The sequence below is a fragment of the Lonchura striata genome, chromosome 1 (genome assembly GCF_046129695.1).
Source record: "Lonchura striata isolate bLonStr1 chromosome 1, bLonStr1.mat, whole genome shotgun sequence".
In the NCBI taxonomy this organism is placed as follows: Eukaryota; Metazoa; Chordata; class Aves; order Passeriformes; family Estrildidae; genus Lonchura; species Lonchura striata.
Window position 1 is genome coordinate 98,534,556 of NC_134603.1, and position 72,089 is coordinate 98,606,644.

The window sequence follows — 72,089 nt, forward strand, 5'->3', positions numbered from 1 at the left end:
AACCAATTCCAAAACATTTTGCAATGATAAATTTTTGACTTCTTTCTGTAAATATTAGAAATTATGTTGATGAAGGAGATCAAAATACTCTTAAACAGTGCTAAACCCAAGTGAAGAGAGAATATCACCTAACCAAAAAATCTTACTGCATCTCAGAAAATGCATATGTAAAGCTCCCTTATTTTAGACAGAATCACTTTGTATATCTCAGCAGATAAAAGCCTGAACTTACAGTATTTTTGTAAGAAAATCTTTGACATCTCATGAATTACCTGTCTCACTCATCCTTTTCCCTTATTTGAAATTTAAAATAATTTTAGATTTTTTTCTGAGTTCTTTTTCTGACCTGCTCACTTATAATCACAACCTTTATAGTCTCTTCTAGAAAAGGGAGTTCTTCTTACTTTGTAACTCTTGATTTCAAAATATCTCTTACCTGCACTGATTTGGCAAAAGTTTGATCTCAGGATTTATAGTCCAAAAGAAGAAGCAAATAGCTTCTTCTGGGTTTTACTGGGATAGATTTAATTTTCTTCTCAGTATGGAGCTATATTTTGGACTTGTGCTGAAAACAGTGTTGGGAACATATGGATGCTTTAATTGAAGCATGGATTGATGGCCTTTTCTGCTTCTCAAACTGTCCCACCAGCAAGGAGGCTACAGGTGCACAATAAGCTGTGAGGAGATGCAGCTGGCACAACTGACCCCAATGACCAAAGGGGTATTCCATACTTTGTGGCATCATGATCAGTATACAAGGAGGGGGAAAGAAGAAGGAAAAGGGGGGATGTTCAAAGTGATTCCATTTGTCTTCCAAAGCAGCCTTGATACATGATGGAACCTGACTTTCCTGGAGATGTCTACACACCTGCCTGCCCATGGGAAGTGGTGAATGAATCCCCTAGTTTACTTTGTTTTCCCTATTAAGTTGATTGTATCTCAGCCTATCTGTTCTCTCACTTTTGCCCTTTCTATTCTTTCCCTTGCCCCACCAAGGGAGTATGAACAAGCAGCTGTGCGGTACTTAGGTAGGGGTTAAACCATGGCGAGAACCTTCAGCATGATTCTTGAGCATGTAAAGAATGCAAATGTGAAGCACTGAAAAATTCTTCAGAGTTCTACTCTGAAGGGCAGGGTACTATGCCAAGAACATTAGAGTAAAATTAATCCCCCTCCAAAATAAACTCCGACTCCCAAACAGAAGATACTATTGGAAAACATTCTCCTAAAATGAAAAATAGAACCTTGGGACATCTAAAGACTCATTACAGAGAGCAATGTGCATTAAGGTCTCTACTACAGCTAATATATATGCAAGCACAATTTCTAAGCTGAGTTTCTGGCATAAATTTTAATAAGTAGTTGCTGTGAGCAACTGTGCTTTTTAAGCATTTTCTTTACATTCATAAAGAGAATTCCTTGGGACCCTGGGATTAGTACACTTAAAATTGTTTACTAACAGCTATATCATTATGGAGATGGTTGTGGTCCTGTCCTGGACTTGAAAGGGTGTAGTAAGAATAGACTTGGAGACACGGATATTTAAATGCTTCTCTTATTTCCTAGAAAAATTCCCTAAAAACCACACTATTTTATAAAAGTTAAGAATCATATAATTCTCTAACAGTGCCTAAAAGTTAAGACAGATAAGTGTATGTTTCCTCCTCCTGTTTATGTTCCTCATAAAACATTTTTATGAGGAAATCAATCATGTCAGTTTATATTAGAGGTGATTTATTGGCATCTAATACAAACTGAGCCCCCAAAAAGAGGAAAAAATTAACAGAATAATATTTTTGTATCTCAATGTATAAAACTGATGTGAATGTCAAACATTTTAGTATTGTTCAGGCTGTGGCTGTTCTGAGCATGTATCTGAAGTAGTATTAGATGTTCTCCGAAAAAAGAACTTAGCTATGACAAACAAGATAGCATAAAATTGTATTGAAATAAAGAGTTTTTGGGGTCATAGTTTGAATATCAAGTACTTGAATCATATCTCAACCTCACTTCAAGAACTAAAAATTTTTTACAAACTGTAGAGATCATCTCAGTACAATCATGGTTCATAATTTAGTTATTTAAACTTTTCCTGTCTTTTGGGGCCTTAGATTTGACTTTTTAGTTACAGTCACACTGCTGGTCTTCTAATTGGGGCATATTGTCTGTAGTAAGAAATGAAGGTCTACTTTAATTATATTGAAAAGATTATAACAATTCAGTTTCTTTTTACATAGAAAATGCACTGAGAACCTAATTAAAATGAAAATAATCTGTTTTCAGGATAAAATAGAAAATGTCTTGTGAACCAAAACCATAATTTAGCTAAAATGCAGATTACAAGAGCATGATTTTAAAGATATCATGCTTTTTATTTCTGGAGACCAAAGGTAGAGATTTTATTATATTAAATTGCATGAAAATGTTACAGTGCTCAGTGCTTTCTCCTCTGTTCAGTCTTTTAATCTGCTCTTAGCCTTAAAGATAATAATAATGAGAAATGTGATAATCATAAAATTTACTGTTTAAAAATTATATCTTCTTATTCAGTTCACTACTTCTGGGATTATATCTACTCATTTTAATGACAAAAATAAGCTTTTACTGCTTTTTACTCTTTTTAGCACTGAAAAGTTAGAACAGAAAAGAGAAATTTAATCTTGTTCTATAATGGTTATCATAAAAATCGTAAACTGTACTTTAGTAATAAGATTTACTTTACCAGTTGCCATAATCCCATTAGGAATGGAGAGAAACATGATACTTGTAAAGTTGACTAAATTTTTTTGATACAACTAAAGTCAATCAGGGACCTTTTTTTTTTTTTTTTGATTAAAATACAACTCAGGAAATACCAAGTATCCTTAGATTCTTCCAAATCTACTCCACATGTGTCACAGTGTTATTGTGCACAACACTGTGTTCCTTAAGAATATGATGTAAAATTTTTCATGGTTTGAAGATAAAGTGAAATTCAGCAAAAAATCTATGCTGTAGAGAAGGCTATTGAATAATGTTAAGAAAAAAATTAGCAAAGCAGCATTCATCTGGTACATTTTGCACTAGAATCTAAAAGCTTATAAAAACTTAAAGCACCCTTTTCCTTTCCAGTGAAATATGTCATTGGTCATGAAAGAAGGAAAAATAAAACCGAGTAAAAATCTGTATCTTTTGCCAAAATATAAAGATCTAAGAGTAAGTCATATAACTTCCTTTTTAGAAAGGACTTTCTATAGGTAGTGATTATTTTATCAAATGTTCTGGAATATATACAAAATGAATCATTTTCATGTAAAAATATTACATTGATAAGCATTTATTTACATTGATAAGTCTTGTGCTGCATTGCAAGTAACTCAGCTGGGGGTATTTTACCCCTATAAACTTAAGGCTGTAAGTTTACTATGAAAATAGCCAGTTAATTTCAAAAGCTATTATTATCTATCTGTCTATTTATCCATATCTCTTTTTCTCTATATCACCTATCTGTATATTCTCTATGTATATCTTCTATATTTACCTCTCTCTTTTGTATTTCTCACAATGTTATCTGATTGTTCAAAAGCATTTAAAACTGTGTCAGATTAATGTGTTTGTGTCTTGTCTCATGGTAGTGGTCTTTATTCATCAATCTTATGCAGTTATCAAGAATGTTTTTGCGGTGATACATCTACAGATTCTCTTTGAGATATAGGCAGTGATTCACTAGAGAGTGTTGGTTCCTATCCTTCACTTAATGGGGGAGATGCTATTAAGCCAGTCAAGGATGGCAAGCCTGTTTTGAAAATACCAAAGAGGCATTTTCATAGAGGGGCTTTGACGGAGAAAGACTGATTTAAAAATAAAACAAAATAAGAAAAACAAAACAAAACAAAACAAAACAAAAACCCAAACAAAAAAAACCCCAAACAAAATCAAAGCCCATACCCACAAACTTGGGGACCTCCAAGAAAGAGGTGGGCCTTCAAAAATTATTGAGAAGACATTCTTTGAAGCATGGAACAAATTAAGCTGAAGATCCTGATCGGCTGGGCAGGGAAAACTCTGAAGTGAATCAACTAAGTAGTAAAAGAGTTGCTTATTTTAATTTAAGCAGTGCAATTTCCATTCCCCTTTTTTTTCCCTCATCCATACCTAATCAAATAAATGTCTATACACAGAACAAACTGTTGTGTTGTATACATGTATCACATGCATTCATATTCTTATACAGGTGTATCTATGCATTCTATATATATATGTAGTTATAATCATTCCCTCACATCAGCACAAGAGTCTAAAAGGAGTGTACTGTGACATTTTGATGATCCCCTGATTCTTTTCTCTGTATGCCATTGTAGGAGCTTCATGAACTTAAAGCGAGATGTTACTGCTGGGCCAAGGGGATGATGAAATGTCTTCCACTGTGAGCATAACTCCAAAAGCTTTCTTACAAGCTCTCTTCAAAAGCTCTCTTACAAGCTCTCTTCAGGGCATTGCAGAACAAACCTATAAATCCCAAAACTCCCAAAAGAGTATATGTTTTTTGCTTTACAGGTACATAAGTCTTTTTATATATAGGAAAACAAATTTCTTTATCTAGGAAGGAGGCAACTGGCTGTTCTCTATTACTTGGCAGGCCTTTATAATGAAAATATTTTCACCTTCCCAAATGAGAGTGGTGAAGTATTAACCTTATACCAAAAGAAAGACTGACATTAACAAAACCACTCCTCCTGACCTTAATTTTCCCCTTCACGCAGATCACTCAGTGCTATCATGGCCCAATTATGCTTCACTTCTAAGATCTGACAGAATTACAGCACTTGATGACAAGATTACACTCTGTATTTTTTCTTTAATTAGAATGTATGAAAGTATCCAGAGTCCTTTTGATTTCATACTTTGACTGATGATAAGTCTGTATTTATCTCTTCTGTACATCTCTGAGGATCTGCAGTTCTTAGCCAGGATGTCAGGTTGCTAACTGTAGCCACAAGGTTAGTAGTTTCTCCTGCAATGCTCATTGACCCCTATCCCTTCTGTCTTTGTTTACAATGAAGGTGATTACACTGAACACACTGACACAACTCCACTTACCTTCAGACGTTGAACAAAATGGCTTTATATTTTGGTCAAAGATTATAGACCATCACTTTCTTCAGGTATGACTCTTTTATTTTTGTGCTGTATCTATGAAAGAAAGTATAAAATAGCACAAATCCTCAATTTGAAATTCCATTAACAGAGCAGAGGTGTCTTCTGATAATTAACCTTTTAAAACCAGATAGAAATACAAAAAATAAATTAAATCATTCTCCCTTACTTTCTTGATACACTTAGACATATTAAACAACACTTCAAATAGGAAGGATAAGAACAACATGGTTCTATGATCAAATACAGAACATGCAATACTTAATTATTATTTTTAAAGGATAGGGTCAAAAGCAAAACTAAGTATATTTTCTTGTGCCTGTGCATCTGCCAAAATAATTGCAACTGACTCAATCCAAAATTACTTATTTGCTTTCTTCTTGAAGATTAGTCTTCTGTAGATAAAGGAATATAAAATAGAAAGTGGATGGCCAGTGGAATCAAGGTTGGACAATTTGGGAGGACTATGGAGATGCTGCTCAACATAGTAGTGATAAATTTTGTATGGCCAAAACTCAGATTTGAAGATGGCCCAGTACTGAGGAAAACAACAGGAAGGGCTTTTAAAAATGTCATAGTAGCAAAAGGCAGATGAGAAATAACATTGGCAATTGGCCCCATTCTGTTACTTGACAAGGATAGCCACCTCACAAACAGGAACATTGACAAAGCAGAGATATTTAATACTTCCTTCACCCCAGTCTTCAATACTAGTGATAGTCTATAGGACCCCTGGATCCCTAAGCTGGAAGATGATAACAGCAAGAATGATAAATTCCCAGTCAACCTGAACTTGTGTGTGATTTTCTGCTGCAGTCTAAGTTTATGAGACCTGATGGGAGTCATCCCAGAGTACTCAAAAACCTGGCTGAAGTCATTGGAAGAGCTCTCTCATTTTTCAGTGGTCTGGGGAATTTGAAGAGGTTACATTGACAGGAAACTGGCAAATGTCCCAACTATAAGGAGGAGAAAGAAGTCTGATCCTGGTAGCTCCAGACCTGTCAGTTTCAATTCAGTGACTGATAAAAACATGGAGAAGGTTATTCTGGGTGATATTGAAAAACAGTGTAGTCACTGGTCACAGCCAGAATGGGTTTATGGGGGACCAGTCCAGCTCAATAAACTTATCTTCTTATGAAAATATCTCCCATCTAGTTGATCAAGGGAAGACAGTTAATGTAATCTTTTTAGCTTTCCTTCTGAATAAAATTTCAGCATACAAAGGGATAAAGACATAATGAGATGGGTTCTGTAGGTCTTCACTTTAGGGCCAGTGCTCTTTAATGCTACCTAAATTAATTGAATGCAGGACCAAAAGAGATACTAAATTTCCCAATGACAATAAGTTGTAAGGAGCTCTAGACTCCCTGGAAGGCAGAGAGGCTCTACAGAGAGACCTGAACAAATTAGAGGGTTGGGAAATTGAAAAGCGCCAGATTCTGCACCTGGGATAGGGCAAACCTGGATGTACCTACAGAGTTGGGTGTGAGGACCTGATGAGCAGAAAGAGACCTGTGGGTCCTGGTCGTCAACAAGTTGAATGTGAGTCAGCAGTGTCCTGGCAGCCAGGAGGGGCAGCAGTGCCCTGGGGTGCATTAGGTGCAGCATGGATGGCCAACTGATGGAGGAATTGCCCCATTCTACTCTCCCTGGTGCAGCCGCATGTGAAGTTTTGGATGCTGTAATATGAGAAAGATATAAAGCTACGGGAGAACATACAAAGGAGGGCTACAGAGATGATGAAAGGGCTAGAGGTGAAGCCATAGGAGGAGTGGCTGAGGTTCAGTCTGGAGAAGAGGAGACTGAGGGGAGAACACTTTGCCATCTGCAACTTCCTCATGAGGGGAACAGGAGGAGCAGAAACCAATCTCTTCATTCTGGTGAGTAATGACAGAACCCAAAGGAATGGCCTAGAGTTGTGTCTAGGGATATTTAAGATGGACATTTGGAAGAGGTTTCTTCACCCAGAGGGTGTTTGGGCACTGGAACAGGTTCCCCAGGGAAGTGGTCACAACACCAAGTCTGAAGGAGTTCAAGAAGCCTTTGGACAATGATCCCAGGTACAGGGTGTGACACTTGGGTTTGTCCTGTGTAGATCCAGGAGCTGAACTTCAGTGATCCTTGTGGTTCTTTTCCCACTCTAAGTATTCAAGGACTCTTTGACTTAAAAGAGAATGTTTTTTTTTTCTTTTTTGCATCCTTTAACTTCTTTCTTTAGCTTTTCTTTTAATTCATAAAATATATTTCAGGAAAATACTAAAAGTTCAACATTGAATATGAAAGGACAGGACATTTCAAGATACATTTCAAAATACATCATGCAGTATATGATACTTTGAAAAATTTCCAATTTTAATGAAAAGAGGGAAAAAGTATGACAGTTTTCACAGTGTAATTTACTACTCTCTGCTACACCACAATGAAGAAGGTAGATAAGGCCATTTAAAAGTAGCTCTTAGAATCACCCAGCACCCATAAATTGTGAGCTCTTCGTTGAGTTTAAGCCTAAGCAAGAAGTGAAAATTAACTGAGGTTATTAATCACACAAAAAAAAAAAAAACCATACCATTAACTTGTGAGCACAGAGTGAAAAACAGCTTGCTGGTTTTGTTTATTTATGAGATTCTATGAAGGATGAGTTATTTCCAAAATACTTGAGAATTTAAAAATTAGTTAAGAGAACTGCAAAGAGAAGAAGAAAGATTCTGTGGAATTATAGTCCAGAGGAAAAAATTGCTATGCCTAGAAAAAATAGAAGCAAGATTTTCTTCTGTAAATAGCTTTTAAATAAAAAAGATATTAGCTAAAGTCAGTATGGGTTTCTAAAATAATTCAATTCACAATCATCTACCTTTGTTTTACAATACCATAATATGATGGGGTTTTTTAAACATGAAAGATGCCATATATCTTGACTTTAATTAGGTTTTTGACACTGCCTCAGATACATTCTCGTAAACAGTCATTGTATGTTTCAAGAACAAACTAGACAAACATCAATCATCAGTGACACAAGTGTAGATCATTCTAGTTTGGACATGTGCTCTTCCTCTGAAGCCACTTTCAAGTCTGTGATTTTAAGAAAAATTGACATTCCATAATATTTACTATTTACTGTAACTCCACTAGATTCTTATATTATTTATTCATTAATCATGTGCATTTGAGCATCATTACTGCAGCTCCAAAATCCTGATATTTAAAGTCCATGTAAAGACAAAGGTAAACGTTTTGAGTGGTCTTTTAGTTGCCGAGTCAGACAGAAACACTCTCCATAGCAATTAGGAGAATTGGAGTTTGGAGTTAGGGTTTTCTTGTTTTGTTTGGGGTTGTTTTCTTTTATTTTTTATTTTTTTCTTTAAATTGGCATTAAAGATATTGTTTCTTGGTATGGGGCTTTAAAAACACATCAAAAGGGGTACGTGAAACTAGGAAGAAATATTCTTACACATTAATGAAACATCAAGAAAACATGCTGCATTGATAACATCCAAGTTTCTTACTCTTAAAAAAAGGGACAGGACTTCAAAAATTCAGCCATATGTTTAAAACAGAAATCTAAAGTTGCGAAGGAAAGGAAAATGAGAAATCAGACAGCTGGCTTGTCAATTAACATTCATGTCAAAGACAGAATTCTGTGATTTTTCATACAAAATACTTGAAAACAACTTGTGGAAAGGGTGTTACTCTTTTGGGGGGAGTGATAAATTTATTGGTTTTCCAAACATGGGAAAAGAAGACTTAGAAATTATTAAAATTACTCATTTTGACCTTTACTTACAGGAAGAATTTTTGATCATGGAGATGAAATACCTCCTGTTTTGAATGCATGTTTCTCCTGATGACGGATGGTAGTTAAAAAACACAAGTGACACCTGCAAAAAATTTACTTTTAAACCTGGTTTGCTTTTTCGGTCTCAAGAACCCTTTTTATATTGAAAAACACTTTCTTATTTATATCTGTAATATGCAACACCTGTAGTTGCCGCAAAGAATCAAAGGGGACTTCCGCATGTCCTGCTTGTGTCTTGCCTTCTTCAAGGAACATTTGAAGTACAGGCCTTTAGAGCCTTTCAAGAATGTTCTTTGTCAGATTGACTTGCATTGTTTAATTACTACGTAAAGACAGAATATCAGAATATCTGCTTTCTTGTTACTAGGACATAATTATAACTGAATATCTGTAAGGACTATGACTTTAAATGAGGCAAAAGTATAGAAGGCTACTCTGTTCTGCATTTAATGGGATTGACAACCTGAATGATATTACAAGTTGTATATGCTGTATTGCACAGACGAACAGGACAAAAAACTATTCATTATGGTCTTAAACCAATGTGAAAAGGACATTCCTGAAGTACATTTTGGACATTCAAAAGACAGTTCTGCTATGTTAGTATTGCCAAACTCATATTTTAATTGTGATTGATGTTAAAGGGCTACTCAAAGGAAAAAAGCTCCTGGTCTTGATCTGAACTTTACCAGGCATGAAAACTTGGAGAAATCCTGATCTTATTCAAAAGTACAGCCTTCATACTGACAGGGTAGCTCAGACAAGAAGAACACACCCTGCCAGATTGTTTTGGGAGAGGGCTGAAGGGCACCCAGTGCCTTCTGGTTGAGATACACTGCTTGCCAGCAGAGACATATGCTTGTGGTGATTGGCTCAAATCAAAACTGAGGGATGACAGGCACTGGCATGCCAGCAGGCAGTGTCATAAGCTGCCTTTGTGACTTAGAGCCAACATGTCACTGCTGTCCTCTAATCTGGGTATAGGAATAGTACTGGTTCAAGATGTTTGCTGAGCCAGAAGTCAAGATTTTGGCCAAAAAGCAATATAACTTTTGTTCTCCACATTGGGCCAAGCTATAAATCATCATGGAGATGATGATTTCAGGGAGAGAAAAAAAAAAAAAAAAAAAGAAGAAAAGAAGTGATTTTTTTGTGTCTTGAAAGATTTTATTATTTGTATTTTATTTTTCTAAGAATAATTTTGAAGAATATGAATGCCAAAGCTGGCTGAACATTTACATTTACTAGTCCAATGCAGATTGATGCTTTTTCATTCAGTTTCCTCACTACACAATTTTGTCAGTGCACAGATATTTAAAAGTGTCAGTTCTTTTCTCTTGCAATGTTGGGCTGTTTCAAACCGAAGCTTCCACCTAAATAGGAGCTTGTAACAGAACTTGAACTAATGAGCACCAAACTTGCATGTCACTTCTAGAATGCGAAGAAACACAAAGAAGCTAAAAATGCTTTCACTGAAAACTAAAAATGACTACTCTTCCATGGCTGTTTCTAAGTAGCTAGTCACTGACTGAGCAGAAAAGGCTGGAGTATTGAATGTGGGGCAGGAGAGCTTACAACTTCTGAAGGGCTGTCACATTTTTTGTCCTTTTTAGCACAGAGAGAATTATTTCAGCTATATCTCAAAAAATGTTTAAGAGAAAAAAACAAATACAACTACCGAATTAAAAAATGCCTAAAGTAAACCAATATCTAGGACCTACCTAGATTTAAAGTTGTTTAGCATCTGCAGTGCAATCTGGTACACAAGATAAATTTTAATAAATTAGAAAAGAAATTCAAAATTCATTCCTGACCAAATAAAAATAAAGAAATAAGTCTGATCATTTAGCAGATCTGGATGCTTTTTTGTTTGTTTGTTTGGGTTTTTTGTTTGGTTTTTTTAGCAGAAAATAATATAACTATTATAGAGTATATAAATCAGAATGTTAGTTCAGTTGTTTTCCACTGGACTCTCTTTGTCTCCTCCCCAACATTTTTCTATTGGCTGTCTTTTAAGTGCAGTAATAGTAGAAGTCTTACAAATACTTGGATGTATGATCATCCATCCTAATATTGTAATGAAAATAACTGGCACAGTCATTTTTGTAAAGTTTCCTATAGAATAAATGACAGGAAAACACAAGTTCTTTGTGAAGGCAAAGAATGAAAAATAAATAGATATTAATTTTTAAATCCATTTGTTGGATGAAAAGTAGAGCTCTGCTGTAGTAAACAAGTTTTTTATTTAAATCTCAGATTAACGATTTGGAAGGCATTATTTGATATCTCATGATAGTTGAGAAAATGTGATTGAATTCAGCAAATGCCATCAGCATGGAGAATGCCTTTTGTGATGGAGCAGTAGATCAATGAAAGCATAAATCATAACAAAATAAAAACAACAAGTTAAATCCAGATATTTTGCAAATGTGATACTAGAAACATTGTGGAGAATGGCACAGATACTAGAAACCTTGTAGATAAATATACAGAAGCTTCCTGAAATTATATTCATAATGAGCTTTGTCACTAAAGCCAAAATGTCAAACTTTACTTCAGGCATAACCAAACAACTTCACCTGTTTGTTGTATGTTAAAAATCAATACAATAGCAGTTGACACAAATATATATTTTTAAGGATAAACTTTTCTGCACAGATTATACATATCCTAATATGATAAAAATTTCCTGTCTGTCCTTGTATTGTCATTATTTTTCACTGCTGTACAGCCCCAGAAATACTGTTGTTAGTACTTGCCACATATGCTAAATTGAGACACCCAAACCTGGAACCAGGGTGGATCACAAATGATGTGCAATTGAGCTACCACTTACTAGCTATTTAAGTTTTTAGAAATTCCCTGTGGGCTAGGGAATTGCTCATCAGTCACTAGAAAACCTTGAGCAATTTCCTGAATTAGATAAATTTTCTGGAATGAAGATTTCAAATGTGCTATGGTGACATTTGGCCTAATCAAGTACAGGCCTGTTCAAGTACAGGCAATCATGGTAGCAAAAGTCAGTTCCCAGTCTATCATCCTTGCTCTACATATGCTTATCCATATAGGCGTGCATGCCTTTCTTTTAATTCTATGGGATACATTCTAGGATTTTTCTCAGCTTCATGCATCAAGAAAGAACTTGTCCTCCACCCTTTTTGTCCTTTTGAAAAGGTACTGAAAAATACCAGCACATAACTGACCAAACCTGCTGTCTTTTAATTATATCACTGCTCAAATGAGCTTAACTGCAGCTTTTAGTAAACCAAACAAGTGCTTCTAAATCCAGATTAAGGTTTGGCTCTACAGAGAGGAAAAACAAAGAATAAAAGTTGTTAAAAAAATGCAGAGACACACAAAATCAACAAAGAAAACTGTTCACACTATATCCATTAATATATGCAGAGTACACATTGTGTACACACAGATACTCTTTGAAGTTGACTTGGCATGTTTCCTTATATTTCATCTTGTTTCCACTGTCTTGGTGAGGGAAAGCTCAAACAGTGTTTTGTTCTTTTTTTGTTTGTACCTCTGCTAAAGTAAATTTGGAGAGCATAAACCTCACTGGAGTCCCAGAGGTGCTAATCAGGTCTTCTAGAACTTTATTCTGATTAATTTCTATTCAGTTCTGATATTCTACACTGCTTAAATGAAAAATTAGCCAACAAAATCATCAATAGCATGCACCTTAAAGCATGAGGGAAAACAATCTCAGGTAAACAATTCTTTAGTATACTTATTAAAAGATTAAAAGTTTTGGGGATGAGTTCTGTAAAATATTTAAAAGGAATTGTCTAGATTAAAGTTGGAGAATAAAAAGATTGCATTCCCCATGTTAACAGGATGCAAAGCTTTCTCTTTTCTTCAGCATTTCCAGGACCTCTCAACATTTTGTGCACTTGTTCATAGAATGAGAAGTGCCTGAAATCACTGGGCAGTTAAGCAGGTTTTCACACATTATTTGTATTCAAAGCTCAGCTTTCTTTTTGCATGACAAGAAGAAGCAGCATCAGAAGGTCAGTTGTCACAATCATTCCTTTTACAGTATCACCTAACAACCATGGACCATGACTTAAGTGCACTTGAGACTGATCTCTTTGAGATACTGACAATTTTTAAAGTAAAACAAGGTTGATACATTTTGTCTGGCAGTGATAACATATCTTTGATTTCAAATTCAATGATTACCAAAAGAAATTACTAAAGTATTTATTACCTATCAAAAATATATCTTGAAAACTAGTAAATAATTTGGCATTATAGTACTCCCTAAAGTTAAACATTATTAGAATTAAATGTTTATTTACATTTATAATAAAATATTAACTTTAACAACTATTTTCCCAATACTTTACTATTTCTTCCTAGCAACAGTCTTTATTACTTTCTTTGCATAGCAAAAATAAGCATGATATAAAAATTGCAATCACTTAAGGGCTTGAACCTTTTAAAACTCCAATAACTCAGGTATATCACATTCACATCTTGTGGGTTTCCTTTTAGAAAAAGTATCTAAAAGACCCTGAAGAGACCTACCAAGAAGTTTTGACTCTGTGGGGAACCTATGCAGTCATTTTGGCATTTTCTGTTTCTTCCTCTATAAATATTCTAGTATGCCCTTTATAAGGTTTTTTTAAGATCTTAGAAAATTATACATCTTACAGATCCTATTGTTGATTGTTCTCATTGAAATGAAAAAAAAAACAAGCATAAAATTTTCTAATTTTTAGAAAAATTAGAAAACATTAATTTATTATTGGAATACACAGTGGTTAAAAGAAAGTACTTATAATTTATATAATTCAGGTAGTTTCCAGTAAGTGAGAATGAGGAATGTCCAAGCAAAGGTTGTCTCTTTTTTCTGTGTTTGACTGCACAGAATGTAATTTTGACTTATCACCTCCATGAAGTTAAAGTTGGCATAGTAGTAAACTCTTACATGATGCTTTAGGAACAACAGGAAGGAAAATCCTAAAAGCAGTGCAAAAGAAGTAAATGTGAGTTTACACAACTCAGACTTATGAAGTGAATTGAATTAAACTTGTGAAGTGACTTGTGGTTGATGTTACATACCACCAGAGTGAACAAAAGAAAGAAAATAGAAGAAAAGAATGCTAAAATATGTATTCTTTCATAGTATCTAATTTTCCTGAGCAAATCAAGTGACATAATCAGAAACTGTTTTGACTGGGAAAACACGTTTTTATCAGAGAGTACATAAATTTGTTCATTAACCTACAGAATTTTAATTTGCAGACAATTTAAGTGTGACTTTATATTGACCTTCTAATTTAATCCAGTTTCATAGAAATACAAATAATAAGCAACACAGAAAGGTAATTCACTGCTCAAAGAGCTATGTAAGAAAAATAGAGATGAATTTATCTTTTGCCTTAGATGTCAATGATCATTATTTTCAAATTTACACTACCTTCAAATTGATTGAAAGGAATATAACTTCAAAATCACAGAATTTTGCACTTCCTTGTACAGGGCAATTATTACAATGTGTAAAACTGCTTTCTTTTATGAGACTTCTAAGATCCAAATTTTTGTTGTCAGTTCTTTCTATATATAAATATGATGCCTGCTGTAAAAAATTACACTTAGTAAGAAAACAGTCTGAGGAACAAATTTGGTTTGCAGTGTTATTCTGACACTGGTCACAACAGAAACTATGGAGGGTTTCAAGTCCCCAGAGAACGTCTTCCTTCACCTATGGAAAGTTGAAATAATAATGCATGTTCTCTGTGTAGTATAATCTTGACTGGAAACTCACAGAGAAAACAAGTTTTTTATTCTACTGAGGTTCTTAGCAAAAAAAAAAAAGAAAAGAGTGAAGTTATATATTCCTATTTAAACAAGAAAAACTATCCTGCAGTTTTCCTTTAAAAAACATCAATCAACCAAAATAACAAACTCCCAAATCCTGTACAGTTCTGAAAGAGTGTGGCTTGGGTCTTGAATTGCTTGCTTCCCATTTACTCTTTCAAACCTATTTCAGACAGACAATCAGGTGAATAACCTATGTTTTTTTTTCATCAGCCCAGCTCTGTATCAGTATAGGATTAAAAAACCAAATTAGGAACTGAATGCCTGAGAATCTAAAATGGACCTTTGCTCTCCTTAAAGAAACTCAGCTGAATGCATGATAGACATTGGATCCATAATTCTGAGTCAATCTGAAGAATTTGAGTAGGACTAAAAAGCCAGTGCAGTAATGATTTTAGTCAATATTTGTGATTAATCTCCACAGAGCAAAATATTTGACTATAAATATATAAGAAAGATGGCTTGCAAAATACTTTTCTTTAATGGCTATCATCAATGACATGTTTTCAAATATAATTATTTAAGGTCTTATCTAAGGAAGAAGTTGAACTTGAATTCAGAAAGCAAAAATTATCAAAGCATAGTTGATAATAGATTTTTATATATTCACATAAACCATACTTTTAATAAGTGTAAATTAATTTTAAAATTTTGCTTTTGCATAATTTTAATGAACAGATTTCAAATTATTATAAAATATTGAACATTTCTGAATCCATCACCAAATTTACTTGCCTAACAGTAAAGCTTTCTTATTATTGATGATGATAACCTATTCCATACCTACACTGCAGATCCTCTGCAGATGCTCTGTTCCCTTTGTTTGAACAGGCTATTCTGCATATATCCCTCTATTTTAAATTCTGGTCTGAATTTGCAATTATGTTGAGATATGGAATATGATATTAGCACTATTATTCTTCATAAATTCAAGCCACAAACTAATGAGACAAATGAGCACCACCCAGAAGCTTCTGAAAAATCCATAGGGAAGATGCAAGCTCTCTTGTATGTAATGATTTATTTATTTTTTAAAGTGGTATAAATCAAATTAAAACAAAGAATAACTCACAAAAATGTAGCTTCAAATATGATTTCAAATATATTATTAGGTGCTATTTGTACAACAATTTGTTCTAAATCAATTTACGTGGTGGCAAATTATAAAATAAAGTAAATCTTAAAATCCTAAAAAAAAATGTTTAATTTAGGCTTTTAAATTAGTGTAAGAAACACAAAATTATTTGAAAATACATCTCTAGGAAAGGGAAAAAAGCCTTATCTTGAAAGAATCCAACAGTAGAGAGACAGGGCATTAGACACTAGGTGTAAAAAGGACATTAATGGATGAAGAACAAATGTCATCTGAGTTAGACCCACTATCCATTAGTTCAACTAGGATGGATCAGGCATCATCCAGAAAAGTCCCAATGATAGAAGTAGGACAAATGCTTGTTTCTTAAAATGATTGTTTCTCTCTGTCCTCTTAAGGGGAAGAAAAATAAATTGATACCTTGAACAGGTCTGCAGAGGACACGTTTCTTTGCAATTTGATATGCATTCTTATGATTAAAACTCAAATTAAAACCAATGCAAGAGATTAGATGATTGTTGGCAGATTTACTAGTACTTATATCAATAGAAATTCTCAATGATTATTCAACAGCTGGTATATGAATGCCTAAGACTGAATAATTAGTAGACATCTAAACTCCTCAATGCACATTGCATAAATAGGAAAAAATCCTATTTTACTTCCCTATGAGAGCTTTTGCATTGACTAAATAATTCTTTTTTGGAAATGTCATCCTTAATGCATCCTCTAAAATGTTATCCTCCCTGTGTTGCACAATGCCAAATCTTGTGATATGTTCAGCAGTCCCACAGTGGTGTAATTTTTCCTTTTCAATATCAGCAACCGGACTCAAGGGAAGGGATACATGAGAATATTAATTTATAGTTATTGGGGCAGGGGGGAGGAGGGAGGAGGGGTGAAGGAGTGAGATATGAAAGTATTTTTTTTTACTTGCAGAGCTGTTCAGAGAAACCCCAAAAATATCAGTAGCATACATTGAAACACATTGGAAAATATGTCAGTCAAAAAAGGAACACAGACCCTTTATGCAAAAAATAACAATAAAACTGGCAACTTCACAGCTCTGTGAAGTTGATTTTTCTTACCAGTCTTGATAGACAGTGTAACAATGAATTTAGTGAGACTGATAAGAAAAGGGTCTTGTGGATTACTTGAGATATTTATGAGTTTGGAAAGGGTATCTTTCTTGTATTCAGGAGAAAATAAAAATTGCAATTTCTCTAAAAATCATGCCTGGATAAGGCTCAGGCAGCCTCTTGCTGAGCCAGAGTATGTGTTCTGCCACACTTGGTCGTGGATGACGTGCTGCCCCTGCTGTGTGGCTGAATCATCCCTGTGACAAGGAGGCACAGAGTCCCCTCCATGCCTCTGTTGAACAAGAGATGTGTGAAGGCCCAGGAGCAGCAATGTCCACCAGTACCAGACAAAATGCCCACAGAGCTGCCCTGCCCCCAGAGAGCAGCAGCAGGAGTCTCTCTGTCCCAGTTCCACCAGGAAAGGGGAAACAGAGGGGAGTGAACAGCAGCTCAGCGACTGGAAGGGGTCAGGCCACTCAAGGAAAGTCTGCAGCCTACAGTGGGGCACGGACTGGGACAACCCCCTTAGCTCTAGCCCTGAGGAACATCCCATCCAGTGGCACCTGGTGCCCTGCTCCCATCTGGCTTCAAGATTTCTTCTGTCTTTCTGAGAGGTGGTGCACAACTACTTTGACTTGAAACTAGTTGAGGTTGACTTTCAGTGGAATATTGGGTTGCTAGGTAATTACTGAACTTTGGTTGTCAATAAAATCTGACACAAGGTTTTGTGTCACAACTTTCCTGCAAATCATCATGGAAAAATTGAATCCTTAGATGCTACAGGCCAAGTTTTGCCTTCATCCTCATTCATACCATTTCAAAAATATATCAGTTACTTTACTGAGTGTGGAATTTTGCTCTGGGTCATTCAAATAGCATGCTTCAGATGACCATTCTTCCAATTAAGTTCTAGAAAGGAATCAGACACAGGAGTCCTTCCAACCTTTCATAAGCACTTGGAGACATAAAAACCATATGCCTTTCACTCACTCTACTGTTATACATCACAAGCTTTACTCTTCTTTTTACAGTTCCTTTTATACCCAGAACAACCATTTCACTGTGTGTAAAGGCTTGTGGTGTATGTAATGGCAGGATAAACAATTATAGACTGTGGATGACATATTGTACAAAAGAAGGGAAGAAGCACAGCCTGAATGACTATGCAGACTAAAGGGAATAATAATAGGGGGAGTGCAGAGAAGAGAAATAAAGGAGGCAAAATCAAGTGTTAGATTTGTTTGGCAGTCTATTTTCTAAATAGAGTGAACTGAACAGAATAAATTGACAACACAATATTCCCTTTTACTTACTTAAAGCCAGCCTAATGATAGAGAGGATAGTTTACTGTGGCTTAAATTAGACATGTAAACCCAGCATCTCAAAAGTAAGCATACACCAAATTTCTTGTGAAATAACTCTGTTAGGTTTTAGTCTCCTTCAGCCTGAGTTCATAAACTGTGAAGCAGGGAGAAAATATGAGGCATGGAAATTTTCAATGATCAGTGCTGCATCATTATGATAGCCAAGCTGAACATTTATGTTAATAGATAGTGAGCATAGAGGGAGGTCTGTATAGTCCCTGAAGGGAGCAACTAAAACCAAGCTCAAATGGAATTGACAGGGCTGCACATAGGCCAGCCAAGGGGAGAAACCAATATATCTGTCATACTATATTCCTTCTAGGCCCATGATTTCCATCATCCATGTTTTTGCAGGATAGGATCCACACAAGTTCATGATAGGAAATCCCGTTAGCAAAAAGATAGGCTTGCTTTGCTTCAAGATTGTTTACTTCTTGTTTACACTTAAAGAAGTATCAGGCTTGGCTGCATTCCACTGAAGTGGGATTAAGATAAATATTGTAATTTCTTAGTTAAAAATATTTTCCCAGCGACAAGGAGAAAAACAAACTCTGATTTACAAACATAGGAATAAGATAAAATAAGATAATTATTATATCATTATTGTAGTAGGTCTATAGACTGGTTTCCTAAGAAAATAGTTCTCTCAATTTCTTTCTGAAATCCTTAGAATTTTTTGGTCAATTTTGATCATGTCTAACAGAGATTTAGGTGATATGATTTGGTAAGCATCATAAAAGTAGAAAACTGTATGGAGACACTTTTAATAAAGCCTACAATGAAAGGAAGAAAGATGAGTCAAACCAGCCATTTCAGAGGGACCTTTTTAAAACACATATTTCAAGCATCACTGCTTCTATATAAATAAACTCTTGACAAACTCTCTGTACCCTATTTTCCATACAGGAATTGTGTCTTATATTCAGCAGACTCAAGTCTTTTTAAACCTTAGAGATCAACATAGGAGAAAAGCTATTATAAATGCCCAAACCACAGGAAAATTTTAATATAAGTTCACCCTCGTATGCACAATGACAAATCTAACTTCAGAACATGAATATTAAATGAATGAAGCTTCATAACTTTTGCTCAGATGAAATTACTTTTCTGGTTGTATCTTACTGGTATTTTATAGTCCTCATCATGGCCTAAGCATTATAGAAAGGCACTGTGCAAACACAGAACAAAAATCTGTTCCCTTGCGAGAAACCTCACTACCTTGAGTAAATACCTGACTTTTTCTGAAGGAAACAGGAAAGAGAGTGGGAGACAGAATAGAAAAGAGAGAGAGGAAATGTTAATATTATTCTGGTTTTTGGTTGTTTTTTTTTTTTATTATATAAATGATTTTTTTAATCTTATTGTCTTTTATCAGTTTTAAGGGGATAAATATATTTCATTGTAATCAGTTGATTTTCACCTAGTTGTGCTATGACAACTATGATCAGTTCTTGACAGAACCTAATGTACTGCTTTTCCTATGTATAGAATTATAAAATTCAAAATTGAAAAATTTATCTCTGGCAGAACTGTAAACTGTAAACTTCAACCACATTCCAAATATACTAATGTAAATAGTTGTTTTAAAATAGTAAAAAATAAAAATCCACTCTTAAAAAAAGAAGAAAATTAGGATTTTGACTCCTTCTTGTGTGAAATTGATTTAGATTAAAATATTTAAAAAATTAAACCAATACTTTATAGAACACAATTTATTTAAGTAATATACTTGTTCCTCTAAAGATGCCAGTGAGTAAAATGCCAAGAATTATCAACATTTACCCAAATACACAGAGTCATCCCATTGATTTTAGGAAAAACTCCAGAGTCATACAAATGGAATTTAAATTTACATTACATTGAAATACATTAATTTTCATAGATAGAGGAGGGAATGCTAAAATTTCAGATGAAAGAATTGTAATTATTTGATTTGTCAAAGTTAGCAGCCTCAAAGCTAATGTAATTGTGACTTTGTTGTTTCTATCCATGTATTTTTTTGAAGTACCCTAAAGAGATTTCAATTAATAGCTCAGATTCTGGCTACATTAAAAATAACATAGAAGTCATTGAACAAAGAAGACAGTTGTAGTCCTTTAGGACAATAAAGATTATAAAGCTCTGGAAGAAGAACTTTACAACTGGGAAAAAGAAATCTTAGTGGGCAGGCAGAGATCTAGCTATGCAGGGTTTTTCTAGAGTTTATTAAAGAAATCCAGAATGTATGATTTCAGTGGGGTTTGACCATTCAATGGGAATGACCTTCAAATCACTCACCAACTTTTATTTGCCTCTTTGTTATTTTTTCTTCCATCAAAGCAGGTAAGAAGCAAAATCAAATAAAAAAAGAATGGCTACAAATGAAGCAAAACATTTAGTCCTGCTCCTTGCCCTACCCTCTGATAGAATTCTCCTTCTCAACAGGAGAAAATAGAGGACCCTGGTCATTTTCCAATTATGTTTATGTATATTACAATACACTGTGGTGATTAAATAGATATAAAAGGAAATTGATGGTCTAACCTCAATTTTTACCAAAAAACAATTAAAATACTCTTTGTGAAAACTAAAATTTATAGTTCAGATATTGCTTTAGAATATTTTGGATTGTTTTAAGGGATTTTCTTGATATTTAAAAAAAAATTAAAGCATAAACTCAGGATGTCAGAATTCAGATTTGCAGTTTTTCTTTTATAGCACAAACTCCTAGAAAGTTATTCTGATTTTTTATAAGTAAGTAAAGGACTCAGAAAAATGTTGACAGGTGACTGAACGTGATATTTTTCAAAGTTACTTCATTAAAGCCGTGTCAATAAAAATCACAATTTTTTCAGTGAAGATTATTGATCCAAATCTCTATACCACCATTTCTGTGCTAATGAAATTGTGATACATACAACAAAAAGTGGCAGTGAAATCCCAATAACTTTAGAGAAGCAATACTTCAAATCAAGCCCATTGACACTGGAACTGCTTTTCATTGTATGGAAATGAATAAGATGCTACAAAAATGCTCAAATGAAAATTACTGTAGAGTATTAATTTTTCTCTGTGTCTATAATTTTCTGCTTAATAAATACTGCTGCTAAAATAATTAAAACACAAATTTTACTTCAAACTTAGTCTTGAATTATAGACCAGAAGTTTAATTATTTAGAAGATGTAATAAAAGAAAATTTTCTGCCTAATTCCATGAATTCTGCTTCAGGACTGAATCAGTATCAAATAAGTTAGAAATGTGTACTGCAAAGGAACAAATTCCAATGGTGTCTTAAATGACATTTTATTTACATTAATAATTTTAGTGACATAATTTTTACAAATCGTCATGGTTGGGGGATTTTATTAATTTCATCTTTTGTATATAATCCTTCTCATTTAATTTTCAGAAAAGTAAGATTTTTGCCAGGTACTAGTTAAATATTGAAAAAAAACATTCTGTCCATGAAAAGGCATGTTGTCTTATATTTAATTTCATATTGAATGGGAATGAAAGCCAAATTTAGAACTTTTTGGGTTACAGAAAATACCTGTAACACATTCCTTTACAAGCTAATGGAAATATTTTACTTTTTACCCTTATAATTCTAAGTGCTACTGCACAGATATTATTCCAGTAGTTTTGCAGAAAAATTTTAGGTGAAACTGGTTCTTGAAAAAGTTTTAATCAAACTAGAATTTTCCATGGGACTTTTAGAAACACACATGTCAAGCATCACTGGCTCTATACAAATGATTGATAAAGCTCTTTCTGTACTCTATTTTCCATATGGGATCTGTCTCTTACATGAAGCAGAATCACAGAGATTTCTGTAGAGCTGTGTCATTTTGCATTAAGCAGCTCCTTCCTCACAGCCATCACAAACATGCACACATCCCCCTGTAGGTGCGAGTCTGCTTTGTAGGAGGTTTATTTCTAATGCAGAGATTCTGAGGGAGGCAGTACACACAACATCAAATTCGTCTTAAGTTTCAGTTTGAAGGATTTGAAGGCCTACATATTACATTAAAACTATAAGAAAGTTGCTTCTTCTGGGCCCACAGGTGAGCTAGCAGGTATAGATAAGCAAATAGCAATGAGACATTAGTTCTGAGCCCTTCTGTGTGGTCCAAGATTATTCACTCTGATCACTCTGCTTTTTTTTTTGTATGATGCAGTTTCCTGCGGGGATTTTGAGATGCAGGTCAAAGTGAGAAAAATCTTTGAAGTATTCAATTTATATGGATGAACCACAGCCAACCAAAATGATTCTTCGACAAGCAGTGTGTAGAATTCATCCTGAAGTGCAAATCATTCCAGAGTTGAAGGATGGATAAGCTACTAAATTTTCTTCTTGATAAAAAAATGCAGGGAAAAGGGAGAGAAAACACATTTTAATATAACATGCTCTGTCCTTATTTCCTATAAAAAACTGGATACCAACACCAAAACCCTGTAGTGGATCTCACAGAATCTACCCATCTATGAGAACAGTAATTCCTTTTTATGAAAAAAACAATGTGAGAACAGCAATGTATGAAAGAAAATAAGTCAGGGTAAATAGATAAATTTGAAATGCATTCAAGCTTTTTCAGCTTCAACATCATTACTAACATAAGTAAAAACACCTAGAAATTGATCTGTGGTAATCATGCAATGCACAGAACATCATTGTTTGGTTCTTTCCCTCTTAAACCAAGTATTTTTTCTGTCATAATGCCACAGTAGCACCTTATAATTTACTTTATGGGCATTCCTGAGCAGCATTGAGGACTACAGAATGCTGAAAAACTTAAAGCAAAAATGCAGAGATTATTCATAAGAGATTTTTCAACTATTTCCAGTAATTTGGATTAATGGAAAAAAAAAGTACAGATATGCAATCAGGAAGATAAGTGTTCCTGCTTCTTCTGTGGAATTGGAAACCAGAGAAGTGCTCAAATCAATGTTTTGTTAATTGTGGAAATATCAGAAAATGGTATATTTTAATATACAGATTTATATTTCTTTTCTATATTTACATTTTCTCAAATTCGAGGAATTCATTAAAAGGCAAAAGTGATTTGTAGGAGATGGAGAAATGAGAGTTCAAAGAGCAATAATAAACTGTTGAGATCATTATTCAGAGATGCCATTGATACTAGTTATTTTTACATTAATTGATTCCGTTTACTTGGTGACATCCATTGGCTCATTGACAATAAATGGTGACCGAATATGATTAGGTGCCATTCTTGCAAAAATCACCTTTGGGAACTGTTATTTTGCAGACTCATTCTAAGGTGTCAGTGAGTCACTGTCTCACAGCTATATTTTATAAACAAGAGACAGTGCTTTCTGCAAATACAAAAGGTATCTCAAATTGAAATTGTTGCAGGGAAGGGGAAAGAGTCCTTTTCTAGTGGAACAGCAAAATAATTTTTCTTTTTTGCAGCTAACCAAAGCTTTGAGGAATACACCTAAAATATTTAGTTCTGGATGCATTGTTTTTTCTTATTTTTTTTTTTTTTTTACGCAATACTTTGCGACTGATGTTGGAGTGTTTTTGTTCCATTCCAATGAGCAATGATTGAACAATGTCAAATTTTTTCTGAGTTCAGACAGTTGTGCCTGTTACTTATGCCTGTTACCTGTGAGACTGTAGAGTTCCTTATTTTCAGATATGTAAGGAATTAAAAATGTACAATGTGATTTAGACATCAGAATCTCACTATCAATTAAATTTACCTTTGGAAATAGAGTGCATTAATGCACATTCATATATTTAGACTTTTAGGATGACTGGATGAAATACAGATTATTCATAGAATACTATTTTCATATGGTGTTAGTTCCCCAAATCCAATTTCTATTTGGTAGTTGATTAATTACTGATTGTAATAAATTGATCTAGTATTTACTTTAAAAACATAGCTATAAAATTGGTATTAAACAATCTCCTCTGCTAGCAACCAACAGTGAGAATATCAGCCTAAATAAGTAACCATTCCCTTAGAAATTAGAGAATAAGCAGGGAAGGCAGAATGGAGCAGACTGCTGGGCTCTAAAAGACACTATTTGAAACATCATTGTTGAGGTTAACCTTGACTTCATCCTTTGACTTCTACAAAAAACAAGGAATGTATTAGAAAATGTAGTAAGAATGTTAGGAATCCTGGAATTGGGTAAATTTTTGATGCCCTTTGAGTCAATAAAGAAATCTACTTAATTTCAATTTTTGGTAATAATTTTAATTTATGAAAATATTCTTAACTAACTTCAACAAAAAAATGTATATAAGAACTGTCAAAGATGGACAGTCAAATACAGTTTTCCAATGCATTCAGGTTCTCAGAACTGTTAGTATTAAAAAAAATTGAAGGAAATAAACAAGAAAAAAACCCCCAAAAAATCCCTTAAATTCCCCTCTGAAAACTATTCTGTCAATTCCCTCTTCTAAGAATACAACTCAAGTCTTGAATGCAACATTGATTGTTTATGTTTGATAATCATGGCATAAATCTTCAGTAACAATCCACTGAATTACTTATCCAGAACTGGTATTTGTTATTTTGTTAATATGAACAATAAAGAGCATTATCAACAATCTTAAGAAAAATTTGTTCTGTCTAGTTTCCTTTGGTGTTAACACTGTAAATTTAAAGGAATGAGAACTGGATCTTTTCTGTTTGGCCAAAATAATGCATTCTATCAGAAAAAACAATCAATTGAAATAAGTAATTTGAATCCCATGTCTAGATTAAAAAAAAAAAAACAAAACAAACCTTAAATAGCTCAATAAGGTAAAAAATCATTGTCTTGAGTTCTCCATATCAAAATGTTTAAAATTTTAAGTAAAGTTTTGAAGTATAACCCAGTAATTTAAAACACCTTCTAAATAAATTTTAAAAATTATTTTATTGACATTTCTTTTCTCTCAACTGATGTTTCAGATAAAATCATAATGAAGTTCAGTATTTTGATTTATATGCCCACTAAGGTTAGGGTACTTGTAATTTAAAAAAATAAGTTCAGAGGATGGAAAAACTTTCTTGTTAATACAGTCATATCTGTAAATTTAAAATTCTAATCAATTCAATTTTGAAAGTTCAAATTCTAAACAGCTTTTTTGTATTGCTGGTCAGATTCTCAGCATCCACAAAAGCTCAACAATACAAGTTGTGTCAAATTTATGTTTCACATCCCATAGTCACTTTAAGACTTTGCTTCTGAAACTAATACACACTTCTGAACACAATAGAAAAAGCAAAAGAATCCCACTTCCTTGCCCTGGAATTTATGTAGAAAACACAGATGATGAACCAGCTGCCTCCACTACTCCATTTATTTCCCACTCCATTATGCAGTGAAAGCAACTGAGGGGAGTAAAGGCAGAAAGTTGGGAAAAGGTATGAAAGAAAAATTTTTCTTTCCCCCTTTTTGGAAACGAGTAAGCAGCCTCCATAAGACCATAGACAGTAGAAAACCGAGCTTTCCATGTCTCCAGAGCTCACTTCTACTCCATGATTTTCCCAGTTTGAGTGAATGTTCAAATATTGAACATTTCCAATGTTTTGTAATTTCACAGCAGAAGTGAAATGTGTTGGCCTCTATTTTTTCTCATTTCGTTGCTAACCCTCCTTAACTATGTCACTCCATGTATGGACTATAAGGAGGTCATGAAAAGGCATTAATGTCTTTTAAAAGCCAGCTGAGAAAGATTAGTAATTGAAAATGTTAGTATAATGTCAGGGGAAGAATACATCCTGACTTTCCACGGTTTGTGTCAACATCCGTCAAGCTCTTGAACCACAAAAATGCATGTAAAAAATGACATGAATGCTTATGGTTGACAGATACACATCTTTACCCCTACTTTAATTGAAATTGCAGTAGCCCTAACAAGTTATCTCCAACCAAAAATAGAGATTACCAGTGATTTGTTCAAAACATTAAACTAACCAAACACATAATAAAATACGAAATTTAAAATTTGCAGCTTATTCAAATAATTCATGGTAATGGATCTCTAACTACTCAAACAAGTCTACTTACAAACCATTTTTTGGCAGTATATGTATGCATAAATAGATTGTTTAAACTATTAAGTCAGTCCACAAAAGGGGGAGGGTGTAGAAGTGTGTTTTCTTGTTCAATGGCACAAGGGAATTTTGGGGAGGGATCTGGAAATTTAAAAGGATCTGGAAATTTGTGGGAATTTGAGAATTTGGGAAGGGTTTGAGGTCCAGGTGGATTCAGGAGGGACCTCTTTTGAAGGTAATCCCAGGAGTGCTACCAGATCATTACATGCCATTAAATTGGTTTTATCAAATCATTGCAAGTCAACATGGATTTTACTCACAAATCTTCTTTACATTTTATAAAAGCAATATTCTGAGGAAAAGGCCTTTTTAAATATGACTTTGATTTTATAAATTAACTATAATTTGTATGAAATGTGGAAGTCTTTGGATTTCCATTCTTTTTGTGGCAGTAGTTGCACAACTTTAAAAATAGTTGATCATAAAATGATAATGATTCAAAGTTGCTACCCAAGTTTTTGAGTCCGAATATTTTGAATGAATTTGTATTAACAGCAATAGACTATCTCAACTACCTTTCACAGAGGTTCTTGAGACTAAATAATCTTTGACTACAACATCTTGCATCCTCAGTGCTCTTTAGCCTTTGCCCATCAGACGCACTCTAAAAATCCAAAGCATACATTTTCACATCTATTGAACATCTGGTTAAGTGTTTTTCACAAAGCAAACTCAATTTTTACTATCTGGAACTTATGCTGCTACTGCACTAAGAAAGCAGAAGACTGATACTCATTGTCACATGGCCAAAACTCTTCCATAAAAAAACCTCCATAAAACAGCTGGTGGTGTAATTTCCTTGGTTATTCATTTTTCAATGTATGATACATTCCTATAACAAGCAAACAAGCTAAATAACTCAACAGTAATTAAAGCTATGCTAATTATATCTACCCGAAACCTGGCCACCTTCAAATCTTTCCCCAAGAACTAGTGAGTTTACAAATTACAGGATGGTTGCAGTTGGAAGGGACCTCTGGAGCACTTGTTTCAGCTTCCCTGCTCAAGCAGGGCCACCAAGACCCGGTTGTCCAGGACCATGTCCAGACAGCTACTGAGGTCCAGAAAGAAATTAGAACATTTCTGGTTTCAGAGGTAGCAGAAGAAGAAATGAAATGTGGGTGCTACCAAGGATGTGAAGAAATTATGTGATGTCTTTGTGGCATACTTTGTTCACACAAAGATTAAATATGTAAAGTGCTGTAGAAGTAGATGAGGAGGAGAAAATCTGAGTCTGATAGGGTTAACCCTTAACCCTCTCTGCAAATTTAAGATTTAAGAGAAAGACATCACAAAAGTTTCTATGATATTTCTTATGTACTAGGTATTAAAAAAAAAGATTCAAACCTTAAATATATTCTGTAGATCAAACCATAAATATATTTCCTGGGTCTGAAATCACACACACCAATTTTACTACTAACTTTAGCCAAATTAGCCCTTCATGTAAAGTTTTACAAGGTCTTCACTTAAAATATCAGATTTTCTTATCTATGAAAAGAATATTCTTGCCTTGCTATGTGTATGGATACAAACTGGATGGAAAATCAACCTGAAATCTATAGTGTAACACAGAGTTTGATGAATTGTTTGGAGTTGTAATTCACAATGCATTTGTAGGTAAGTCACTCCTGGAAGACCGTCCACGTACTGCTCTTCTCTTTGTTTCCCTATCTCAATACCTATGGGGTGCTCCCCTCCTCCTTGCTGCCATCACCTTTACTCCAGAAAACTATAATTGGTTCTGAGACCAATTATGTAATATTCAAAATAAGATTTGAATCTAAGTTATATAAAAATTATATACAGCTAAAATGAGCTATACTTGTGCATATTTAATTCAAAATGTTGAAATTTAAAATTGCCAATTAAAGACATTAGTGAAAGTCAATACAGCATTATTTTAATGACTCCAAGATAATCCCAGAGCAATCAATTTAGATCAGAATGAGTTTATTGTAAAGTGCCAAAGGTGGGGGGAAAAAATGCTTCCTTAGCACTACAAAGTAATGATCTCTCAAATGAATAATGCCTGTTCAGAATTTAACTAGATAATTACTTCATTTGCATTTGCTAAGGTGATAAGAGGAATGAAAAGACAGCTCAGAGGGAAATGATGTAAGTGTTAAAAGGTGACATGCAAAAGACAGTGTTACTCAAAGTTTTGGCTTACCAGCTGAGTCCATTTTGAAAGGAACACGTCTATTAACCCAAGCATCCTGCTGAAAAAGGGACAAAAACAAATATGTAATAGAAAAATACATTACATCACAAGAATCTCTGACATGCACATCAGAGTGCCTGGAGGCTGGACCAATCAGATATATTTCCATTTTTGTTTGTATGTAATGAATTCGAAGACTGACTAATAGAACACAAAACTGCTGAGATCTATTTCCATACCTGAAATTGCAGCCTTGCAGAACAAAAATTATACTAGTGTTCACACCTGCAGAAATAATATAAATTTGAAGATTGAAAAATAATTTTAGCCATTTGTAGTTGCCCTAGAATTACAGATTCTTTTATCAAAGGTGAAGATTCCTTCTGTTTTCCAGCTTTAGGCTATCATACTTAGTTTTTGAAAGGAAGACCAAGCACCTGTTTGTCTTCAAGTGTGGAAACTAGATTTTTGAAATACATAAAATTGTGTCTGTGCTGTAATCACTTTAACCTCCAAAGCTTTCTAGCTGTTTAGACATATCCACAATCACAGTATACTTCTGCTGGTATTACATGCTTTGAACTGGTATTTTGTGGACCTGGGATCCATCCTTGAATAGTATGTGAGGGAAATGAAATTTTTCTGAGGATTAGAGTTCTCTGAGGATTGGAGAACCCCATTATTTTTATGGGAAAAGCCTTCCCTGCTTGCAATATTTACAAACAGAGTTGCACTTATATTTAAATATGCAAACAGAAAGTACTTATGAGAACTCTGTAGGTTTTAGTTATGTGTTGTTCTGGCATATTTCTAAAACTGTGGCAGATTTTTACACTGTATGATACCTGTACATATTTTAACATTACAAACTATTACTTCTTTGCAGGTGAAAAAAATTGCCATCCATACTGGGTTCAGCAGAATTAATAATAACTGAGGCACTGACTCCTTTCTGAAAGAGGGCACCAGCATATGGAAATGAAAAGGGTTTGGAACTGGTGGGAAAAAAAAAAAAAACAAAAAGCTCTTGAATCTCCATGTGAACAAACTGATGTTCCTGAAATGCATTCCACTTCTCACTTCCATCCCACACCCAGCCTCCCTCTTATGTCTGCCATGATCATTTAAATTAGATCACAATGATTAAGAATTTTTTTATTTTTATGATTCTTCTTAGTCTTCTTTTATCCAAGCTCATATTGTATTTTAGAAAAGTATGATATTTCTGCTCTTCACATAATCTTTCCATCTAAGATAACTTCTTCACTTTTGTTAGTCAAATCATAACCATAGTTTATCATTGCCATTATTATTATTATCATGGTCTCAAAACAAGACACCAGTTCTTAAATGCTAAAAAAAAAAAATATTATGAACTTATTAAGGTAAGGTATTTCTGTTTTGTTTTTTTGGGTTTATTTTATCTTTTTCAGACAGAGGATAGGATAAAGAAATATATATATATATATTTAAGTAAAATATTAATAATATGTCTTTGAAGAAATCTCTCAGCAGTCATAAGATATATTTCTAAATCCTTTGACCTCATGATGAAAATTTGTTTTCTCTGATGTGTGGATCTCAGAAGGTACTGGAGCTTTTGAGTTTCATTCACTGTGTAAGAAACTCTGAATAGTTACCTTCTATATCCATTTAGATGCTAAAGAAATGTTCATGGAGTGTATTAGTTAAAGTGACAATTTTGTAATCTTTTTTATTTCTGAGTTAAATGTGTAAGCAGGGTAAGCAAGAACATTCTGAACATGATGAGAAAAGATCTCAAACTGTTCTATATATGATGTACCTACCAGTCTTTAAGAGCCAAGATTAGATGGCCTGAATGAACAGCAACTTGGATAGTAATTTGTGCCTCATTTCTGAGTAATTTTTACATTATTCCAGAGCATTAAAATTTAACATTTTATGCAGATAATCAAGAAGGCAAAAAACATTTTCTTTTTTGAGGAAGAAGAGAGGCAAAAACACTTAAATTTTTCTACCAAAGTGGGAAAAAAAATTCAAGAAACTATTCTTAAGGTTAGAAATGCTTTTTCAGGTTTTTGTGATTTATTTCTTTTTATTCTTCTTTTTTTTTTTTTTTTGTGATTTCATTTGGTTTAGTTTGGGTTTTTTGTTGTTGTGTTTTTGGTTTAGTTTGGGGGTTTTGTTGTGTTTTTGGGGTTTTTGTTTTTTTTTTTTTTTGGTTTTTAGAGGGGGGTTTGGTTGGTTTTCTGTTTTTGTTTTTTTTTTTTTTTTTAAGAAAGAACATTCATCTAAGACTCATAGAATCAACAATGAACTTCAAAGTGATGAAAAGAGAAAATAATGTGAAAGATAAAACAACGGCTTACACAGTTGAAAACCAGCCTGGTGGAGAGTGAGACTAATGTCGGTCTGTACTGATCAGAGAAAGAGAGCCAAAGGCATAGCATGTCCTATCAGAAAGTTACACCATCTGCACAGAAAAATCATATTTTGCAGTGTTCCTTTCTGCAGTACCCTTTTAGGCAATAAGGGTTCCATTTTGGTCTAACAATATTACCAAATGATTTTGCAATGTTTACTAAAATGTGATAACGGGATGTTACAGCATTGAGGAGTCATAGAAGCAGTCGGGGTTATAGAACATATCTACCCACTTCTTTAAATGAAATTGTCTGGTCATGAGGACTTCCCATTGCTTATTTTTTTAGTACTGGATGCCATCTGATATATAGGTATATATTGTGCTGATAGTTGCTATGTATAGTTTGTGACTTTCTCAGGTGTTGACATGCTGACAACTGGAAAACCAAAAGCTGGATTGGTTTCTGTTTTCTAAAGCCCTTTGCTAGGGAAGCACAGTGTTGAAGCCATCTTCTTCCTTAATCTGCGTTTCACTTAAACTCATGTGTCTAAGTTTACTAGCAAGTTGTAGACCTTACTCTTTGTTTATTGATATGCAGTTCCACCTCAGACCCTCATTTACTACCTAAGCAAAATAGTGAGGGTGTGTTACATGTATTTGTGAGAGACTAAAGCAGTTTATGGCTTATTTACATGAGAAAGCTCACAAACAGAAAATATATGATAATAGTTTTTCCCGTAGGCCCTTTTATCTTTGTTGTAAACCCTCAACTCAACACTAGATGGATTTTTCCTTCTTTTTAATTATTGATTTATAGGAGGCCAGATTTTTACTTTTCTTTATATAGGAATCTGTCAACAGAGGAGATGGAGCTGTGTGGAATTATTGAAACTTTCAATTGTCATCAAATTGACTGTATTATCAGTTTATTATAATTTGTCATTTGGTTATGTTTTCATTGCATGTGACTTGTTGGGAGACCAAATATTAGTCAAATCATTTTGCATAGTGTTAATTTGATTTTTGCCAAGTTTATGTTGTCTTTTTATTGGGAAAAAAGTTATATAGGAAAAGCTTTTACTTTTATTGCATGGATATATAGTTTTGTCTCAATCAAATTTAGCCTGGAAGTGTGTAAAAATGCCTCATAACCCAGGATCCCCATGCCAAATTCACCAAACAAATTATGAGTGAGCCTGAACAGCGAAACAAATCCTTGTCTCTACAAGGCAGAGTAGTAGAATGGGAAGGAGAAATTGGACTGTAAGAACCAGAAGCTGAAACTACCTAATGGAGAGGGAATGCACTGGAAAGAGAGGAGCCATAGAGAAAAATTAGAAACTGCCCTTTAAAGGGTTCCCATAAAAAAAATTCAACCACAGGAGCAGCTGAACCTAATAAAACTTGGTACATCTCAGAGCTGAGAGTGTTTATCTGAATCATGTGTACCTGTTGGGGTTATCCCAAATACAGCTGTCTAAACTGACACCTGATGCAATGGGTCTTAAGAAAAAGTTAGACATGGTGTCGTCCTATGGCATTCCCATCACATATGACCCTGACCAAAGCAGGCTCTGGAACGCAATTGAAAAGTCACAGGAAGTTCCCCAGTCTGACCTATATGGGTGTTCACAAGTCAAATATTCTGCTCTGTGAGGAGTAGTAGGGGAAATGTATTCCTGCTTGAACATGTATGATGTGGATGAACTCTGATGTACTGCTGAGCTTCCTACCATGTGTCCTGGGAGGGTTTTTACCACATAGTAAAAGATCCAGGGAAAATAATGGACCCCAAGCACAACCCAAATGGACTGTGCATGGAGTCCAAGCCTTGTCTGAGACTGAAACTGAGAAGCTGGATTTCATTATGTTGATCATATGTATGGTTAAGGGTCCAACAAAGTCATGGTTTAGACACTTTACTCATATACTAAAAATAGAATTACATAGAGAGTGCCAACACTAACTGAGGAGCTGAGAGTGGACAACTGAAGAGCCAGTTCTACCACTGTTGTCCTTTTCAGAATAAGTCTGAATAAATATGTATTTAGGCATACTCTAAATGCCAGTGGAGCTTGATATCCTGAAAAAACCAGAAGGTAACCCGCAAAGTGAAAATTTGCAATGGACTCAAGGGGAAAACAGTTAGTAGCTTTTTTCACTTATTTGTAAAAAGCAGGGTTTTTTAACTGTTATTTTGAAATTTTTGTTGTGTGTTTTTTGTTGTTTTTTTGCAGGGGGAGAGGGCTGATTTTAGGGGAGGGCAGGGTTTGGTATGAAATTATGTCTGGCCCAATATCAACAGCATCAAATGCCCTTCATTATATTTTCCTATAGGAGTTTTCCTCAAAATAAATATAGGGAAGAACCTGTCCATTTCAGACCATTAAATTGGTTTGATTGGGAAGCATGTGTCATAAGTGAAAGGGAAGGTGATGTTGACAAAATTTGCCACAGTTGACCAATAAATAATTACCTGGAAGATAGAGCACAATATGATGGACCTTCATAATGCATTTTAATTATGGGTTTTAATTGCCCTTTGAATCCTATAAAAGTCAGTGGCCTACAGCTCTTTAGCTATTTTATTTCCTGTCTGTAGAACTGTGCCAGCATTTGTCTAGCTCCTGTGGAACAGTAGAGGACATAGTGTCTTTTACCAGGAGATGAAAAAAAATTATAAAAGCTATTATTAGCATATCATCTTGAATTTTGTCCTATTAAAAACTCAGCTTGGCAAAAGTGTAAGTTAGATTTATCACCTAGATAAAGATAAACACAATGAGAATGGGCTAAAAGAAAAAAAAATTGACATATAAAAGACTATATAATAATGCATATGTAGCTCTCCTTCTAATATTTATTTGTCAGTAATGGAAAAAAAACAAAACAACAAAACACAAGCAACAAAACCTTTACAGCTGTAAAGAAAATAAATTTAAGGTTTTTATTATTTGATAGACCATTTGGTACTGCAAGTTCAATGGCCCCTAAAATTATTTGTTTATTTAAGGGATTTTTGAAAGCTCTAGGGAGTTAATTTTTATATGTCAAAGATCCAAATTAAACTGCGACACTTCAAAGATTCTCCAGAGTCCCCCAGTTTTACTATGGAATAATTTCTTATTCATTATAGGGATGAAAAAAAAAAAGAATTCCTCTGTTTAATTAAAAAAAAAAAAACAAAAAAAAAACCCCAAAAAAATGTGTGTGTTTATACAAATTCATCTGTATGGTTTAGAAAAGCTCTTCCAAAAGCTGATTGAAAATGACCAGACACAATTCATTCAAAAATTTAGAATTCAATTTATTAATACTTCCATGAAATGTTATCACTCATATCTGAAGCTTAGTTGCTGCCCTTTAGTAGCTTGGTTGAACACAGATCTTCCATTCTGACCCTCAGTGCTTTCTTCTGAAGTTACCAGCTGTGCTTCTTATCTGCATGTGTCAAATATTCAGCCTGCATTACTGGAGTAGATGTTATTGATAAATTGAGTTGTTAACTATGCTGATGAGGTCAAACTGTCCTCAAGAGGTCATTGAAACTGGAGGAAAGGAATAAATGAAATAACTGGATGGGCTGTAAGAGTTGGGGTTGTTAGGTCTTTGAAAAGAGAAGACTCTGAGGAGACCTTAGGGCATTTTCCCATTCCTAACAGGAGCCAACAAGGAAGATAGATAAGGGCTTTCTACAAGAGCATGCAGTGAAAGGGGTTATGGATTCAAACTGAAAGAGAGTAGGTTTAGCACAGGTATTAAGAAGAAATTCTTTATCGTACCTGTGGTGAGGCACTGGAAGAGGTTGCCCAGAGAAACATACCTGGAACTGCTCAAAACCAGATTGAATAGGATTTTGAGCAACCTAGTCTAGTGAAATGTATCCCCCTGTACCTATGGCATGGTTTTATGGTCCCTTTCGACAAAAACCATTCTATGGTTCAATAGTTCTGTGATATTAAAAAACTTTGATAATTGTAGACAATCCTGTGGAAGTGTATTCATCTTTGTTAAAAAAACACACAAACAAAAAACCATCACTGTGCCCTTTACAAAAGTTAACATAAAATGGTCTTTTTTATGACCCATCTTTGAATTTAATTGAAATAATTGTAATTTACTTAAAATACTTGTAATTTACTTGAAATTCCTGTTGAAGATGCAGAAGAAAAGGGCTTACTGTGCTTCAACAAGAAGTGCAAGAAAATATTTTCCTTTCCAGAAACTTTTGCAAGGTAGTTTTGTCTCTGTGGAGCCTTCCCTTTCTAAGGAGACTGTAATCTGATTTTAAGACTCCTCCCATGGGACACCCGATAAAACCCCACGGCCCTGGGTCTGCTCCTCTCTCTGCTCTCAACTCTGCTCTCAGGTCAGAGCTCTCTGGGCTTTGCTCAGGCTCCCGGGCTTCTGTCCCTTGTTATTTCTGATTCTAGTTTGAAGAACTAAAGGAAGTTATGGAGTCAGGCAGAAGACTCACTGTGGTATATAACTGCAGATCACTCCAGACTGACCCATGGCCAGCAGACCTTTTGATAGAAACTCTATTTGCATCTGCTGAGCCCAAGCTACAGATAAAGTACTTTAGATTTCCAGCCTTTTAATCTTTATTTGGATGCCTTGTCCTTTTACTTATTATATCACCACTTAACCCACAAGTCAACAATTAATAAACTAAGGAAATACCTGTGATTCATTAATATCATCAGTTTTCCAAATCCAGACCTCTTCCCTTTTCTTTACATTTGCATTCACAGCATGAAAGCTCTCATAATCTGTTGCATTGAGAAATTATATAGCTAATATATATATATTTTATACAGCTAAATATTTCCCCTTACATAGCACAAATATTTACAAAATTATAGAAATTTTATAGATGATAATTTTTTTTAATTTTGTGGGGTGTGTATGTGTCCTGTTACCACTAAAAACAAATCCCAGCCAAAATTCCTGTTGTCAAATACCCATTCTGTCTGAAATGGAAACATCTTTGTAAAGAAAATATTTTTTAATAGAAAATATTATTTTTATTTTATTTAATACATTTAATGTAAAAAGAAAAATTCATTAATCCCTTTGAGGTTATTTATTTTCTTCTACTATATAAAGTGAAATTTTTTGTCCAGTATTTATCTCCCATAGTTAATCATGACATTAAGAGAAAATACATACAAAATTATTCTCAGAGCAAAATGGAAAGTGCAATTAGAAATACAGATAAAGTAGGAATAAAATTATAAAAATAAATGCCTATGCAATATTCCTGTGAAATACCACAAAAGAATTTAAAAAAAATATTTTCATTATTATTTTTAGCCAAAATAGGGACAATAATCTTTCACTTCCAAGCTTTCACTGTAAAAAAGTAGTTTTTCTCCGAATAAAACATGAAAAGCAACTAAGGAATGGTAAAAAGCCCTCACTCCTTATTCTTGGTGTTTGGAATCAACCACTACTACCTGAAAACCTGGTGCAATAATGTTTATGGTGAGACTCCCTTTTGCACAGCAGAGAGCAGTCACATAGAGTTTTCCCTTTTAATCTAAGGCAAGATCCTGGCTGCTTGACCTTTGTTCCCTCAGATTCTGGTGAACAAATGTTCATACCCCTCTCCTATAGATATAATTACAGATTTCCTGTATGGATAATCTACATCCAGTACAAAATATCAAGTAACATTTCTTATGACAAAATTGTGTTCTGCTTTATGTATGCTGAGTCAAAATTATACCAATGAGCAGATTAACAGTTGTAAAGGTTTATTCATGGGATCTGCAATAGTCCATGCTGGTCTAGAGGGTGAGCAGTATTTAGAGAAATACTGCTGTTACCGAATGGTAAAAACTTTTTGCATTTTTAAGAGCTTAAGTTTCAGTGCTTGTCTTGCAGAGAAAAACTATCACTCAAATATTTCCTGACCTCCACTGTATGCAAAGGTGAAAGCAAATCCATAACCATAGTCAAACCCCTTATGTTTATTCATAACTAAACTACTCACAGAATGCTCATTAAATGCAGCCATTACATAGGTTGTGATCTCTGGCTCCAGGTTGAAGAGTACATGTTACCTTCCACCCTCTTGTTTTAATTAAACTTAGGAAAAGGATCATAATTTTGTTTAATGTGCTTAAAGTTGAGTAAATGAGAGCATTTCTGAGGCTTGTCATCACTGAAAAAACAAGCACAGTTTCATGAATTACTGACTGCTAGTGTGTCACAAGGAATCCAGCTGCCCCTGTAAACGACAACCTTCTGCCCCAAAAATGTCTAAGACATTCTGTAATCCAAGTGGTCTTAAACCCAGTCATGGATGTATTTACACAAATTCACAGACTGTCAATACAGAGAACACAGGAACAGCCTCAAAGACCAGCTTGCATTTCTATTTGCTGCCTCCATGTTTAATTTATCTCCTCTCCTATTTGTGAATGCCTTTTTCTGCAGAGAGCACCTTGGATCATGTACAAGCAGATACTAATTAGAGGGGTTCTTGTCTCTGCTGTCAGATCTAGGCAATCCTATTTGGCCATGCAAAGAGAGGCAACTGGGACGGGTCCATATCCTTCCCACCAGCACCATGACGGATCATCTGCTAGCGGAGCAGATTGGATTTGTAGATGGCCTGAGTTAAGCTCTATGCTGGCAGCCTGCAGAGGAGACACAGAGCCAAAAGACATGCCAAATCCTGACCACAGTCCCAGGTTTGCTTTGTCAGAGAACACAACAGTGTTTAACCTCAGTGGTGTTTTACCTACAAGGATCAAGATGACAGCTGGTAACACATAAGATATGGAATTAAAGCAGAAACACTGAAGCGCTATAACTAGACAGCTTTTCTGGTTAGGGACATTAAAACTAAATAATTACTTGAAGGGAGAAATGTGCATGTTAGCAACATTATTTGGCTTGACTCAAGAGAGATGCTTTGCAAAAGCCTTTATGGAGTCTTGTCATTCTGTACAACAATGAGTTGTGTTTTGTACACTTACAGCTCAGCTTTTCAGTTTCATCCTTTATTGATGGGTAGTATTTTGAAGCAAAACAGATTTTTTCTTTAATTGCTTGTTTTAAAAATTATTGGAAAAAAAATTTAGAACAGTGTAAAAGGGTTGCCTAAATTGCACAACTAGGAAAATACATAGGAAAAAAATATAAGAGTAGTTGAGTATATACATGACAGATATGAATTTCAAAAAATATTTTATTTGTTGAGAAGCATTGAAGTCCTTAGAAAGACATTATCTGATGTTAATGGATACAGTGGAAAGTGTTCTAGAATAAAAGAATATAAATATTTTTACTCTTAGAATGTTTTATCTGTCTTCTACATATGGAATATTGCTATCTTAACATTGTATTCCCTAATACATTAAGTAGTTTGCTACTTCCAAGTAATTTCCAGTTTCTCTGTTCTGGGGTGTGGCACAGATACACCAAGAGAAAACTAAATGTTTCATTTTTTTAGTTTCTTTACTTTGCCTCTGTGCTTTCTTCCCCACTGCATTTCTTCTTCAGCTCTTCCCACAAATACCAAATCACAAGAGAAGGGTTATTTCTTTACGTTACTTGTTTGTTTAGTCATTATTTATTCTAGCTAAAGATGTTTCTTTTTAATATGCACCACCTAGAGTTGATTTTAATTTTTTTTATGCATATCTGTATACTGTCCTTCTGCTAGCTATTTCACTGGCTTCATTATCCTACTGAAAGATCAAAAGCACAATTTTATATGCAAGGAGTGTGATGCAGAAACATATTTATCTCACCTCAAGATCATGCCTACCTACTAAAAAAGAAGGAACCTGGATCCAAACCTCGTATTTTTAACCTGTTCACACACCACCATTTAGACAAGAAAAAAATAAATATTTTCCTTTCTTAATTCTGAAAACTTGCTTTTGTTTTCCTGCTGTATATGAAAAATGAACCAACATTTAGAAAACAATCTGTCATAAACCCAAAAATGAGTCCTGACTGTAAAGAGCCCATCCAAGCATATTGAAGGTTGCATATTTCCATATCCGTGGCTTTACGTTTTTCTACATTAAGCTGCATCAGCGGTGCTATCGCTGAGGCTGTGCAACTGGCCTTCACCTTTAGCACCTTTAGTAGTGTCTGCTAGTAGCAACAAGCTTCATCATCTGACTATTTCTTTGATATTGAGCAGAGAACCTCCAGGGCATACTCCTGTCGTCTTCACTTTAAAAAAAAATCATTTATTTCAGTGCTTTGTTTCTTATCTTTTAATAAGTTATTTATCCATGTGGAGACTGGCTCTCTTATCTCATGGCAGCTTAGTTTCTTTAAGAGCCTTTGCTGAGGGATTGTGTTGATTGCCTTTGGAAATCAAAGGATGTCATATCAACCTTTGTGCACAGGCTCATTGCTTCCTTCAAAGAACTCCCATAAATTTGTGAGTCCTGTCTCTAAAAAAGACACTAGTTCTACTTTTTACACTATCTCTTACCAGATTTTGCAGAAGAAACAAAAGTGACCAACACTTCTGTGGAAGATGGTGGCGTCTGCCCTGGAACACTTTCAGAAATTGCTGACATATTTACTATCTTCAAGAGGCTGGAAATCACAACCAGTAACTCACCTGCCACTAATTTCAGTGCCTTCAGGTCTGACAGAAGAACATTTGTTGGTCCTTATTTACTAGTCTTTAACAAGACAGGAAGTCAAGAGTCAATTACTTGTACATATTTCTTAGGCCATTTCACAGACAGATGGGAGATGCAACTGGCAGAGGCTCAGAGGATAACTTTACACCATTCAGCAAAGTTTCTGAGAACATTTGAAAAAATCAAACTCATATCAGGTTTGTTTTTGCAAGGTTCATTTTTAATAGTAACTGCTTTGTATAGCAGGCTTCTATGGGCCATTTTACCTAATCCTGCATAACAGGCTGAATTAAATTAGCATTATAGAGTATCAGTAGAAAGCTTATTAATCATTTTAAAAGTAGTTTAATGCTAGATCTCAGTGGTAATTCTAATGAGAAACAAGGATAATGTTAATAGAGTTCCACAGGAATCTATTCCTGGCCTCATGTTATTTTTATCTACAGTTTAACTAAAAATTTTTAGAATAATAATAATTTTTTAATACTGCCAAAATGTGAGCTCAGATATATAGGGAAAAATACCACTCCAACAGATAAAGGTAGAAAACAGCAGAACACAACATCAGTGAAAAGACTTTCAAACCTAGCTGAAAGTGTTACACTTCAGGTCAACAGCTGAACACAAAGTCCAAATAGTCACATCTGAAATTGGAGCTAATTCCTGTGGAAATATCTGTGACAAAACCAGTAATTTACTGATTAAATTATTTCAGGGTTGACATCAATCATAAAAAGGGGCCTGGATAACTGAAATTTATTGAAAAATGGCAGAGATATAAAAAAGTAACATGAAGATAGAAAAATTGCTTTTTAGTGAAAAACTAGGCAAATTCTACTTTCATGGCTTATCCATGAAAAGGATAAGAGGACTTTTTGCTTAGCCTTGAAGTACCAATCCAGGAAAGCTATTTCCAAAAGCAGGTGACTCTTTAATTTGGATGCAGGAAAAGAAAATATAATGAAGCACAATAGCTGGAGGCTGAACATAGTCAGACTGGGAAAAATAAAAGTACATATTTTCATAAGAACAAATAATTAATTTTTCATTATTTGAAGGTGCTGGATCAAGATCACATGTCTTTCTATAGCATAGAATCATTGAAATTCTGGCAATTTTTACTGTCTTATACAGAAGTTCATATGGTCCATTTTAGTTTTGAAATTTATAAATTTCCAGATATATTGTCTACTTGAAAGAAAAAAAGATTGCAAATGGAAACAGAAGCCTTTAAAGTCATCAATTATACAATTAGAGTAATTATTTTCAATTTTTTTTTCATTTTCTTTTCCTGCTTTTGTACTAGTAGAAAAATTTAAATGAAATCAGTATTGTTTCACTGTAATGTAATTAAGGAAATAAGTAAAATATCTATTCTGAATAAATAGAAGAGCATGTGTTAAAGTTCAGTTCAGTTATGTTGCTTTACATAAACAAAACCTAGTCTTATTTTCATTGCTTGTCTTCTCTACAATTATTTCTGTTTATATAATGCTATTGCCAAATGATCCAAACTGGAGGAAAGTCTCATTCTGGGTCACAGAAGAGCTCAAAATTAACCCATAGAGAATATAAAGTGCAAAGTTGGGGCTGTCTTTTTATCTGTCTACATTTTTAATTGTGGCTAATAGTTCTTAGGAGCCCTGCCTCAGAAAAAGGTTGTCAGACACTGGAATATTTAGGGAAGTTTCAGGAGATGCAGAAGGTTATTGATAACAGGAATTTTATTGGAAAATGCACACCACTATAGTTAGTGCATATTACTTTATCCAGGGATGTATGGTTTAAGAATTTCTTTTTTGCTATATCATGAATTTCTATGCATATTTAAAACCTCCCCAACACTAAGTTACAGGGATAAAGACAACCAATAATTTTTTGTAATAAATCTGTGGCTGTTTCAGTCTACACCAGTGTAACAGGTTTTTTTAAATGCAAGCTGCACTGCTCCCCTTTATGTGTGTATATGTGTACCAAGACTGGATCAACTAGCAACATTGTACAGAACTATGGCAGGCTTTAATGCTGATAGCTTTTAGATACCGTGGTATAAAGTGATCCCAAACTCAAAAGCTGTTGTTATGCCTTTCCTGAGGCATGCTCTGACAATGTCATTCATGATAAGGAGATGTCACAGCAGCTGCTCAGAATAAGCACCAGGCAAAGCCACATAATGGCAATACAGACCAATAAATAGCATCTTCCCACTTAGTAATATCCTCAAACTGGCGTGATGCCTTTTAATTAAAATCTTGCATCTTCTTATTTTCCATGGTGTAAAGAAAGTGGCCTTTCACATCTATAACCTATTAGTGGATGAATTTGACATGCCAGAACAATTGGTGTTTTAACTTTCTGGAGCAAACACTTATAGGAAAAAAATCTGTCAACAAGAAACATCAACTTTGAAAATTAGAAAGAAGCGCTTCACTGCAACTCCTAAAGAACTCCTGTTACTAAAGAACAGGAAAAATTGGGGGGGAAAGAATTAGCAATGCCATTAGTTTGCCCCAATCTTTTTTTTTTTTTTTTTTTAAGTTTTTATTTTAGAAAGTTAAGGTTCGCTGGATATTTTAACACAGATTTGAGCATTTCCACATGTGAAGACATGAAAGGTAATTTAACAAATACATTCAATGAAAATTGGGGTGTGGGCTAAGTGACCTCAGCATTGAAGAAGAGCAATAAAGAATAAGATATTAAAAAAAAAAAAAAAGTTAAAGATCAATAAGAACTTGTTGTGAAAGGCTATGAAAATAGAGATCTGAAGAATCTTTAAATACAGCATTTATTATACAAACATTCTGATCACCAGCACAGAAATGGCAGATGTTTTGGGCTTGTGATCTGATAAGTTCTAAACTGTGATATCCTTTGGAGCTGCAATAAAAAGCAAGAGGTAGTGGAAAACAAGCTCTCTTTAATTAAAACAGATCTTTGAGAAAAGCATAATTGGAGCACCCTATGATATCTCTCTCTTATATCAGTCTGTGCTATGGTTTCTATTTTCACGAGCTCCAAAAATTGTGCACCTTTTTGTAGTTTTATTACTTGGAAAGTTGATAAGGAAACAACTATAAGGTTTGTAACCAAAATGATAATTATGAATTTATATCTTTCCATCTTTAATCTAATAGTTTTCTTTTTGTCAGTTGTGCTACAGGACCTTTTTCTAAGAAAAGTACAAACATGATTTTGGGTTTTCACCAGGTGTCATGCCTGTAACTACTCAAGGCATTGGAATTGCTTCAGTATAGTTAAGTGCTGGGCAAATGGAGAACAGTAAAGCTCCCTGCTTTTGATGCTATACAGCACCCTTCACATTTTGTATTCTGGCATAAAATTTTAACCAACCAACAGATGTACTTAGCATTTAGTTCAACAGCAGGCAATCAGATTTGCAATTCTATATACATTGGGCAGATTTTATGTTACAGCATGCTTAAACATATATTTAGATTCTGATAAAATGAATAATTCATATCAACATCAAACTGTTGGAATAAATGGTTAAACATGACCTACCATATATTCCTAATTCAACAGAAATGAAATTAAAAGATAGGACAATTGAGTATTTGTTGTCTGTATTTTCCAGGACTATCTGCATTAGCTTTGGAGACATCCCACGGACCTGATTTAAATTAAACACCTGGCTTTCACATAACACAATGTAAGCAAGACAAATCTTCACCTATAATGCACTATTTGTAAAACATTATAATGCTTCTCTAATTGCAGGCTCAAAACAGTAAGACTGATTTAGATTTTGGTGCTCCAATATAAAGCCAAGAGAAGCCAGAAAAATGTTTGAATATAAATTTGCAATGTAGAAAAAAAATTATCCTTTTTATCTTCCTTTTTAAAAAGAAATATCTTTATTACATTGATTGTCCAGTTCCAAGAAATAAATCAATATTAAATGACAGATACGTTTAGCATAACTTTCAACATTTGAACTCTTTCTGTATTTTCTGACTAAAATCTATCCTTGTTAAAATCAACTCAGGAATTTGTTTGTACACAGAGTTCGCAAAAATAAATAGGCATAAAAAAAGTGTATTCTAATTGTTCCCTCAATATGTAGGGTTAGGACTAGATAATAAAATTTCCTTTGCAATATATGGTACAGCAAGTGTAAGCAACACAGACAATTGCAATAGTAATTTAAACTAAGTCTGCAGTTCTCTAAGCAACTGTGGAGTGAACACATTAACAACTGCCTCAAGTGGGAGAAACATTGAGTGCTGGAAATGCTGAGAGATTGGCACTATACATTATGTCTGAAAATTACTAAGGGAAAGTTTAGAAGTTAACAAATGAACCCATTTGAAGGGAAATTGGAACCTATCTATTTCCCTTCAAATGTAGTAATTTAATGGTTTTATAGGGTTCTTGCATGTATGAGATAGAGAAAGGGGAGGAAAATATGATCCTTTCAGGGGACTAGGACTTGAAAGATGACAGAGAGGTTTGTACATTAGCTGCAGTTTATCCTCCAAACAAATTTATATAACTGTAAACAAAGAATTCCACTTATCTAGTTAGGAAGAAACAAATGCATGTACTAAAATGGTAATTAGTAGATATAATATATTTTGTTTTTCATCAAAAATGTAACATCTAAATCAATATTTTTTATAATGGTAGGAGGTCTCCCTCTTTCATTTCTAGATAATAACATTTTTATTAGTGGAAGGAGGCTCTCTAATGTGTACATCTTTCTTGTTTTTTTCTGAGTTTTTGTTTGTACTTCTGAAGGAAACAAGTAGAAAATAAAATCAGTACAAAATTAGAGATCTGATTTTGGAAATTAATGTATATTATGCAAATTAATAGAAAATAATTAGGTAGGAATTTAATTTACTTTTCATATTGAAAATGGGCCTAATTAATGAGAAGCCTTCTGAGAAATTATTAGCTTTTATACCAAGCCAGCAATTCTTTTTTTATATGAATGCCATCACAGAAGTAGCCAAAAGCTTTCTTCAACTGAAATGTTCGGAGTTTATGTACAGATACAAGAAATTGAAAAACCATACAACAGCCAAGATAAAGTGACTTGAGTCAGTTCTTTGCTCACCTAAAACTTACATCAAGCCTCCTAAAATCTGATGAGCTATTTATGTGAAAAAAGACTTAGCTATATCTTAGGAGGAGTCTGTTCTAGCTGTCTTAATAAAGTCCTGTGTTGTATTCCCTAAAATACTATTTGGATATATAAGGATTCAGTTAGGTTTTGGGTTTGGTTTTTTTGGGGGGTTTTTTTGTTTGTTTGTTTGGGTTTTTTTGTTTTTGTTTTTATTTTTTCCATTTCCTATGTGGAGCAGAAGGGATTTGGATGTCTGGAAAAGCTTCCAAATTATACCAAACATGTTTATGTCATGTCGTGGTTTTGACTGGAATAGTATTAATTTTCTTCCTAGCAGCCCTAAGTTTCAGATTTGTGACCAAAACACCTGATAACATGCCAATGTTTTAGCTATTGCTGAACAGTGCTTACACAGCATCAAGGCTTTCTCAATTTCCCACTCTTCCCCCAACAGTGAGTAGGCTGGGGAAGATAAAAGGCTGAGAGGGAACAGAACTGGGACAGCTGATGTAAATTAACTAAATGATTAGTCCACAAATAAAACCAGAGCTGGTTTTTATCAGGGATTGAAAATGCTCAGTGACTGGCTGGGTATGTATTCATCATCTGTAAGTAATTGCCTTTACATCACTTGATTTTCTTTCTTTTTCTTTGTTTAGTTTTTTAAAACAATAATAGCAATAATATTAATAACAACAAAAGTCTGTAACAGTGGAACTACTTATTTACAGATCATTGAGTAAGACAGTGAGGGAATATCATAAGGATATTGGACTCATAAAATATTTTCTGTTACCCCTTTTGTAGGGAAGGTGCAGATGCACAGTCTATTGCAAGGTGAAGATGATATTGGTTGAACTCTGAGCACTTCTAGAATACTACTACTGTTATAAAAAAAGTGGAAAAAGATGCATATCTAATTTGTTGAGTTTACATACAATGTTCAGTAAATCATCAGACAATGGGTCAAAATTACAGACATCGGAGCAGTTTATTTCAGCTGCAGCACAAGCAATTTAAATATGTATCTGGCAACACAAGGAAGTAAGTGGGTTTTATAATGACTGATATCAGTAGATGTTAGACTGACTAAGACTGGATGGAGCATTTTCCTCTATGATCTAGCTTATCTGTAACCATTTGTTGTAATTATCTTATGGACACCCAGCCAGAAAGACCTGATAGTGTCTCTGAAATAATTTTAGTGAACACATACATCATCAGCCGCTTAACTGTGTCCGGCCAGTAACCCTGCACATGAACTCACAGTAGGACATGGCAGATTCCTGCTGTGCCTATACCTGACAGCTCTAAATAGGAAATCTGCCAAGCATATCAAGTTAGCGAATGATTGCTTGCAAGCAAGTGATTAAATTGCAGATTATTTTTATTTGGCAAGAGGAAGAATAATGAGTCAAAAGTGTTTCTGAGGGCTGAGAGAAGTGCAAGCTGGCATATTGTGCTTGATGCAATATGAAGTCACAGGAGCATGATTTAAAGGCAGAAGGGGCTGGAATAATTAAACTCCATTTATAAAAAACAGTTTGCTGCTGAAGACTTGATGGAAATCTCAGCTGCCAAGAGGATACTTGTGCTGTTCGTGCTTTATCTGCCTGCGTCAAAATGTATCCACTCTGCTCCTTAGTCTCAAAACACAGATACTCACTATTTATATTCTCAAATGCAGACTTTACAGTGATATATTGTAATGCCTAGTCTTGAATTGTAACTTTTTGAAATAAAGACAAAAAGTTATTACTTTAAGGAAAGATTTTTCCCTTTCCCTTTTGTAATGAGAAGCAGGGGAGGGAGTTGGAAGAAGTTTATTAAGCTAATACGTAGAGCTAGACAAAAATGATGATCAAATAAGATTATTATCAAATGGAAATTACTTTCTGTTTCATTACATTTCTCTTTGTGAATATGTTCAGATAGGAATGCTTGATGATACAGTGAACTTCCATCTAGCATTTTTATGAAATGTCATTAAAAAGCCAGAAAACATAACTAGTCAGCAAATGAATAGCAAAGATCAAATCAGTACAAATAAGAACAAATAAATTACTTGGCTTTCTAATGACAATATCTCAGCAATGTCAGTGATGTGCATGCAAGATACTCAGCATGAATGTGACATATATTTGCAGCATTTAGCTAGTCCCATTATACAAACCTTCCAGTCATGGTAGCTAAATACTACTTATGACCTAGTTTCCTACTACATGAAGATCTATGAGCTCCACCAGAGTTTTCCCATCTCAAAGTTCTTTTAAGAAACTATCCAGTGGCATGTAAATCAGCAGGTATCCCATAGTCACAAGCAAATGTACATCAGCTGACTATTGCTTTTACCTAACTTCAAAGATGAAAGCATACTTGAAATTTAAAAAAAATAAAAAAGTAATTACCTTTGTATCCAGTGCAAATTTTAAAACAGACAATGTGCAAAGAAAAGACATTTGCCTGGTTTTCAAAGCATTAAGGATGAAATAGTCTAATGCGTCACATGCTGTGAATTATTTATCAGTTTGTAAAAATATATTGTACTATGGACTGGAAATATTTGGATTTTCTATTGAGCATTCATAATATACATTACACAAGCATACATACACTCTCTCTTTTCTTCTCCCAAAAGGAACTTGATTTCTAATCCTTTATGACAAACTAAAATGGATTTGTTTGCCAATGGTAACTGTTTTGAAATGATCACATACAATTATTTATTTGGCAGGAAGAATGCCCAAAGTAGTTTGCTCTCTCTCTGTAGTCACTAGCATCACACACTGCACACAAGAAGGTACACAATGCATTTGTGGGCATATTTGTTTCCAAATAAAGACATAATTTGTAATTCAACTGAAGGACTTACGGGAATTTGAGTATAATCAAATATGACAGAACAAATAGAAAAGTGAATATGTTGGCAACAATCCCTGTTAGTGGATGACTACAAGATTGACTTTTATTTTAAAACACATCCTTACTCATTCCTGTATAGGTGCTGCTGGAATGAAGCTATTTTAAAATTTCATTCAAAACTGTTGAGAGTGGTTTGCATAAAACTCTGTTGTGCTTCTACCAATTATTTGCACATGCTGCATTGTGAGTATAGGAATAATGCCCAAGACATTAGTGAGTCTGAAATTTCATGTTGAGTTGGCTAGCTGTACTGCACTCTTCTTTTTATTTCCTTTCTACATGTAAACTCCTTTCCTAGTTGGGGTATGTGTGACATTAAGGGCATGCTGCAGCTGAATGTGATGATGTTATTAACATTATCTTGAATGACACGTGATCATCCAGCAGTCATGCTCAAGATATAAGATCTTTCTTTCATTACACTACCTTATCTTATAAGGTCTCTTTTCTAGCAAAAAATTTTAGCACATAACACCCATGCAAATATTTCTTGTTCTTCAAGCACCTGCTAAAAGAAATCTACTCCATCTTCCTACCTATGTCACATACTACTGCCTCCTCGGAAACCATGTTTATATGTGAAATATTTGGAAAATACTCATGGCAAATCCCTCATTTTCTCTCAAGGATGTTAAACTAGTAATGAAAATACAAACTGAAAATTAGTATTGGCAAAACACCAGAATTCACAAACTGATATTTTGTCTTTTCCAGAGAAAATATTCTAGACTGTTGATTTTCCCACAGAATATGCTTTTGGGGATAAAACAAAAAGTAAAACAAAACAACAAAAACAACAACAAAAAAATCCCAACCAACCAACCAACCAACACAAAAAAACCAAACAAACAAACAAAACAAACCAACTAAAAACACACATCATTCCACACAATATTTTGTTAGTCTGGCATGTTAGGTTTTCTTGAATTGAAATACAGTCTGTTATATCTGGATACAAAGTGTTTCAAACATGCAGGAACAGTACTTGGGTGCCATGTTTCCAGACAAATCTATTAAGTACAAATATGTGTTTGGAAATGTGTACAGGTTATGATGGGTAAAAGAAAAAAAAATCACCATATACCCAAAATCCAGCAGCAGAACAGGCTGCCCAGAGTGACTGTGTAGTTTACATTCTTGAAGTTTACAGGACCAAACAGGATAAAACCCTGAGCAATCTGGACTGAAATCAATGTTGATGCAGCATTGCAGGAGACAAAGTGATAGCCTCACAAAATCCCTTCTCAACCTGAATAAATCTGTGCTTTCTGATATAATATACTAAAAGACAGAGACACAAGACTTCCATATACAGACTTGCATTTCTTTCACTCAGGAATGGAGGTTATAATTTAAATGTTCAGTCTAAGTTATGGGATGTTCTCTTCTAGAATCCTTAAGTCAATACAGAATTACAGAGAAAAACTTAACTGCTTTTCTTATAAAATATTTTTTCCTGAAATGTTCATATGACATAAATTTAAATATCTTAACTACATATATGTAAAGTAATTGCATGCATATATAATAACTAAATATATTATTGTATGTACTTAATATGTTATCTTGTAGATATGCAAACTATATGTCATAGTTAATATAAACCTAATATGCCTTAAAATGCACTGTAATAAGTTGATACTTGATAACATTATGTTTTCAAAACCCAGATCATATTCTGTTCAGGTCTTTCCTGCCTCAGCACTAGCACACACACATACAAATTTAGGCTTAATGTTTATTTTTTTCCCTGCACAATGCTGGAAGAAACATTGAAGTGACTCATGCCCTGAAATGTATAACAGGCCAGATGGAAGAGGAGATGGAGATCATGCAGCTAAGCTAGAACATGAAGAAGATCCTGTTTGAACAACTGTGAAAGAATGTATTAATTTCACTTGGAATTAATTTTTTGGAGGGAGCTGTGTCAAGAACAGGACCCAACAAGAGATTTGATCGTTTATACATCATTACTAAGAACTTCAGAGGTGTTAGGGACTCCTGTAGGTGAGAGAACTTACTGAGCATATGGAAGTTCTACCTAGAGTCACATTTTAGGTCATATACACAGTTTCATTATTATGTATTCAGAAACTGGCAGGAATTTTCAATATATGACCTTAATTTCAGTCTGAAGAACCTCAGACACAGGCAAACTATCTACTTCATAAATAGTTGATATTTTTTAGGTTGCTTTTGCCATTTTAAAATTTTTTTTTCTGTTTTGTAGTGTAAAGCCTACTCACATCCCTATGTTTCTCTCAGAACAGGCCCTCACAGAATGTTCCCATAGATTCAACTGACCATGATTCTGCAGATAAATGAGAAGTATATGATCTTTATTTCTTTAAAAAGGTGATTCAAACTAACACAGTTGATGTTTTGGTGATGAAGACCACCAAAATGGAAGTTAATGTGGCTAACTACAGAATGAGTTCATTGCATAGTGCAGTCATGAGGATAACAATACTGTCTTATATCTGACATTGTGGATACAGTTGTATCATTGAGTAAGGAACTAGCAGAAGGTTTAAAATATTCTGTAATAAAAAAATATTGGTGACAGGAATTGATAGTTACAAGGTTGAAGAGAAGAATAGGTACTCTTAAAAGAGGAAAAATGTACCATATTATATGAGTATCTGGACAAATGATGTGGAACATCAATGCCATTAATTTTTTTCAGATTTATATAAATAATGTTAAGAAAAAAGTCAGTCTTACAAAGCTTGAAGAGAATATGCCATACTTGGTAACAGCCTTAGCTGATCTTATCAGGTAAATTGAAAATCTTGTTTGAAAATTAAGAAGGAAAATTACATTCACCAACTCGGCTAGCCTATATTTTGGAAAGTAGAAGGAATGAAAAGGCCTTTGGAAAAATGACATATATGTTTGACTCAAGATGAGCTGCTGTTGCAGCATAATGCTATGGTAATAAGGAATGCTGTGAAAGCACAGAAATATATGGATCAGGAATTACTCAATGAAAATGAGGACTAGATTTTTCACAAAGATCACAGATGACAAACATATAGGACAGATTTTATAGCTCTTTAGAGGGTTTTGACTGCATGTGTGTCACAGAGCTCCTTTCCTGCCATTATGGCTACTCCAGGATATAGTGTCTCAGAAAATTCTCTTTTTGACCACCTGTGCCAAACCAGCAGAACCTACTATGCTTGGCATATATGCATCCTTGTGACACAAGTATCTGTAAAAACAGCTGATTTAAGTGATCCAGAAAGTGCATATTGAATACTAGCTTTACATGCAAAGAGGGAGGACAGAACACTACATTCTGAATATGCAGCACAACACAGCATCCCAGCTACATGTTTTTTACCTGTATGTTATATAACTCAGCTAAGTTTCCTGCCCCCATATCAGAAATGAGACAAATGGCTGAGCACCTGGGGTCTCCTGTTCACTCTGTGATTTATGCGCACTGTGCTGACAGCATATCATGTTTCCCAATTAGTCACATGTAAAATATGCCAAGCTGTATGTAACTATTTTCCATTTTATGGGCATAAACACTTGACTAGTTTGCAGATGTTTGCTCCACATATAATGTATTTACTGTTTGTTCATTTTCTCTGAAAAACCATCTTCGGATTAGCTCCTGGCAGTGGGATTAATTTAAAATAAATATTTATAGAGACTACTGTACTCTTCTCCCCTCCCCATCCCCCTCCACAATATTCTGACATTAAAAATAATGTTTATTGGTGTCCACAATTTTAAAAAGTTGCAGACAAACAGAAAACTTCCATAAAAAAGCCTATATTTGAACAACCTGATGTTTGAAAAAAGTGGTTTGCAGACTTTCTGGTATATCCAGGGAAAGGATAAGAGGTGACTTGATTACAGCCTACAATTACTTACAATGAGAAGATTTCTGATTGCAAATAGCCCTTTAATTTAACAAATGAAGCATAACGAGATCCAATATCTGGAGATGGAAGCTAGATGATTGATATTAGGCTAGGTGCATATTTTTATCAGTGACTCTAATCAACTATTTGGACTATTTACCTAGGGAAGTATTTGGTTCATCATCACTGAGAACTTTAATGAAATTTCTATGTTCCTGAAAGATATGTAATAGCTCAAGCAGAAATTATAGACTTTATGCAGGAAACACTTGAAGGAGTTCTGTCTTGTATTATGCAGTAGTTCTGACTAGTTAATTGTTATGGCCTCTTCTAGTCCTAAAAGTTGAGTGAAATTTAGTTCTATTAACATCAATGTCACTGACTGAAATCAGGATTTTCCCATTTGAGTTTACAGTAGACCACTTTACAGCCTCACTAACACAATAAAAATACCTTCAAGTATGAGAGATCTAATCATATTTTATTGTCTTCAACACTCCTAGGGTGATGAAAAAAGCCATATATATACTACAAATTAGGCAGTCCTAACAACTATAAATTAATACTTTTAGAAACTGGAGTAGAAAGATTGTGTTTAAACTAGTCTCCTACCATGAAGTTTGAAGCACATACTTAAACTTGCCAGCTGTAAAATATTGCTGATAATAAGTTAATGCTGATATAGCTGTAAATCAATAGAAGGAAGGGGAAGAACTTCCCCTCTTTCTTGGGCTTAAAAAACCTGTTGTCTCCCTTGGACAATAAAGAAGGCTTTTTGGAATATTAAATTGTTCTGTCCTCATTTATAATAAGTCACTCAGCCACTGTGTCAGAAGGCTGTCCTAAAAAATGTATGTCATAGAGTGACATTAATAATTAGATGTATTAAGAAATTTAAATTAAAATTAAAGATATATATTTAGGATTTTCATTACTGCAAGCAAGAAATCATACAGTTAGAAAAAAAAGAAAAAAATCAGGGATATAGACAAGCCAATCTGAGTTATACTACATCCCTTCTCCTTTGGTTTGAAAATAAATGTATATGCTGTAGACTGAAGAGAAAAAAACCAAATAATTTCATCTCTTAGAATTATTTTATAAAGAAAAATTAAAAAGACAAAGGACTTGAAAGAGATCGCGGTGCTTAAAAACATTAGGTATTCTGTCTGGTTTGTGTATCTAGATTTGCAGTAAAGGGAGAGTGGAGCTTAAAATGTTTAAAGTTTTATGCTGCTAGGTTTACATAGGCTGAATGCCACAATAAGTGTGGAGCTGGAGCATTAGGTTTATTCATACAAGAGCTCACAGGGCAGACTTATTATCTCCCATTCTTGAGGTAGGGAGTCATGTGAGAAGAACCACAAAACCAAATTCCCGAAGAATTTCCACTCCTGACTGAGGGAAGAGTAGGCTCCTCTTGCACAGTTGGGGTGTAGGGAGGCAGAGATCTCTGAAGCTTGCTCTTGGGGGAAGAGGCTTATTGGAGAATTCAGGGATGCCCAGGCCTCGTGCTCTCAGGCGTAGCACGTGGCTGGGCTTAGGAGGACGGGGGAGGGGAGAGAGAAACAGAGGGTTTAGGAGAGGGGAAGCCCCAGAGGGGGAGGAAGTCCAAGAGAGGAGGAGAGGGCCAAGAGAGGGAGGAAGTCCAAGAGGCCGCATGGCCGCTCAGAGCCCCCTTATCAGGGGCTCCCAGGTGGGCTGGGACAAGGCATGGGCCAATGGGGTTACAGACTCTGTTTTAGGGGCAGGTACAGAGGTGCGGGATGAACCACAATCTTTTGCAGGGTGGGATGGAACAGTCCATTTCACTCCAGGATTCATCCAAGGGTAGAAGTGACATCCGGCTAGCTAAGATAACAATCATATCTATCTATCCTCTGCAACAATTGCCCTTTTTCGTTAAACTTTTGAAAAGGTAAATACAGACTTAATTACTATTTTTGCACAACTTGGGGTACATAACATATTGCTAATGAAACTACACTTATTACTCTAAAAACAATCAAGCTTACTTTACAGAGTTCCTTCAGCCAAGATGCAGAGCTCAAACCTTCAGATAAACTGTTTAGCTAGATTTTTAATTGTAATTAAGGTGGCGTTTATTTCTTTACTGATTGAGCATTTTAACCTTTTGAATACTTTAGTCTAATGGAAGAATTTAACTGAGGTAGTGTTATTAAAACCTTTTGGGGAAGGTTCTATAATTGACTAGGTTGAAAAAGTCTATTAGAGCTTTGTATCAGTTAGAGATATGGTATCAGAGCTTGCAGTCTTGGCCAGAGTAACCCAGGCATTTGTCTCTGGTTAACCTATAGGTGAAACTTCAATACAAAAATTTGAAATAAGAGAACAAATGTAACAACAAGGGTATAAAAGTAACATGCATGTGAAAACAAATGTCCATAATCTTGAATTGTTTCTGGCAGGTAGTTTTCATCTCGTCTTAGCACAGTTCAAATCTGAGCGCTTGCTTCTTGGTTTGCACCTGCAAAGTCACTGCCATTTGTGAGGGCACTGCCAGATTTTGGTGTATGGCCTTACATTCTTTGCCGGCGTCCATCTGAGTCCTTCGCCTGTAGAGACACAAGCAAACCCTCTCTCCCACGTTACAAGGTTGCATGGGCTTTCTATTTGTCCTGTGACTGAGGTCTTGATCAAGACTTTTATTTTTACTTTTTTGTTGTTCAGAAAGTGTCTGTAAATGGGCATGTCAGGCTGTCCTATACAGCAATTTGAAAGATTGTATGCATATGGGGCTTTGCTGAACCTATTTTGGGGTGTGGCCTTATATATTCCCCTTGTCTGTTTTAATAAGCTGCTTTCTAGGGCTTTAGATGTCTTTTCTATGGTACCCCCCAACAGCTGGTAACCATAGGAGAAAGGGAAGCAACTATCTCCTGCCGCTACTAGGAATTCTCTCTTGTCCAGAGATGGGACAGCCGTCCACTCTCTGGGACCATGAGGCTTGGATATATGCCTGTCCATCAGTTGGAGGCCATCAATGAGCCCCTGAGCATCTTGGGAAACTGAGGCAGCAGGGGTGGTATTGGTAGGGGTAGCACAGTTCTCCGTGGATCCTGTACTCGTCAAAACAGCTGCCAGGTGCTGTTCCTCTTTCCCTGGCTGCATGCTAAGCTGTGAGTCAGCTGCAGCTGCCAACAGCTGGGGCAGAGGGGCAGGAGTGGAGACTGTCAGCAAAGGCTCATGGGAGAAACCTGAGGATGTGGAGGGCTCTCTCCAAGCTGAGGCTGCAGCTGTGGAATGTGGATGCAGCCTAGGAGAGGAAGTGGGGGCATCCAGGGGCTGCAGGGGCGGCGGTGGGGTGACGAGAACTTGTTGCGTGGCTGGCCGGAGTTCCGGGCGGGCACCCGGCACGGAGGGCTTTAGCGGCAAACCCGGAAGCGACTCGAAATTCCCCGGCAGCGGCGGTGGAACTCCTTCTGGCGGCTCCGGGGGTCCTGCCGGCGCCGCCGCTGAGCTCGGGGGTTCTGGCTGATCGCACATCGCGGCACGGGCGGCGTGGGGATCAGCAGGCTCCATCGGCGGCGGGGCAGAGGCGGCAGGAACTGGCCGGACCGGGGACACCGCGAACCGCGCATGCGGGGAGGGCGTCACGTGGTCCGCCGGCCGAACCAAGATGGCGGCCGCGTCTGCCGCCCCGCCGGAGCTCTCTGGGGTTGGGGCCGCACCGCGGGGGGGTTGCCGGGAGGCGGGGGGTGGTGGGGTCTCGGCACGGGGCGCGGCGGGAGTGGCAGGCGGCGCGGCAGAGGCGACGGGGACCGGCCGGACCGGGGGCACCGCGAACTGCGCATGCACGGGGCGCACCACGTGGTCCGCCGGCCGAACCAAGATGGCGGCCGCGTCTGCCGCCCCGCCGGAGCATGCTGACGATGGGCACGTTCCGCGGGGGGGTTGCCGGGGGGTGGGGGGTGACGGGGTCGCGGCGCGGGGACCCGGGGTGTCCCCCCACGGCCGGGGCTCGGGCTGGGGTGGGCGCACCGGGCTTCCTGGTGCTTCCTGTCGCACGTCCAGGATTGGGGGCGTGGCCACGCGCTCTCCTGGCGCGGGCAGCGGCGGCAAGGCAGCGGCGGCGGCGAGCGCTGGATTGAGCGTTTGTAGAAGCGCGGCGAAGGCGCTTTGTAAGGAGCCAGCTAAAGTAGCAACCGCCGCTGCTATTAGAGGGTTTTCGGGGGGAGCCAGGGCGGGCACGAGCCCCGCGGCCAGTGGGGGGGGCGGGGCGGCCGCGGGGGCCGGGACAGGAGCGGCGGCCGCGGGGGCCGGGGGTGATCGCGGCGGAGCCGGGAGGGGCGGGGGCGGCCGCGGCGGGGGCGGCCGAGCCCGGCGGCAGGCGGCGCGGCGCGGGGATCGGGGGGGTGCGGGGGGTGGTCGCGGGGGCCGGCGCAGCCGCGGCGGTTGGGGGTGGGGTCGCGGTCGCGGCGGAAGCGGCAGGGGTGGAAGCGGCCGCGGGGGCCGGCGCCCGGCGGCGCGGCGCGGGGGTTGGATGGGGGGTCGCAGGGGCCGGGGCGGGGGCGGCGGGAACCGCGTCACTCAGGGGGGCGGCCGCGGCGGTTGCGGCCGGGGCAGCGGCGGGAGGGGGAGGGGCGGAGCGGGAGGGGATCGCGGCGGGGCCGTCAGCAGCCGCGTGGGCCGGCCACATGGCCGGGGCCGGCTTTCGCGGAACGAACAGTTCGGCCACAGCTCTAAAAGCTGGGAGTAACTTGCAAGCAACGGCGTCTCTCCTGTAAATCTCAATAAAAAGCTTATCACCTACTGAGTCCCAGAATTCTTTGGTAAAGGCGGCTGATCGATCCGCATGAGGGAAGTGGGGCAGGACCCATTCCAAAAGGGATTTTAACTCTTTCTTAGGCAAACTACTGTTGTGACTACGTAAAAGACAGTTCAATTGTTTGTAGAGATCTCTATCTTGGGTAGAGTGGGATTGTCCCATATTTTAGACCTGTGTAGCTCACCTCGAGTTCGCAAAAGCAGAGATCCTCTCCTCAGGACTCTGCACAGGTCCCCTCAGAGCTCTGGGCGTCTCTCCGGACGGCTTTTCCGTGCTCGGGACCTTCAGACCTCCCCCCTCGGGGCTTCCAGCGCAGGCAGTGCTAAGCAGTGCTCGGTGCGCTCTCTTAACGTGGCCACGTGCCACCAGCTCACAGCTCCTTGCTCGGGCAGTCCCAAGAGCTCCAAAAGCCCGCTATTCACAGGCGATGGTGCTCGAGGGTAAAATGCCTCGGCAAACTTTAAAGAGATAAGGCTTCTACGTTGCTTAGCAACGACAGCCTGTGCTCAGAGCGAAGAGGAGGCTATCACAGGTAATTACCGTGCATGGAGGTGTCGAAATTCGTGGATTCCTTTTTCTTTCACGTTGGGCGCCAGTTGTGGGATGAGTATTCTCCTCTTGCACGGTTGGGGTGTAGGGAGGCAGAGATCTCTGAAGCTTGCTCTTGGGGGAAGAGATTTATTGGAGAATTCAGGAATGCCCAAGCCTCGTGCTCTCAGGCGTAGCACGTGGCTGGGCTTAGGAGGACGGGGGAGGGGAGAGAGAAACAGAGGGTTTAGGAGAGGGGAAGCCCCAGAGGGGGAGGAAGTCCAAGAGAGGAGGAGAGGGCCAAGAGAGGGAGGAAGTCCAAGAGGCCGCATGGCCGCTCAGAGCCCCCTTATCAGGGGCTCCCAGGTGGGCTGGGACAAGGCATGGGCCAATGGGGTTACAGACTCTGTTTTAGGGGCAGGTACAGAGGTGCAGGATGAACCACAATCTTTTGCAGGGTGGGATGGAACAGTCCATTTCACTCCAGGATTCATCCAAGGGTAGAAGTGACATCCGGCTAGCTAAGATAACAATCATATCTATCTATCCTCTGCAACACCTGACCACCAGCTGTATCAAGGTACATCCAGAAGCATCTGTCAGGATGCCAATAGTGTTATGCATCCAAAAACTGAGCAAGCAGTCTTGCCACAGAGACTGAGATGCAAAAAACTGTAATTGTTCCATGTCAGGACTTGCTGAATACATCTGTCCTTAGAACACAGCATGAATGTGTCGCCTCAGCTGCAGGCACCATAGAGCCAGCAGTGTTGACACATGGACTGCAGGATAAAGAACATGTGATTTAGCCCTCCCTTTTTTTAGTAGTGTGGTAGACAGTAGAGACACAGACAAAGTGGTAGCGTGTCCATCTTGTGCTAAAGGGATGGGGATGACTGAGGGTATCACAGCAATTCATTCTTCAGATAGATTTATGACCAAATTAATCAGACAGAGAAAAACTAGCTCTCTTATCCACCTCAAAGGCCATTAGAAGCTCAGGTACTGAACAGATGCATAATGCAGAAGGATGAGGTATATTTTGTGAGAAAAGCAATGTATGTGTGCCCCTATCTGAGAGATTCCAGGGACAGGCATCTTGTGTTGAATGAGGGCCCCAGAATATGGAAAAGATACAACGAGTAAAAACACATCAGTATGGCATTTCCAACTGCCTATGTACCACCCTGTACAAAGCACATCATCCTGCCTGCAACATCTCCTGTAGCTGCATTCACTTAATGAAAAGAGGAAAATATATTTTATCTTCAGACTCCTTTTACCTGTCTCTTTGGTGCAAAGTTCATAAATCTCTGTCACAGCAAGAGTATACGTGCAGGTTTACTAAATCTGAGGCAGGCACTCCAGCATCCCAACACATGAAAATTAAATTTTCCTTACAGGCAAAAATAACAGCTTTCATCATATCCTTTAGGAACAGATTACATGCTAACAGTCTACTGTGAGATTTCTTTTATTGAATTCCCTAATACTAGAAGCACTTTGGTCAAGAAGATAGCAGACTAGTCTTTTGTCTTTTTGTGAAGATAAGTCAAATTTTAAAATATAAATAACTTAAAGACGTTTGTGTGTATAATCCACATATCATTCTAAATGTTACATTAGTAGAAGCCCCACAGGTAGGAGAGATTAAAAAGTCCTACTGAACTATAGCAATGAATATGACTTTTATTTATTATTAAATGGATATTAATAGGCTAAAGAGCTGGTAAATACATTTTACATAAAAATAATTTAGTCCCAGTACAGCAAATGGAAAGATTCCATGCTAATTTCTAACTTGAAAAATTCTTCCTTTCACATCTTAGCTGCTTCACTTCCTTTTATATTGATTTTGGGTTTCCAGACAATGAGATTATATTTTGAAGCATTCACATAGGAGAGCATAAGGACAAGGCTATAACAAAACAATTAGATTCATATAAATGATTATCTAAAGACTTGAGTAAAGCATTATTCTTTGCTCAGAATGTTATCAAATTTCTTCTTTCACCCATCCATCACATTAGGTGGTGTGAAACAGTTTTAAGAAAGCAGATATAATTTTAGTCCACCAGACAAGAAATAATTCAGACTTTTGGTGACCCTATAAGCAAGGGGAAAAATAGTTTCAGAGATGTTAGCAAATGATTCTTAGATAAGTCTGTCATGGAGTTGCTCCTGTTAACAACAAAAGATAGACGATGCAACATTAGGCATAACAGTAACCTCAATATCAGTTACAATACCAAGTACTCATGACAAACATTTGTGTCAGGATTTTCCATAATTCACTGCTCATGCGCTCTAGCAATAGAAAATGCAGCCGGAATATAAACTATACATAGAACCTCATCTGGATAAAAATTCGATCCTGAATTCTTGCACACAAAACTGGACTGTGTGCAGTATTTTTATACAAAACCTAAATTTGTCATTGAAGGCAGAAAATTTCTTGTAGCTCTGCTTTTCTTTGTTCTTTCCTAGACCCATTAAGGGGCAAAGATGGGGTGGGCAGAGGAAGCTAAGAGACAAATAGTAAAATTGAGAGAGGCCATTTCCCTGGAACAAAGCCTTGTCTGTATGAAATATCTGCTTCCAAATCTAAAGATTTCAGACAGATGGGAGAAGAGAGCATAAAGTGACTACAAGGACAGGAGCCTGCACTATGCTATTTCATATGCTGGAAATGCATTAAGGACAGTCTTGAAGAAGATGCCTCAGTAGAGTTTTTGGGGGTTTAGTTTGGGATTTTTTTTGCCAATTTACAGCCATAGGTAGCCATAGAAACAAGATCAAATGATAGTTTCAAAATCATTGATTTTTTTCTTATTGATTATTTTATTCTATTCAAATCGGTTTTGTGTTGTTTATTACAATAATAATGAAATATATTGATTGAAAGGTATTCAGAGAACACAGAAATGGTAAGAAAATACATAGAAAATATTCACATTTCCTATATTTCCTTATGCCTTCTCTCAGATGACTGGGTACATTTATGGTGAAGGATCATACATAAGAAATAGTATCTCAACAACTGTAGCATTTACCTGGACACCCAAAAGGCAGAAAGGCAGTACAGAAGCTGAAAAGCAGGCATGTAGTTGTACCAGGAATATCCACTGAAGCATAGTCTTTCTCCTCAGCTCCATGAAAAAATCATGTGAAAATTCCATTTCTAAATGTCTTGCACACATACTTGGGACAAGTGCACTGAGATGTATATCAGGTGTTTTCATATGTTTTTGAAAATATATGAAAATCAAGTACTTCAAGGGAGATAGGTTGCAGAATACCTTGGGTTTGGGCCTTGTTATTACCTAGGAATAAAATAGGTAGGAAGCTATATAATACTGGCAAGATCAAGGCAACTCAGGACATGCATAGGACCATAAATGCTGATGTTGGAGGTTACTTTATGTAAAAAGCCCAAGAGGCATTCATTGTTTTCAGACATTTAAAGGACTGCTGAATAAATAAATGAGGACTTGAGAATCTGGAGTAGAACATCAGTAGTCTGCATGTAGACTTTACATTATATTTTCATTCCAGTGTGCTACTTTTTCTTTCTATAGCTCCACTTCAATAACTGCAAAAGTAGAAGGAGGGACACGACTTGCACTCCCTGATCAAAGAAACTTTATATGAGTAGGGCTCATTTATTATAATTACCTCTGCATCACCCTGCCATTTGGTCTTCTATCTAGGGAAATGTTGGCTGCTTAGCATCAATTTTTGCTTAAGTTTTCTGCTATATCTGAGCACCATCATTACACCGTGCAACAACTAGTTTTGATGTGTAAGCCAGCATATGGCCATTAAACTATTGGCTTCAATTACAAACATAAGGACTCAGAAGTGTGACTTATTAGCATGGAATTATTAAGTTCCTCTTAGAAAATGTAGCCTCATCTTTTTAGTCAAACAAAAAAACACATAAAACTAGAGTTACATGATTTAATTTTCTCAAATGATACCATTTTATTTCATGTGTTGCCATTTTATGGGCACAGTTTAAAAAACTTCCTTTAATAAAAGTGTCATCAAATTTAGATTATTTGATCCTCACACTTCTGAGTGTCTCTTTTGATAGATGCCATAGTTTGGTTTGTTTTTGTGGTTTTTTTTTTTTATTTTCTAAAAAATAAAGCTTGCAAATCACAGATTCTAAATCTTATTACATATACAAGATGAAGTTTCATGACAATGTAAAGAAAAAAAAGAAACTTTAGAAAGCCTCAGCTATTTAATTATTAATTTTACTCTCAGGAAATGAAATTTGGAAGTACTTTGTTCCTGTGTTGTCGTGAAAACTTGCCCAAAGTTTTTCAATTGCTTGCTTAATGGTGATATACCAAGAATGTTTTTTCCTGTAAGGTCTTGTGATTCTTTCTGTATTCTGTGTAATGAATCTTTCCTGACAGCTTTACTATTTCCCTTTGCTATTCTCATTAACATTAGTCATTAAAACACAATTGAGCAAAGTGCTGGTAAACCTACCCTTGGGAAAGACTTTATTTAGAAAGCACACACCCTTCTACCAGAGAAGTTTAAAATGCTGTAGTTATTTCCTTGAAAGCTTCAGTGTTTTGGATGATTAAAATAGATTTTTGTAGTATTTGGAGAAAACAATATATTTCAAAAATAATAGAGAAAGTTCCACAGTACTTTTGAAAACCCTTGAAGCTCAGTTCTAAGTTCTTAAAATCAGAGATAATAGAATGGGAGGGACTAAAACATCACCTAACTCCTCTGTGTCTCCAAAACAGCATTAGCTATGGTTACATATTTCTGATAGATGTGGTCCAATCTTCATATATCCTTGAAAATATTTGTTACCTTCTTCCAGTAAATAAAAAATATTGCAATCCAAAAATTAAACATCTTTCTCTATATGAAATATTGTTTTTATTTTGACTTGTAGCCAGTCATAACCTCTTCCTCAGCTAATGCATCTAGGAAAATAATTGCCTGTTCCCTTTTCACAGGACACAATGAATTCACATGATGAAGAATATACTAACAAAGATAGTTTGGTGGAAGAGTTAGAAGTTAGGAGCAACCTAGCCTGGTGCTTTGAAAAGGAAAAGAGAAAGAAAAAGACCTTTTGTATTTTTATATTCTAGTTTTCTAAGACAACATTTGCATAGATTGTGACTGAATAAACGCTAAAAAAAAGGGGCTTGGTATAAATTTTACAGTAGTATGTATTTATGATAAGCTGATTCAAAATAAATTCTAAGCAGAAAAATCAGTTATTTTGATACTAGCAAATTCCAAACATTTCAAAAGTATTTCTGTCTCATAGCAAGACACGTCCTTCTATTTAAAAAATACTTCCCTGAATCAATAATTCTCAATAATGTATCACTAAGAATAGAGGGTTAGTCATACATATGAATGGAAGATGTTTTGTATCGGAAAGAAAATTAAGTGCTGCTTACTTTGCCAGAAATAACTGCCTCTGCCTTTGCCTCTCCTCCTCAGAAGTAGATTTATTATTGCCATTATTCATTCTTGTATGTTGTCTTAGAAAACACTTTTATGTGGAAATGTCACTTATTTTCAGATGCCAGTAACTTGAATTGCTTTGCAGTTTCATTAAAAGCCACCATTGCTGCTGGCTGCTCCGCAGACATATCAGCTAGTGAGCTCTGATGTGCTCTTTACAGCCAAGTTGAGAGGCAGTCTAAACTTGTGCTTTTCACTTGCCCTATAAATAAAACACTTTTAAGAGCTAAACAGTCCTATCTTCTCTTTGTCATTACCAGGCAATGAGTACCTGCCATTTTCAGAGCACTGCAGGACTAAGGACTTTTTCCATCTTACATTTGTGAGCCCCAGCCTGTCAGGAGGTGGCCGTGAGCCTGCACCATGCTCGCTTAGGCTTGACATGTCTCCAGCCCCCTAGACTAGCCAGCCTACTATGGGATACAGAGCACTTTTCCATTCTGCTACACCAGTGTAAAACATTACTTTTTGTGTTTTAGCAAAGAGGGATGACCAGACATACTTATGACAGATAAGATAGCTTGCTACCTGATTGGTTTCTATGCTAAAATTTATACTAAAATATACAACATGCTCATTTGGGTTTCAAGCACTCTAAAGGTTTTCTTATGGGTTTATATTTGTCATTCTTGAACGACAAAGACTGTTTGCCTATTTCCACATGTAACCCAATATTACACATTTAAGAGTTAGGTTAGACTTCACCCCTAGCTCTACTCAAATAATTATTTTAGGTTATTAATTCATACACTATTGATTTACAGAAAAGGGTATTGACCAAGAGAGAAGGAGCCTTCAGGATTACCCAGTATTAATTCCTGTTAGAAATGAAATTGCATTCTTGATAGATTGAGGTTTGGTACAATAGACTAATCAAACAATTCTATTTCTAGATGATGAGGGATGCAGGCAATAAGTCCTGTCAGGAAAATTACCTGAGCAAATGGCAGACTTGCTAATCTCAAGCAGTAGGTTCTTACTTTGATTCCTAAAAGCCTTAGAGTACATGCATACAGGGAAAACATGAGACTGTATTTTCTTTGTTTGTTTGCTTGTTTATTTTCTTAATTTTATCACAATTGCTTTAAATAGTCAGATTGGATGGTTAAAAGAGGTGAAGAGTTTTGAGGTTCTATTTTTTCTCTCTGTGAACACCATAAGTTGTCAGCAATTCTGTTGTGAAAACAAACAAACAAAAAAAAACATATCCAGAATCAATTGAGCCTGTGAATCAGCAAATTCTTTCTATGCAGAGACATTGTGTGACTTAGTTGGTCTTCTCTCTGCTACCTGGTTAAGAGTCTACTAAGCAGCCTGAGTAGTACAAATAAAGAAAGAATCAAGAGTGTTAACAAAAAAACCTTTATCAATGGCATACAGCTTGCATTCAGTGTACATAAATAATGAACAAAACTGTTGCATGTGTTCATTATACCATAAATATAATGTATTTGCTTTCTTGAGTTATAAAGTGTATGGTGGCAGATACTGAGAAATGGAAGTGGTAAAGTAACATCAGCCATTTTCCAATAAATATTATGCCATGCTGTGTTATCCTGGTCTTCCAAAGCGTATGTTAAATGGGATACAGTGAGCAAAAAAATAAAAGTGACTGTGTTACTGGGTACAGGACGTTATGGAAAATAGCAATATTAACAATCTGTTCTTACATATATGCCATTATATCGTTCTCATTTCTCCTGCTTTATAAGTGTCCAACTTGAGCCACAAAACACTCAAGTGACAATGGCTCAGCAACATTCCATTAAGATCTGCATCCAGTAGGAGTTTAGCTGCTAAATCCGTTTTAGGTGATACTTTTGTACTGCATGATAATCTAAACTGAAAAGAGAACACTATTGGGGCGCAACCCTAACAACGCCAGCCATAACCTGAGCAAAATGAATGAGGACTGTAAAGACCTTGGGGTTCAAGTGATTTCAAAACCCACAAGTGTCCTTCAGGTATGTAAACAACAAACAGAAACAGAAGGAAAATATTGGCCTGCTGTTAGACAAGGCGAATTAGTCATCGACAAGGGAGAGCAGCTCTTTGGAAAGTGACCTGGCGTGGCCAACAAGCTCAATATCAATGAACAGTGTGCTGCTGCATCAAAGCATTCAAAGAGATGCTGGCTGCATCAACAAAGGCATCACCAGCAGAAACAGAGAAGTCATTATCCAACTCTATTCAGTGCTTGTCAGGCCACACCTGGAATAATGTGTTCGCTTTTGGTCCCTACTGTGCAAAATAAGAAGTGGGTAGCTGGGAAAGGGTACAGAGAAGGACCTCAAAGATGACCAAAGGACTGGAAAGTCTGACATGTGAGAAAAGGCTGAGATCTGGGTTTGTTCAGCCTTTAGAAAAGAAGCCTGAGGGTAGATCTTATCACTATGTGCCACTATTTAAAGGGTGACTACAATGAAGGTGGTGACTCCATTTTACAAGGAGCCACATAGAACAGATAAGGGGCAAAGGGTTTGAGTTACGCCTGGGGAGATTCTGATTAGACACAAGAGGATAATTTTTCATGGTGAGAACTATCAGCCATGGGAATAATCTCCCCAGGGAAATGGAGGATTGATTCCCTAATATGGTATACTTCTAAGGTCCAAATGGAAGGGTTAGGTTGTCTAGACCATGCTTTTGACAAGAAAGTTTGGAACAGATGATCCTTGAGGGCCCCTTCCCACCTGGTATTCTATGATTATATGAAACAGCTCTTTGAGTCAGTGAATTTGATATTATTAATCATGTGTTGTACATTGTCCTTCAGGACAATTTTAAACCGCAGTAAAGTCATGTTTTCTGTGACTTTAAGTCTGTTTTTTTTCTGCCAACCTATTTTTAATTTAAAAAATCCATCATTTTGGTAGGCTCCTTGACATGTCTTTGTGGGACTGCCTTTGACATCTCTTTTTAAGCAGAACTGCAGATATATTTTATTAATGTTGACTTCTTCCTACCTACATACACATTTTAAAAACAACTGGACTCTTTCCACACCTTTTAGTGCAGTTTCTTAGCACCTGCCATTTTTCAGTTGTGTACAAGTTAAGGATTGTCTTTGTTCATGTTTGTACACTGCAGATGAAGATCACCTTACTGTCAGAAATAAAAAATAAGCATGATTATCCTTGGCTTATCAGATACTTATTGAAGTAAACAAAAATGTACATGAAATAATTGACCCATTTTTCTTCAAGCATATCAGAGCAGACTAGGAACAGCTAGTCGTGAAACAATGTTAACATAAAAGGATAATGAAGATGGATGCAGCACAAACTTTGATTTTGAAGCTATTCCACAATGTTAATAGTAGAGAAGAGGATCCCTAAGGTTCCCTTTAGATTCTTCTCCAAAGCCAATATACTCAGTAGGCACCATTAAAAGGAAACAGTTTCGATTGATACAGAAACCTAATAATGGTGCTTTCTGGTGATTATAGCTTGAAATACTATGTCATAACCAACAAATATATTATTATATCTTCAATAAAATCCAGATATAAATCAGAAAGCTGTAGAGGACATCAAAACATAATCATCCCCAACATCTTTTTTTAATTTCAAATAGTAGGTGTATATTTACTAAAAGGTTAAGCCCCTGATGAAACTTGAGTGTTCATATTCATAATACTGAAACATGGAAATTGAAATTTTAGCAGTGGTGTTTCTCTGCCATGTTGCATCTACTGCTTATGATGTGCCAGCAAAAAAAAAAAAAAAAATCTATCAATATCCTCCTATAACACATATGTTCTTTTTACCACAAAAAAAAAAAAAAAAAAAGGAAAGATAGAGCATACCTTAAATCATAAGGAGTATAAGGTCCCCTGGCAAATTTTGGAATAATAATAATAATAATAATTGGAATTTACTATACATCTATTCTACCTAATATATGAAATTTTGACATTAGTTAGCATCAAAAAATGTGATAGTGAATTGCAGTTAATATGAGACATCTTGTCCCAATTTTAAAGGAACTCTCTTCAATATTCCTATGTAAATTTTGGTGGATATAATATTCAAGAGAGTCTATGTATAATTTATGAGATAGAAACCCTTCCACTCTTATTTTTGGACTTCCTGCTTATTGTTTTTATAATTCCGAAAGGTATGTTGCTAAATGTACCTCCTATAGTCAATAAAATTCCTATAGTCATTAAAATTCAAGCACATAGTATATTTATAATCTATGATTATCTAGGCAGAAAATATTAAGAGTCAAGAAAAGAATCTCAATGTCTGTTCTCTGACTTAGATGAACAAGAGATTCTGTGAGCAGTACTGGGAAAAAAATGTACCTTTATCCTTCCCAGTGTTGGTCAAAGAACTGAGTCTTTCAATGTGATGTGCATGATGATCTATATCAAAGAAAGTGGGTACAGAAAGCTGATGGTTGTTTTTAATCTCCTTTGATTGCTAATACAGTGTTTAACAATTCCAAGACTAACAAAAAGTTATCATCAAAAAGCAAAAGCTATCATTTTTCATATTTGATTTTTAAAACTCCTGAGTTTTAATTAAAAAAAAAAAGTTTGTTCCTCAACATTTGATAATTTATTTTGTATTAAAATATCATCAAGGAGATAGGAAGAAGATTGTTTTTCTTTAGAAGTAGATCACACGGGAGAAAAAAAGAACAAGATTTGTACAAAAAATCTATGCAGCAAATTGTTCACCATTAAAAGACTTAAGGAATAGAGAGTGTTAGTGACTATGTTCAACTGAATTTCTATTTTAACTGTGAAAAGTCTTAGAAAGTGGCTTAAATAGCAATCTGATTTAAATTTATGGCAACAGCTGACCCACAGTAGTTATTTCTGCGTACAGGACTGAGAAAACTTTTTAATACTCTTGTTCTTAGATTAAAGAAAGAAAGAAAAAAAAACAATACTAAAAAACCCCAAACCAAAAGAGCAGAAAATTCAGTCAGAGGTGACTAAGTAGAAATAATTGACATGAAAATTTCAGCATCATTTCTATTAAAAAAAAAAAAAGATAATTTTCCTTCAAAAGCTTCGATTTTAATTTTTGTGATACCATAAAGGATGTTGTTTATTATAATGATTTCCTATAACTAATACAGAAAAGTGTTTTGTAGTGTGTTTCTTTTGCTTTTCTTCTAAATCAATCCTTTTCTATTGAAATGAATCCTCAAAACAGACCCAGTTCACACCCTACTAATTAAGAAACAAATCAAGAAAGGACATAGCAGTTGCATGAATATAGAGCAAGAGAAATGATTTCTAATGCTTTCCTCACAAATTTACCTCTCTAAGCCCTAGGAAAAGAGATTGATATCTCACTGGTCGGCATTGCCGGCACCGGGGCCCCTCGGCCCAAACAGGTGCAAAAAGCACAAAATAAAGGCACGTTTACTGTCTTGTTCTTCAGGAGGCAGGTATTTCTGTAGGTGGGTAGATGAAATATTCCTGTAGACAGATTCTCAGAAGAAAAAATATCGGGCCCATTGAAAAAAAAAAATCTGTAAACAAATTTTCTGCATTCAGAATTGCAAAGCAATATTTAGTTTTTCTTTTTTTTTAAGATAATAATTTTCTTACTACTTATTACTCTTACTTCATTATATTACAGTATTTTCTCTGTAAGATAACAAAGGCAATGAAGAGACCATATGCAAGAGGAAATCTATAAAGAGGCTCATCACAAAATCTGTAAATATAACAAAGTTTTGGGGAAAATATCCCCACCTGAAGAACAAACAGATGCAGCCAGAAACAAAAACAATAGATTTATTAGGATCAACAACACTACAGCTGGCAATCAATATGCAAATGCAATTTCTTTGCTCAAACAGAAATACCGTGTGGAGCAGAATACTTATGATTAGGGACAGCAGATAAAAATCTGACCACTTCCATTGTAGGGGAATTATGAAATAACAGCAGGATATATGCAGGATCCATGTTTGTCTCTAAAATCCAGAATATTATATACATAAAATTAAGCTAAAATTTCAATAAGTCAGATTCTGTTATTCAAACACCATTACTGACACTCACCTCAATAGTAATTTTATCATCTTCTAAGCCATTTGATGGTAATGCAATAATATAGTTTTTTATTTTCTTCTTTTATTTTTTTTCTTCTTCTATTTCCTAGCAGTTTATAATTGTCTGTATTCATAGAGGCTGAATTTTGCTCTGTGGATATGAGTCCTAAAACCTTTCATTAAGAAATAAAGAAAAAGTAAAGTGAAAAAAGGTTAAGATTATTCTACATAACAGTGCTTGGGAATTTAACTGTAGAACATCATGATGCATCTAGAAAACTATGAGGGCTGAAAACTTAGTATCTTTGAACTGACTTAAATAATACACTTACTAAAGGAAGAAAAGGAAAACAACAGATTCTGATTTTCCTTCTGAGTACATATTTCTGTCAGTTGCAGCATAACAAAAATGTTATGATCATATCAGTGATACCCTCTATTTCCGCAAAGCTTTTTGCTCAGGCTTCAGCTGGTGTTTCCTATGAAACACACAAAACTATTTTTTGTCTGTCTGGCACTGACAAGAGACCATTCAACCTAAGATGTCCAGAGCAGAAATTACAGGGTAGAAAACAAATAGAGCATTTAGAATATTGTATTTTCTCTGGGAACTATAGAAAACCTGCCTAAAACTGAAGGTTATCTGCACATTTTTGTAAACTCATTCGACTCAGACAATTTAATCACCTGGTGAGCTCTTGCCAAGACACAAAAACACATTTGATATTCCTTTCGTGATGTCTTTGACAGCACAATCTCTTTTTCCCTTATACTAAGACAGTCCATTGCTCTCTGGGATATTAGGGTCTTCTTCAGTTCTGCATTCATTCCTCTCTGGTTTCTGATGTGTTTTCAATTTTACTGTTGTGTAAATGTTATCTTGAAATCCTCTCAAGCAGAAAGCACAGCACACAAAGCCTGTAATAACACCATGGCACTGTAACTTTACAATTCCCATAACCACACCTAAGTAGCTCCCCCAGCCAAAGGGAAGAATTGTAAAGAAGCGAAGGCACAAGAAGAATTTATTAATGAAAAATGATGTTTAAATTTTTATTGAAAGACAGTTTAAGAAATAGAGAAATACAAGGTTCTTCCTTTGAAGAAAAGAAAAACAGCTATAAGTTTCTAATTCCAAAGTGTTTCCTTAAGAAAGTTAGTTCATTGCTCTATTCTCAATAATGACATTAATTATAGCAAATCTTAAATGCTCCAATAACACTGGGCCAGGAACTTAGTACTTACAAAATAGAAGTATAATTAAAATGCATATAGTTTATGTTTCTAACACATCTATAAACAAGGCTACATACAAAAATTCTAGAATTATTTTCTTTTTTGTATCTAAGTACCTACTGAGAAAACATATATGGGAAACAAATATGACAATCTAGTGTAATTTTCATACTTCTTTCTGACAGTTTCTATATTATGCCTAATTTGTATTTTGGCTAAAGCAGATCACAATATTTAACATAAAAATATAGAAATGCTTTGGATGCTTTGGGGAATAACAGGAAAATGTGTATTTTGGAGACTATCTTCATTGTCAGTTGTCACAGGTTAATTAATGTGTTTGTATGCAGATTATTATTCTTGGATGCATTAGTCACAGCTGTTCAATAGATATTCAGCTTCTGTGTTCCTGAGGTGAAAAGGAAGCTGTGTGTAGCCAGTTTCCCTGGATTTTTTTTGACTGCTGTATGAATATAAACAAATCACCAGAGATCCCAGAGAATAGACTGTCTCTCCATACCTACTACAACTAAAAAAAAAAAAAAAAGTTATATCAGTAGGATAGACAGCAGAAATTTCAAATAACAATATTTAGCTCTGGTAAACAAGATTTAGGCATTGAAATCTATAGATTACAACCAATAAAATACAAATCTTTTATCCACAATTATTTATATTTCTAGCCCTAAATTGTGAACTCTACTAATTAGTATTTTTAAGTGCTATGTCACAAGAACATAACAGAACAGAACTGCATTTTCAACCTGTCAAAGCTGCAGAATTTTATTGCAGCTCAAAGAAATAGGGAGGATTGTATTGCAATTAGAGTTGGAAAGGTTCTCACTTTTTAAGACCAAGTGTCTTTGCTGAATATAAAACCTATACAAGTTCACCTGGTAGTCTGTGAGTGTATGCAGGAGACATCAACTGGGCTGTCTGGCTTGGAGGCAGAGTTCAGCTTTGACCCTGTCTTCCCTCATGCCCTCCTACTGGCAATAAAAGACTAAATTATTTTTGTGACATTGGCCCAATAGCTCCACTCTTCAGCCACCAAAAATAACCAATGATCAGGGCACATTTCTAGGAGTAGGATCTTAGTTACAGCTGTTCTGGTTTTAAAAATCATACTTGTTTAAAATTGTGCATTTTACTTCTATCAGGTTGTTAGAATTGCAGATTACATACACTGGACTGTGGACTAACTATTTCTTAAATCTGTAGTGGGTTTAGATGTTGATAATTGTTATTGTCAATTGATCAATCCTATAATTGACCCTATAATCCAATAAGAGTAAAGTATCAAGGCCCAATAGCACTAGGAATGATAAAGGAGAAAAAAAAATCTTTTATATCTCTATTTACCTAATGAGCTTCTTACAGCAATGTCTATACTTTGTGATGAAAATTTACACTGCAGAACACTGAGAGAAAAAGGAGTTAAAATATTTAAAATGTTTGTACTCAATAATAGAGTAAAACCATAAAATCAGAGCTACCTTAATACATAATGTGTAAAGTCACCTGCTTATTTATAACAAACAGGCAAACTCTGATTACCTGTGTTCCTGAATTACATCACAGATTAAAACTATTACAAAAGCATACACAGATTGTGCTCTCTCACCGTAGGATTGTGCACATCACTTTTGTAGCAATTTTCTTCCTTCTACACCAGAAAGTAACATATACAGACCTGTACTACCCCCAAACTTTCTTTACATTTTATTTTAACCTGCAACACTGATCTGTTCTAGTCCAAGAACTAAAATCCTGCTATTAACCCAGAAATTTGAAATTCATGCTCCTCTTGAGATATTTGCACTGTGCATGTATTATTACTTACTGCAGTAAAAAGGATTCTAAATTTCACAATTTTTCCAACTTTTTTAAAACCAGAATTAAATGATGCTTTAGAATAAACAAGTTTTTATGGCTACCCATGTTTAATGATCAGAGCTAGGCGGCTGTTTCCACAATACCTGAATGTCTACAAGATAAAAAACTATTTTGGAGAGACAAGGCACTGAATCACATTGCTGTTCTGTGAGGACAAGGGGCATTAAGTCTTCCACCTGCCAACTTGCTTTCAAAGTAAAATCCCCCTGAGAAAGAGGTTAGTGAGGGACATCCCCTATTGCCACAGGAGGCACGCACTTAATTTAGTGTCATACATTCATCTGCTGAAAATAGGCACAAGTGGGTGGGTGAAAAAAAAAAAATCAGGATCTAGCAAACTTGTAGTTATGGACAGGGGTGTCAAAGAGATTTTCACCTCCTTTTGATCCTCTTAATATAGAATATTTCAGGTTTATATTTGGGTATATTTCCTAGGATACAAGTCAATTACTTTTATCTATCTCTGTCTTATAAAATTCACTACAATTAGTATTACCATATGTGGCAATCAACATTACTACCAACCATGTACATTACCTGGTACCCCCAAAAGAAATGAATGGTGTACTACAATAAAAAAAAGAACTTTCCAAAATCAGAAAAAAATGACAATAGTTCTCCAACTTCTAATGCTTCACAAAAGCATTCAAACATTATTAAAATTGCTTTCATTATATGAAGGCTACTCATATAATGAAACATTTATTCCAGCCACCT